This window comes from Halyomorpha halys, unplaced genomic scaffold, assembly GCF_000696795.3.
Source record: "Halyomorpha halys isolate HHAL.00 unplaced genomic scaffold, Hhal_1.1 Scaffold1578.1, whole genome shotgun sequence".
NCBI lineage: Eukaryota > Metazoa > Arthropoda > Insecta > Hemiptera > Pentatomidae > Halyomorpha > Halyomorpha halys.
Window position 1 is genome coordinate 160,394 of NW_027108835.1, and position 53,616 is coordinate 214,009.

At 31.8% G+C, this 53,616-nt stretch overlaps 2 protein-coding genes and 1 long non-coding RNA gene across 5 annotated transcripts; 1 reads left to right on the top strand and 2 right to left on the bottom strand.

Annotated features, from left to right (window-relative positions):
• Nucleotides 1-5,973: 5,973 nt before the first annotated feature.
• Nucleotides 5,974-26,486, bottom strand: LOC106690105 (arginine/serine-rich protein PNISR). The gene is made up of 12 exons (XM_014435392.3): nt 26,337-26,486; nt 25,956-26,252; nt 25,685-25,858; nt 22,855-23,036; nt 22,497-22,602; nt 17,593-17,798; nt 14,803-14,958; nt 14,241-14,343; nt 13,771-13,827; nt 10,073-10,161; nt 9,767-9,926; nt 5,974-6,639 (listed from the first exon to the last, which is right to left on the bottom strand). Exons 2-12 carry the CDS (start codon nt 26,050-26,052, stop codon nt 6,215-6,217), a joined length of 1,755 nt encoding a protein of 584 aa, XP_014290878.1. The 5' UTR covers nt 26,053-26,252; nt 26,337-26,486; the 3' UTR covers nt 5,974-6,214.
• A 7,286-nt stretch (nt 26,487-33,772) lies between these two features.
• On the top strand, nt 33,773-36,138 carry Trs31 (trafficking protein particle complex subunit 31). The gene is made up of 4 exons (XM_014435388.3): nt 33,773-34,090; nt 34,167-34,293; nt 34,449-34,631; nt 35,995-36,138. Exons 1-4 carry the CDS (start codon nt 33,882-33,884, stop codon nt 36,091-36,093), a joined length of 618 nt encoding a protein of 205 aa, XP_014290874.1. The 5' UTR covers nt 33,773-33,881; the 3' UTR covers nt 36,094-36,138.
• A 4,104-nt stretch (nt 36,139-40,242) lies between these two features.
• On the bottom strand, nt 40,243-41,604 carry LOC106690101 (uncharacterized). Of its 3 annotated transcripts, XR_002945439.2 has the most exons (4): nt 41,516-41,604; nt 41,120-41,417; nt 40,901-41,019; nt 40,243-40,821 (listed from the first exon to the last, which is right to left on the bottom strand). It is a non-coding gene; the product is annotated as an uncharacterized lncRNA (long non-coding RNA). The 3 variants fall into 3 exon arrangements; XR_002945440.2 differs by having other exon boundaries at nt 40,901-41,011; nt 41,120-41,596; XR_002945438.2 differs by having other exon boundaries at nt 41,120-41,596.
• Nucleotides 41,605-53,616: the final 12,012 nt, after the last annotated feature.

Here is a 53,616-nt window from a genome sequence, read left to right on the forward strand (position 1 = left end):
ATCGGCGAGCCACCAGAAGATGAGGAAGCTGACCCAGACTAAGACCAGGAGGGCTGGACCAGCCTGGTAACTGCAGGAGGCATCCTGACGGATGCAGTGGACAAGGTGCAGCTCCATCAGTATCAATCCATCAAACTCTTCGACTTATTCTCTATTTTTTTAAGGCCCACTTCCTGGTCGTTTCTGAAATACGGAAGATTATCAAGAGGTAATCAATCTATCATTTCGTGAAACCCCCGAAGCCGGATTCGAACCAGCATCGTTGCAGTCACGAGATAGGTAAAGTTGACGTTCCTTCTACCTCGGCTACAATCGATTTCTATTCGACTTATTCTGCTATAGACCCTCCAAACTCTAATCCGGTAGTTATTTGTTATGAAAGCAGGTTCAGTTATTCTTATAAATGTTCTAGAACCGGCCTTAGGTGATGCGAGCCCCTCCCCTCCCCTCCCCATACTATCAACCAAACTAATCTTTTAGGTTTACGATCTACTCCCACATAATAAAAGAAGTCTAGTTTAATCAGTGAACGGTATCAATTCCGGTTTTTGTTGTGTCATCTATAAGTGTAAGAAAGAACTGTCAAGTTTTATTTTTAATTCTTGGCACGAAGGTCGAACTTTTGTTTCAGTAATGGTAGCGAGTGGCTCTACATATAACTGTACCAATAGACATAGTTAATAATTGTCATTAAATTTGCTATATAAATTAATATTTTAATTTTCTTAATCCTTTCTCGTCCTTTATTTTCCACCTTTTATGTTATTTTTTGTTAATTATTTATAATTAATTAATTTTATATTTTTTATGTTAAATTTTGTTTTCTCATATTTACTTCTCTATTTTTACGTGCTGTTACGTCTACTGTTCATTTTTAGCCTAATAGTTTGGGCATTTTTTTTCTAATCATTTTTACTTTACATTAATGCTATTTGATTTCTTCTTTTCTTTCATTTGTATATAATTTTCTTTTCACATATTTCTAAATAATTTTACTTTAGAAATTTACCTTATTGTATCTTAAGATCCCACTTTGTCTACATATTTTTATTTGTTTTTGTATCTTTTAGCCCTGATGAAGCTGTACAGAGTGGGGCGAAACGTCGGCAAATAAATAGTTGTTAACTGTTTTGGTTTCTTTTGATCACACCCCTGATCATCTTCAATCTTTGAAATATACAGTAAATTATTTATATATATAAAATAAATTAATATAATTGTTGGGATATGCGATGATAATATGATGAAGGAATTGTCAGGTACCTAAAGTAATGCACGTTTGTATCTTGGTTTTTACATTGATTTTATAATTTGGCAAGCTGTTTTTAAAATCCCTGGATTTCTGCGAAAACGTAGAACGAAGCCAGGTTAGTAACCAGCTGATACAATATACAATTCAAAAGTACAAACAATTTATATTATTTTACAATAATTTTGGGTTTTTTAACCACTGAGATCATTTTGGTCCTGCACCAATGATTATCGATAAAATAGTAAAAAGATACAGTTACATAGATTTTTTTTTTAAACACAAAAAAATTTTTCTGCTTCCTTTTCACTATTTTTTAACAATTCTCTTATATTGGTCCCCAGTGCAACTCCCTCTTTTATTATCGCAGGTATAACACTAAGAATGTTTAGTTCTGTTAAAGGTACCCCACAAGATACATTTCAGCGGTGTTTCTCTCCTCATAAGGTTCTCGCTCATGTGCCATCCTGAGGCGGGCCATTCCGTATTTTCTTCTTGTTAATTTTAGGTTGTTATGACTAGAGACAACAGGCAGTTCAATAATTTTAAGTTTAATTGTTACACCAAATTGACTGCCATTTTTCGAGGGCCTTCTTGAGACCCAATAAACTTTCTTTTGTAAATTCTGTAGTTACTACTATACCATCATTGATAGCTTTTTTTTGCTATGGCATCAGCATGTTCGTTCCCTTTGATGCCATAGTGACAGAAATTGAGCATTACATCCAGCACAATCCCATATTTGTAGATGAAAAAGTGTTTTTCATACCCGTGAGGGTCGAATCTGAATCCATACAAATGTGTGTCTGTTTTTGTCCCGCCTTCAAATTTCCTACTGCGCGATTGATCGCCAACAGTTCACTATGTAGCGAGGAGCATGACGGAAGTTAATACATTTGTACGTCATCTGAAACAATTGAAGCACCTACCCCATCCTGCGTTTTATTGTAAAAAAAAAAAGTTGGAAAAAGTTTACTTTTGCATAATATAAAATTTTAATAAAAAATGGAATTTCAGTTACATCAACAGTTTAAGTATTTCTTTGAGAAGTAGTTGCATGATCATTATCCTGATCACATTCTATCATGGCCCAATAAATACCTTTGAGATAATCAGTTCCTAATGAAACTTATATTAGTGCAAGACAAGACTTTAAGATAGAAACATTATCAATTAGTAAATATAAATTACTTAAGTTATAAGACTTACCATAGCTAGGAATACATTTTCAAAATCAGGAGAAAACTTTCACTCACAATCCTACTAAAAATGAAATCAATCCTCAATTCTCAGAAAGGGTATTTCTATATTATTCACTGTTACAATACTTTCCTGAAATAATTTTTGATATTTTAAATTTAAAAATGAGCGCCTTTCAGTAGACAGATTGGCTAACTTCAATTACAATATTTTACAGAAAAGTACTTTCAATAATATTTATCATGACAAAATTTTAACTTTTTCTTTTGCATAGATATGGCAGAAATATAAGTTTACTAAACTTTAAGTCTGCTTTTTAACATTTATTCAATGCTGAATTGTAATAGAATCAACATTAGAAATACTTAAGGCCTGTTCCCTTCCAAAACCTGTTCTGTACATGCTCCTTACAGTTCCAGACAGTAATAAGTGCTTTTTGGTACAGACCTAAAGAATGATTTTATGGATTTAGTCATTCAGTCAAGTGAAAGGCTCATATATCGGTAAAGTAGAATTATGTTTTTTTTAAAAGAAATTGAAAAACTAACTATTTATTATTTAACTACATAATAAATTATTAACCCAGACATGTGGCCAGGGTGGAGGAACAGGAAACTCCTATAAGATTACTGACAAAGATAGTCCATGGCCGGAGGAGAGTTGGCTGCCCTCAACTTCGATGTATTGACTCTGTGGCTGCGGAGGGGTTCACAACTGGGTGGCAGTAGCGTACGACAGAAACTTCTGGAGGTTGTTGGTTGAGGAGGCCTGGATGTGTCAACGTGTTGTAGCCCCAAACTAATAATAATAACTATTTATTAACTATGGTGACATAACTGTTAGCAGACTGGTAAAATAGGAAAATGCACTGCTCATGCGTCCAACTGTTTGAAAGTCAAACTTGCGTTAGAACAAACTTTTACTCCATGTGTTTTTCGTCAATCATTATTATCTTCTATGACTTTGTATGATAAAAATTATTTTTTCAGAAATTTTAGGCTTTTCAACGATATAATATCTCTATATTACTGCTCTTATTTCAGGAAATTTGTTTTCAATGAGGAAAAATATTTTCCCTCTTATGTCCTTTAAGATAATTATCAAATCAACTCATAGTTTATATTTATTCATTTTTCATTACTAATAAAAATGTGAGCAGTTAATCATTTCAAATAAACCAAAAAGGAAAGGTATTTAAGAGGAAGAATTTTAAAAAAATCGTCATTTAAACCCTATCAAACTATTCCAATGTGGATAAGACTTATCTGATGTTAAAGACTACTTAACTGTACCGAATTTGTATACCAAATATAATCAAAATTTTTATAGCTCTATCAGAGAAAATCCAAATAAGTGTAAAATCTATTATAAAAAGAGGCACTTATGGTCGCACACACACACAAAACTTTTCCAAGTTGACAATGCCAGAGGAACTACAGTTGTGGGTTTCGCAGAAGATGCTGCAGTGGTAGTGGCGGCGAAGTACTTGAAGAAGTAACCCTCATCGCCAACCAGGCTGTAGCTACGGTTTAAGGCTGGCTGTCTATGGTAGGCCTACAGCTTGCTGATCACAATATCGAGGTTCTCCTAGTCACTAGCAGGAAGCAAACGGAGTTCACCACTGTCACGTGGGTAGGCACTAAATTCGTTCTCAGTTTTGCTTAAAATACCAAGGTCATGATTGATGTACGTGTCCGGTTTAATGTTCACACAAAGTATTTCAGCACCAAATCTACTAAAGTAGCATCATTTTTGTCCTGCCTTATGCCAAATGTTGGAGGTCCCAGAGAAAGTTCTTGCTACTGTTGTCCCCTCCATTATGTTATATGCAGCTCCGATTTGGAAAGAAGCAATGGTTACCAAATCATACAGGAGACAGATGGTTTCAGTTTATCGTAGAATTTCTTTATGGACAGTTAGTGTTTTTCGAATTGTTTCATACAAAGCAATGTGTGTGATAGCCCGAATGCCACCTGTGGAACTCACTCCTTGTTGAAGAAAGAAACAGGAACTATGGACGACGCTCTCATGTTTCCAGAGAAGACGAGCGGAAAATAACCATCGATCAATGGCAACAGGATTAGGAGGCGGACTCGCAGGCTAATACCTGATGTTAGTTTGTGGTATGGTCGCTGACATGGGAAGGTAGATTTTTATGTGACCAGCTGTTGACCTGCCGATTCAAACTGGACAACACCGCAGAATACCCTGCATGTCAGTAACAGCGGAGCATGTATTTTTCACTTGCATTTGCTTTGCGAAAGAAAGAAGCAAATTAGGGAGGGTGTGTGAAGGAACTATCACACCACATAATGTAGTAAGCCACATGCTGTGATCAGACCAGCATTGGGATGCCAGGAGATTAACCAAAGTCCTCCCACAGAGATTGAGAGAGGAAGAGAGGGCTAGAAGATGTGACTAGCATGTATATGTGAAAACCATGTGAAGAAAATGAAGCAGCACTCGGCCATTTCTCTTCATGAAGTAATGCCTAACAGCGGTCCCAGGGAGAGGAATGAACAGGTTTTAGGGGATAAAAATCCCCCAGTGTCTTTTGAAGATTTCCACCAACCCTCGTAAAAAAAAAAAATCACACTTACCCAATGTTGGTTCATGGTATAGTTGCTGACATGAAGAGGTATATTTTTGTCACCCACCTGATGACTGGACACACATGCTATAGGACCTACTAGTAACACTGCAGAATTCCCTACACTCTAGGAAACAGTAGACCACATATTATTTGCTTGTATGCAGTTCGGAGAGGGAAGAAGTGAACTGGAGAAATCATGTGGAGGGAACCAACATTAGGCAGACTGAATAGACCGATGAATGTCCTGCCCCTAAAGGGGATAAGTATGAGGTGGCACTCAGCCATTTTCTTTCACTAAGTAATGTCTAATGGTGGTCCCATGAAGAGGAGAGTACATATGTAGGGAGGTAGTTTTAGTACATAAAAATCCCACATACAGATAGGTTTGGGCCTATCTGTGACTTTAGATTCCCTCCAACCCTCATAAAAAAAGTAAATACATAAAATAAAAGAAGATACACACACACACACACTATATATATATATATATATATATATAAAGTAGTAAGTTAAAGTATTAAAGGAAGGATTGCAATGGAAGAACAGGACTGTATAAGTTTCTTATGTTATATAAACCTTTATTACAGGTAAGCTGTTATCTTCTAGAAAATAATACCAATAATGATATATCACAACAAATTATAATAAATCTGTATATATCATAAATACAAATAAAATGAAATTTAAATCTGAAGATAATTATTAGTTTATTATTAATTATTAAATCAGGAGTCATTATTATGATTATCACCTTTTAAAAGTTTATTACAGATATGATGTTATAAAAAAAGATAAACTATTAATAAAAGTTTTCAATTAAATATAATAAATACAAATAAAAGAAATTTAAATCTGATGATAATTATTGAAAAGTATAATGAGTAATTTTAACTTTTTTTTTGGATTATAAAAGGAGAAAAAAATTGAAAGGTCTTGTTAAATAAATGTTTATTACAGATAGACTGTAACCTTTAAAAAAAGAATATCAATAATGATATGTTTTGACTAAATATAATAAATACATATAAAAAATTTACAATTCTGAGACAAAAGGAACAACAATACTTTTGGATTTATTTACAATCAAAAGAAAGACCTAATGTAATATAGACACACATATATACAAAATTTATCATGTTTTCATAGATAATTTACATTACCTCTAAATGAGGCTACCTCCTGTGCCTGTGGTGATGCCTACGCGGTGGCGATGGACTGCTAGAGGAAGACCTCCTACGGTGATGGGAGTGATGCCTCCTCCTTTTATGAGGTCGCCTATCTCTCCTATCCCTACTTCGGGACCTCCTCCGCCTCCTACTACCAGAGCTAGATGAGCTACTAGAGCTTGAACTAGAACTAGAGCTTCTTTTACGAATCCTCTCTGATTTTCTAGTAACAGAACTTCTACTACTACTACCTCCCGTGTTACTGCTACTACTGCTGCTTACTTCCTTAGTAACAGTAACATGTTTATCTCTGGGTGAGGCTGTTACTTTTGAAACTGACTCTCCATGAGAGGTATTAGACACTTCCCGATGCCTATGATGATCTTCAAATTGCTGGCTCTTGTAATCAACTTGTTTCTCTTTGGAAGCTCCTGAGTTAAATAAAAAGAAAACACACACAAAAAAGAAGTTAATAATGTATATGTAGGTTTTAATTTATATAAATAAGCAGACAAATGCTAAGAGAAAAAAATGATACTTTTTAAAAAAAAAATCTTTAAAAAACAGAAACATTATAGGCAGTAAAATTTGGGACAAATTACACAAGAGCACTTAGGAATAAAATTTGATTAAAGTAAGTTATTTCAAGGGGGATTAATTATTGTTGTAAGCTTGTTGATATTTATTTAGAATACCTAAATGATTATAATAAAACCTTTAATGGATGGATTAATATTTCATAGAATAGCATTTGTTTTTGCCAAGAAAATAAAACAAACTTGCTTAACTTAACAATGATAGAATAGCAGCAAATATATTTTCTTATCAATCAATATAAAAGACATCTAACGAGTATAACTATGAGCATAGAAGTCTGGCTAAAAAGATAAGAAATCATGGCAAATAATGATATCAAAAATTTTCAATAAAACATTTTTTACGAACAGAATTTTAAAATGTTTCCATTTTTTTAAAAATGAACACTAAGCTAATCTCAAATTCATCCTTACTACCATTCTCAGGCATGATTAAGATCAATATAATTTTAATCCCAAGCACTAATTAATATAATAACTGAAAGATCTTAAAAGAAAACGATCATATGAATGTAATGCTGATAAAACCCAATACCACTTAAAAAAGAAATCAATACACCCAATGAGATAAAAAAATGAATAATAATAGAAAAAGTTTAAATAATGAATTTGTAATTGATAGAAATCATGGAAAATGGAAACCAAGGGTTCTAAAATTAGCTCACATTCTTAATGACATTTTCTACTCCTTTATAAAAATTAATGACAGTAATTTTGACATGATATGAAAGACAATTAGCTAAGGACACTGGGGTGTTCAATCTCCAAGTTTCAATACAGATCAACAGCTGTAATATTGATTATTACTTAAATCAGACTGGACGTAAATAATATGCGTCTTCCATAAGATATTGTGTCTATAATAGGCTGAACCACTTTTGCTTTCAATAAATAGGAATCAATAATTGTCTCACTGCCCTTTTCTATTGACAATTCTTGCTTGGATGGACATCAATACTTAAAATATGACATGTGACATTTCTTAAATTCACTTTAATGCTTCGTAATTTAGTTTTGGGTATCCCTCAAAATATAGAGATGTTGAACAGTACAGGAGAAGACTAGTTTTCATTAACAAACAAGATAGCAGAAAAGGAGGAACCAAATTCATGATGGTTTTGACACAGTGAAGTACATTATGTAATGATCAATTTTTGAAACTGGATTCATAGAAATTAATGATAAATAACAGGCCCAATTATGAGGATTCTAAAAAAAAAAAAAAAACTCTTTGAAAATAAACTATCTGTCTATCAAAATAACTTAATCAATATATTTTTTTTAACAATGAAGAAAGTATTGAAGCGCATTATAACTAATTATTAGGTTACATATTCTAATCTTATAAGTAACTCCGCCAAGGGAATTAGTCTTATTATTGCGGTGACCTAGATAAAGGAGGAGGGATGGTTCACCGACAGACTACTCCTGAATCGTAAAAAGAAATATTTTCACAACCACTCAATCAAGCTCCCCAATGGGATTGATTCATGGCAACAACATGGATCATGGAAATATACATACAAAATTGGATCATGGAATGTACAAACCTAATACAGAGCAGGAGCTCTTAACGAGCTTACTGACATAGTACAGAAAGGCTACTAAGATATCTTGGCTATAATAGAGATGAGATAGACTGGTAAAGGCCACATAAAAGGAAAAGATCACATAACATTCTATAGTGGAAGTGAGAATAAACATGATTTGGGAGAAGCATTTTTGGTCTCTAATAGAATATAATCTGCAATCCTGGATTTTCAACCAATTAACCAAATGTTATACAATGGGATACAAATTATGCAAAATGGAAACCATTTCAGAAATATTAGAATGATTTCTATGCAACTCCCAAAGAAGAGAAGAAAAGAGATATGTTCTATGAACAACTAGACAGATGCCCTTATCATTTGCCCCTGTTATGATATTAAAATCATCTTGGGAGACTTACATGCACAGATTGGACAGGAAAAGAATGGCTTACATCTTAGATCTAATGACAATGGACACAGAATGGTAAGTTTTGCAACCGTAAAAACCATGACTCTTATGAGAACACTATGTTCCCTTACAAAAATAAACATAAACAAATGTGGCTCTCTCAGAATAGTACTTCAGCAAGTCAAATTGATCATGTATTGGAATACACCAATAACTTCAGCTTTGTAGATGATGTAAGATCCTATAGATGGAATGATAACAACTCTGATCATTACCTAGTAATTATGAAATTTCACCAGAGAATAAAGCACATAGAAAAGAAACATCTGCTTTTCATTGCTTGCACACAGTTCAATTTCTAGCTTAGTAGTCTGCGTACTCCCTGAGTTAAGAACCACTGACCTACACTATGGAACAAAGTTCAGAGACGCATTCACATAAAAATTGTCCATCTTAACATTATTCACGGGAATAATAAAAAATACCATAAGTAAATTTAGTATCTTGCAATAAGATTTATAAATGTAGTAAAATATTACTCATTAAAAATGCCCACTATTTAATTTGGAACAGGTATTATAAGTATCAAACCACAGACATCACAATTTTTAGAACATTTAACATAATAATACATGAAATCCTCTCCTTCAAACATAAAGAAATCGTAGAAAAGATATTTATAGAAAAACCATAAGAAATTACGACTAAATTACAAATAAAAGCAATCTGACACATTACTTATATATGTAACTATGTCTGATTCATTTAATAACTTACAATAAGCAGAGTGAAGGATTTGATGGACTCCCCATAAAGTGGAACAATACTTAAATATAAATTTTGACTGGAGATACTATGCAAAGAACAAAACTTTATGATTTAATACAGCTCAATATCAAATTAATATCTTGTTCATAATCATTCTAAATTAATTCTTCTATTAATATTTAGAATGTTAGTTGAAGTAGTAATTTCTCAGTGAAGGATCCCAGAGTTATTATAAATTTAGTGGGATTCTTACCTGATAATTGTAGCGTCTGTACCTGACCTTCCCTTTCTTCTGAGCTCTCCCTCTTTTCTTTAAGCAATTGCCTTTTCTCCCTTTCTTCTTGTTCGAAGAGTTCACGCTCTATAAACTTCTCTGTTTGAACAAACTCATTTTTCAATCTTTCAATTCTCTCCTACAAAGAAAAATGAATAATAAATCAAAGTCAACAAAAAATTAACAAAAACAAATACACAAACACTTAGCATACACACACAAAAACAATGCCCATTATAGACATAAAAATAAAAATGTGGAAAAATTCAATACTTAAGAACTTACTTTGATTTCTTGATCAGAATCTGGATCATTTGTTACCTTCTCGTCGCTACTATCTCCACTGTCAGAATCACTCTCGTAAATGCCCAGTCCTGCGGAATTGAAACATATAAAGAAATCCTACTTGAAATTTTAATCTATAAAGATTTATAGATTAATTTAAGTGCAGAACAGTAATAGATAAAAGAAAATTATCTCTTGATTTTGCCTTGAAAATATAATAAAATAATAGTTTCTTTTCATGTTCATTAAAAAATTTTTACCTATTCTTAAAGCCATTAAAAGTTATAGATGGATTTGAAAACTGTTTTCTATTTTAAAAGAGCTTCAAATTCAATATAGCAGCTTTAACAATATAAAGCTTGACTATCATTAGATGAAAAAATAACCTTTCAGTACTGGTTTTTACAAAATTAATATTTTCTGCTGAATCATTCTCATGATATTTTGGTCAGTCACCGATTGGTAGCATTATGTGGAAATAAGTAAATGCAAGTATTTACTAATGAAAGGTTGCAAATTAATAATGAATGTATTATCATGTACTTTAAAAAAATTGTCATCATTCTGTAGATGTGAATGAAATAAATACACTCAAAAAGCAGATATTGGTTTGGTCACATATAATTGTTTATATTTTTCAAGTTCTTTAGTGTATAATACATATAAGCAATCTTGGTTAGTGAAGCACTAGCCTTTGTAGAATAAAACGACTAATCAGCCTCGTTTTGAAATAAAAGGTGGAAGAAGATATAAATGTTTATTTATTAAAAACCTGCCTTTGAAAAATAATACATAACAATAGTAAAGCAGAACATGTGAAAAACATACGCTATGTCCTCGCTAATAATTATCCCATTGTCTATGTTCTATGTTCAATGTTCTAAAAATGTTTACTTTTTGAATTAGGTACAAATAAAATTTTCTTTTCTTCATTGTTTTCCCCTTGGATTTGCTAAGAAATTTATTTAATGAATAGGGGATATTTGATTTGGTACACAGATGTTAGGGGGAAAAACTGTAAAAACTAAACTGTTTTGGGTTAGTGATTAAAAAATATCTTAAACTTTCCTATATCTTCATATAGTGGCTAAAGGAAACTTGCTAACGCCCACCATTTTGGAATGAAAAGAGAACAACCAAAATTTTTTATTTTTGTCATTAGCGATGAAGGTAATTTTTAAAATGAGTCTACAATCTTTAGTTTTGATAAAGTATGAATTATATTTACTAACTAATAACTGTGAGAAATAATATATAAAGCATTAGCCTTATATATTATTTCACAAATGTTATAATAACTTATAAACATTTTGGACTATCATTGTTATGAGTTGATGTAGTAATGTATTTTTGTTAGAATAAAATATTTTGCATTTTATAGGGATTAATTATTATTATCCTAATGAAATGAGATCTTAAAATTATTAAGTGGATAGTAATTTAACAGTAATTTAAAAAAGTTGTAGTAAATTGTCCCATTTAAATTAAGGCTCTATATCACCCTTTCATTATCATTCGGCTCTATATCAAGGCTGTTATATCATCCTTTCAACTACAAGAATGAAAATGAGGGCTCAATAATGATAAATGCATTTTTTTTTTTAGTTAGTTAAAGGATTTATAAATATAAAAAAAGAAGCTTTTTGTTTTGTTTTTTCAATTTATCATTGCTAATATTTTGGTTGTTTCCACATGGACCACTAATTTAGTTTTAACTTTTACCAGTTTAACATAATCAAAATAAGAACAAAAAATTAGCCGTTTTAAAGTGAAAATGTTTGACATGTTAGCTTTGTATAAATCTCCTCATGAGGAAGTAGTGTTTTAATAAAGAATTTGAAATGAATAGTGCTAAAATAGTAGCATAAGAAAAACAAATAAAAATATCTTGTTACAGACATGACTGAATATTAAAAGACATTATTAGAGGTAATCCCTTGGCAAATTTTTGATTAATGGAGATTCAGCTAACGATATGGCTCAATAATCGCCAAGTTCAAAAAATAGCAAATTAAAAAAAAAAAAACGCACAGACACATAAATATAAGAACGATTAAAAGAATACATTACTGAAATATAGTACAAACAAAATAAGCAGATGCTTAACCCTTTTTGTTAATGATCAGGCATGATTATATTTAAATTTAATTCAACAACAGTAAATTAATATTTTAGCATCTGTTAGATTAAATTTAGATCAATAACATTAATATACAGCATTTGGATTTGGTAGAGAATACTTGAAAATCACATCAGAAAATGATATTCACAGATTTTGATTAATAAATAAAAATGATTAAATAGTTTCATTTTAATAGCATCAATGAATTTTCATATTGTGAACATAACCAATTCATTTCTTTAATACTGTACTGAATTACTCCAAAACATGCCAGAAAACTTGTCAACTTCATTTATGCGATGAAAATCAAAATGACACCAGACAATAAATTAGATCAAACAATTTACCAAGAAACAAAGTGTATTTCTAGAAAATGCTTCTTGAATGAAATAAATCACATTTATTTGCATGGGGTAATGAAATAAATCTTTTCATTTTGTTTTATCAATTCAATTCATTAGATTCCTAAGAAATACCACAGAGTTCCAATTAAAACTGAACAAAAAAATATTCTGTTACTTATTATCCAAAGGACAAATTTTCAGAGTTTCTTAAAAGTCAAAACCAAATCTGATTAAAGAAAAATAACAGCTATTTACAATAAATAAAAGTTCCTTCTTTAATATGTCAGAAAAAAAAGAAGCAATAACTGAAATGAACATGGTCAAGCTATAGAACTAAGAATCTTTCTATTCCAAGTTTTTAAAATGGTGCAAAAAAGATTAAAATTAATAAAATTTTAATAAAGTTATCATTCCTAATAATCTAATAAGTCAATTCCAAGTTCTCAAGATTGTAAAACTCATATTAGATCTAGACACTTTTAAGTTATACATGATAGATCAGCAAAATCAAGAGAAATTTTCTTTTTAAAAGAAGGGAAAATAATTTAATATTAAAAAGTATTCTTCCTTTGTCGCTAACAATCTAACTGATGTAATGAAGTTAACACAATACTACTTACTTTATAAACAGTAAAATAGCAATTATTATTATTATTCTGAAGGTTAGAATCATTAAATTTAAATCAATTTTAAGGAATGTTCCAATATAATCATACTAATTAATTTTGTATCTCTACCTTACAGATTAAAAAGATAAAAAAAAAAAAAAAAGGTTGCATTGCACTTGAAAAGAAAATATAAAGGACCTTGGAGTGTAGAACTCAAAAAAGATAAACTTTAGGACTGTCATCCTGTCAACCCTGTCCATAGCTAATGGATTCGGCACAGTGGGTACGAGAGAAGTGAAATTTTTTAATATCTTCTAAATTATCACAATGAAGAGATGATGATATAAATGTTTTACATAATTTACCATGGTCAGAAAGAAATTATTCAACAAGACACACTCAAACAAGGTAATTTACTTAACCTGAATAGAAAATATTTAAAAGAAAATTTACCTTCATGTCAATAAATTATTAGAAAATGAGAAAAGCCTATTGAGTAATTAAAAAAAGTATACATTTTTTAATGTCTGGAACTAGTTAAATTAAAATAATTTTCATCAGTAGGATTGAATGAAAAAGGAAAAACATGATACAAATAAAATATATTAAAAACATGAGACTCACCTAATTTTCCAGTAAGGGAGGTTAATGCCTGAGTCTTGCGTACTGTTGTTGCTGGAGCTTTATCATAAATAGACATTTCTTTAGTTAAATAAAGTAAAACCAATAAAGAATAATTTTCACATGAGAGAAGCTGTATACAGCTCTAACGATTTTTTTGCTAATCAAGCACACTTAAGCAAGTTATTTGTTACAAAAACTTACAACAGCAACAAATCAATCCAAATATTTAACATAAATTATAATGCTGATATTAAATTTGCTATTATTGCAATTTAAAATATGTCCAACATATTTAGCCATCTCACACTGATTGGTGGTAAACTGAAATATATAACTTGAAAAAATTTTTTATTCTTATTAAACATTCTTCTGTCATTAATAATTATATAAATAACTGTGAGCTACTAATGAATAGTTATTATCATAAACTTTGAAATATTTATATAAATTTGGAACAATATACCATATACCTTTTTTACGAAAGTATTTTGAAACATCTTCAACTGCCTTTTCGATTTCTTCAGTTGTAACTTCCATGAGAATCTGAGTAAGGATCTTTCTGACATCTGACATCTGTAAACATGTCAGAATCATAAAAATAAAGAAATTACAAGTAGACTTTCTTTTTTAAACAGAAATCCTTGCTATAAATTAATATGAAAGTCAACATGTAGGGAAGTATAACTTTCATCACAAAAAATATTATGTAAATACTAGCTTAACAGTATTTACATACATGAAGTTTTATGTACTTGACATAACAACGTATCTAAAAAGTTTTTAAGCTTTAAGGGGAAAAATCAATTTAATTTTAATACGTAATTGAAAATAAAATTGATAAATAAAAGTATTAAAAATAAATTTAATTTTAATACTAAATTGAAAATAAAATATATAGATAAAAGTTTTATCGTGAAGAAGTAAAAGAAAAAGAAGAAAAAAAAAAAAGTAAATGAATTACAAAATATCATTACCAATGAGAAACATGGATTCGATGAAACTCAAGTATATAAAAGGAAATATACAACTTACAACAGCTTGGAGTATTTGTTCTTTTGTCCTGAGCACAAGCTTAGGTGGCGATACCTGGCGTACATCAAATCTAGATTTTCGAGGCTTAGTCTCTTCAACTAAGCCTCCCTCCTCCTTTTCTTTGTCGTCTGCTTCATCTTCAGAAGTTTCACTTTCCTAAAATAATCATAGTTAAAGTGATGGGATATATTAATGCCATATTTTATAATTAATTTGTGTTTTATTGTAAATAGTATTTAATTAGTATTAGTGTTGAATTTATTTTTATTTGTATTTTTTTAATTGGAATTTAGTTATTTGAGATGAAAAATATGTATTTATATTTGTGTGTTATAATTAAGAAATAGAGGCAGTTGCTAAGGGTTGATAACTGTTGCTAAGAGGTTGTCTAGCAACAGGCCAACCATCTTCGTTTTTAAATCAGTTCCCGCTAATTAGTGGCCATGATAGTGTGTGTCTGCGCCCTGTCTGCGTTCGGTTGATGTTATTTATTGGACATTTTTGAGTGTTTTAGTCACCATTACAGTCCGAAACCAGACCTTTTCTGAGTTTTTGGCCTCTGAGTGTAATATGAGTTGTTGCTAATTAATCGGCTTGCATAATTCATAAAAACAACTGGACCCTGTCTGCCGCAAATAAGTGCCAGAGTGGCCATCTTGGCTTTTGGATATTTCGATTATCGATGAGCCATTACACCAACCTTGGGCCATTGCAACAGTATATTTAGCTACAGGGTTGCGACCTACACACCTCGACAAGAAAAATATCTTCCTCTGATCTATTGAAGTGGATCAAGCTTTAGTCGACGAATATTTATTTTATATATTTATATTTTTTTGTTTTTAATTTGTCTCTTTTATTTTATTAATTAATTTATCTAATTTTATTTTTATCTGAAAGGCCTTTTATTTCTACTTGTATTCATTTTTTTATAACTCTTTTGTTTATTTTACGTTTAACTTTTATAAATGTTACATTAACCAAATAAATGTTTATATCTGAACCACCTAGTTGTTTGTTCTTTTTAAAGCCTTCCAACAAAAAGATATAGTCAATTTGAGGTGGCTTTAACAGGATATATATAATAACTATAGTAAATTTTTATAAATTCGTACTTCGGGAAGTATGTCTCAGTATTTCAATTGAAAATACTAGCTAAGAATTATTGCAACAGTATTCTGATAGGAGAGGGGCTGCCTGGTAGAGAAATAACAATCTATACTGACAGCCAGGCAGCACTAGGGGCACTCAACCATTAATAGTTAATAGGGGCACTATAACACAATCAAGAGTTACTGAAGACTGCTATGCAGTAATGAACAAGCTCTCAAGTTACTGAAGACTGCTATGCAGTAATGAACAAGCTCTCATATCACAATAAAGTTACCATTGAATGGAAAATCTGAAAATAAGAATGTTCACAGTAAGCCAGGAATGATTCTAAGAACACAACTATAACTTCTATTAGGCTAATTTAAATTCATAGAATCTACTAATCTTAAGCTCTAAGCAGTTCATTATGATTAGGATGATGGCGTACAACAGAAATTAGACAAAAACATTTTTTGTAATAAATTGGATTATATGCCTGATCTGAATAGTAAGGAAGGCTAAATAATATTGTTGATAAGAGAGTAATATTAGTGTTTAGATTATTTGCAGCTATAAGTATTTATAATGAGGTGAAGATAGCTGACCATAGATAAATATGATAAACCTTTCCAACCATCCTAATCCTTTGGTTCAAACCTTATCTAGTTCCACCCATCCCTACAGCCCACCTAGAAGGTTGAAACGGCAGTGGCCAAGAGACTTATTAAAATAAAAATGAACAATTGGAGTTCTGCTAAGAGGGATGTGCTCTGCTCTACCCCTCACACGTGGGGGATAGAGTGTAAATGTTACTAGAGATTATATTATTTATTTTTTTCCATACACATAGTGTGATTATGTTCATTTTGTTTATTCTTCTGTTTGTATACATTTTAAGAGATTTTTTCATTGATTTATTTATTTTATTTTAGTATGTAGGAGAACATTCATCACTATTACCTATTGTCCACAACTGTGTGGCAGATTGTAACCTATCAATAAATAAAAGTATTTAATAAAAAAAAAAAGATAAATATGAGGAGAAGATGGTCAGGGGGTGCGGTCAGCAGAAAAACACAAATAAATAAAAATAATTTATTTGTGCCGACGTTTCGAATTGATTTTCAGGTCTTCATCAGGGCTGTAAAACAACAAAAGAGATAACTATCAAATCAGAGATACATAAAAATAAAATAAATTTGTTAGTCTATTATTTATTTTATTTTTATGTATCTCTGATTGATGGTTGTTATCTCTTTTTTTGTTTTATAGTCCTGATGAAGACCTGAAAATCAGATCGAAACGTTGGCTCAAATAAATTATTTTTATTTATTTGTTTTTCTACTGACTAATTTTTTTCCCTTGTATTATTAAAAATCCTATCAAAATTATATTTACTTAAAATTCACTGTATAAACCAAAAATAAGGCATAAATAAATATAATTCCCTTATTGTCTTATTGTTTCGTAGGCAACTTTGACAATAGGTTAATTTAGTAATTACAAATAGAGGGTGAATAAACTTCATCAATGATACATGCATCACATTAATAGTTGACAGATAAAAATAAAGATGACTGAAGATAGCTTACACACTGACGCATTATTAGTGTAATTGTCAGATCCTTTGTATCAATTATTTTCAATAGAAAACATTTTTCATTAAACAGTTTAAATAAAAAATAAAAATATGCTTACAAATTTGCTTTTCTGAGGTTCTTCATAGCCATTACCATCAAACTGAGATACAGCAATTGTTTCTGGGCCACTAAGAGATTTTTTCAGAAGAGCTTCCTTACGTTCTCTTTCAAGTCTTTCATTTTCAGCTTTCTTTAGTTTTTCTCTTTCCATCTTTTCTAATCCTTCTCTAATCCAAGCAGGAAGTTGTTTCCTTTTTGCAGCATCTACAGAATTTAAATAAAAAATAGATCATTGATACAAGGTAACAATTCAAAGATGATTATTTAATTTAATTTTTGAAAAGCTATTATGTGTATAATTAGAATGGAAAATAATGAGAGAGAGAAAGGGAGAGATTTTATTGTTCTAGTTAATTACAATTTACAATATGACGAGCTGATGCTCTGTGACTACAGCGTCTCATTGAGCAATAATCAGGTTTCTGGGTACTAAATAATAATAAGTTATACGAAAACAAGTATACGGAATAAAAATATTATTAAACATGTTAACTTCTTCAACAAAAGTAAAAGAATTATGAAATAATAATAAAATAAAAAATGTATACCCTCTGAAAATATTACAATCATAAAATAATATTATTATAAATACAAGAGAATTATAAGATAAAATTCTTCTGAAACAAAAAAAGAAAACAATAAAAAAGAAGAAAAAAAAAAAATGAAGTATCCTCTGAAAAAAAAAATTTCTGCATACAAAATAATGTTCTTTCTAATGCAAATAAATTAAATAATAATAATAATACCAGTTGCACTCGAGTTAGGTATAAAAATAAAAGATAAAAGTAAAAATAAACTCCCAACAGAAGGCAGGGAAATGCCTCCATGGAAGAGAAGACTTCAAAGGAGAATTAATAACTTAAGGGAAAAAATTGGAGTCATCTCAAACTACATGCGGGACCCTCAATCTGCAAGACCAAAGACAAAGAGGAAAATAGATGAAATCGTAGTACAAAACTTGGGGACCTTATTGGAAAGTGAATTAATTGATAGTCTGACTCTTTATCTAGACAACCAGAAACAAAAACAAAACTGTTTATGCAAACCGTTTACGGAAATACAGTGAGGCAGCCTTGCATAGGAAATAAAATCAGCAGTTCAAGCAGAATGAATGCCAGTTTTTGCCATGTTAAGCAAAAAGAAAAAATATCGAGCAAATACCCTGATGATATTGAAGCTTGCTGGAAAAGTATGTGGGAAAAGCCGGGGAATCACCTCGATTGCTTCTGAATAGAAGAAGAAATGCAAAGTTTCCAGAATGCCTCTGAAATAAATGAAGTGACAGTATCAGTGGAAGATGATTCGGAAGCTGTCAGGAACATGAAAAATTGGAGGGCGCCTGGACCTGACGGAATCCAAAATTATTGGATTAAAAGATTTCATTGCTTGCATGAGTTGCTAGCCAAAGGATACCAGGAAATACTTGATGACACACAAACGCCCCTGAAGGTTTCTCTGATGGCATCACCTATATGCATTCAAAGAAGAATGAATTAAACCTAGGTCCAGAAGACTTCCGGCCATTAACGTGTTAAAATGGTTTATATAAAATGCTCAATATAAAATTTTCATAAGTCTCGAAAAAACAGTGAAGTCTTTCTATTGCTTGGATTGATTATAAAAAGGCCTTTGACTCTATTCCACATAGCTGGCTACTAAAAGTATTAGATATATACAAGATTCAATCTAATGTAAGTAGACTCCTTTCAAACCTGATGGCAGGATGGAAAACTACGCTGAAAGTCGGAACTACCTGCACGGCCAATCAAATCAAAATACTGAGAGGAATATACCAAGGGGATTGTCTAAGCCCAATTTGGTTCTGCATGGCCCTATTTCCATTAAGCAGGATTCTTTGAAAGAATAAGGAGGGATATAAACTTGCCATCAACGACGAAGGGACCACAGTCAGCCACAGCTGGTACATGGATGACCTCAAACTATACGCGAAAAACAAAGAACTACAAAATATGGTTGAAGCTATTTCATCTTTTACAAGAGACATAGGAATGTCATTTGGCCTCGATAAATGTGCAGTGCTCGATCAGATGAATGGTTAAAAGCTGGAAGGCTATTCTCTGAGACAGAGGGATTTGTGGTTGCTATTCAAGATCAAGTGATTGCCACGAGATCATATAGGAAGCATGTGTTAAGTGACGCAACAACACCAGATAAGTGTTGCTCAGTAACGCTCGAATCAATCTAACATATCACTGGTGGATGTGGAGCGCTGGCTGGTACTGAATATTTGCAGAGGCACAACAATGTGGCCAAAATTTTGCATCAGGCTCTGGCTGTGAAGAACCACCTAATTGAAGATAAGAGCCCTTATTAAAAGTACCACCCAATAAACTCCTCCAAAAAGGTTCTTTCAGGCTATATTGGGATGAATCAATAATTATGGACCATACAGTACACCATAATAAACCAGACATCCTCCTTATAGACCTAAGAAAAAAGAAAGCAGAACTTATTGATGTTAAGATCCCCAACGATGTAAGCTCCACTGTGGGAGAAAAACTGAGGAAATAGCAGGAATTGGCGATAGAATTGAAGGAAATACATAAATTGGAAGGTGTTACCATTACTCCATTCATAATACCAACGAATGGTCTCATACCAAAATCAACAGTGGCAGGCATGAATGGTTTGAGGGTGCCTATGAATGTGCTGAGAGAGGCTCAACTGTCAGTTCTCTTAGACACTGCACGTATAGTGCGCAAACATTTTTAATATTTGAAAAAATAAAAAATAAATCAACAAACATATGAAGGTGGTTGGACTCCTAGGTCTCCCACCTCAGATACTCAACCCGCAATAGCAAGAACAACTGAGCATGATAATAATAACAAATAAATAAAAATAATAAATAACATTTATTCTTATAAATACAAATTAATTACACAATAATATTTTTCTAAAAGAAACAAAAACAAAAATTTTACAATTTAAATCTTTATGAAACTATTGAATAAACAAAATAATATTCTTTTAAATACAAAATAATATTTTTCCTCAAAAAGCCACTAGACCTGCTAATGTAAAACATCATTAGAGTACAACCAAAGGATAGTATCTCTACACGCCTGTAACACTTCAATTTAACTGAGATCAAATTAACTAAATGTATTATAATGTACGGTTATAAATAGCAATAAATAAAAAAAGATATTGTAAAGGTAACTGGGAGTTTTATCTTTAAAAAGTTGGTACAGAAAAGTACCCAAAATGTATTTTCTTCTTTCAGAAAGTTTGAGCCAAACTAAGTTCTTCAAGGAAAGTTGTTATATGTTCTTGAATGAGGACATCAAAAATGAACTTAACACATGCATTAAATGCCCTCTGAAGAACTGATATGTCTTTGCCTTGCATATCTGTAAATAATACACTACAATAATCAATATGTGGTATTAATGACTGGACTAGATGTTTTCGTACAAACATTGGAAGCATTCTCTATTCCTACATAACTGGCCCAAACTTCTAAAACATTTTCGAGATGTACTAATTGCATAGTCTTGCCAGTCAAGTGATGAAGAGAATGTTACACCCAAGAGCACTCAAGTTTGAGGATATCCAATGGATGCATAATTTAAAAGAATTTTTGGAGAATTTCCTACGACCAATGATTTTACATAAAATCTGTAACCGAACATTATTGCTCTTGTCTTTGATGGGTTCAACACAAGTTTTAGGTTTGTTGACCATGCTAAGATTTCTTCTCTTATATCTTGATTTATTTGATCAATGGTTTCTTTGAATTTATCAGGACACGATGACATATAAATGATAATATCCTCAGCATATATGTGATATCTGCATGATTTAAATTTTGATTCCGATACCTACAAAAGAAAGAGTAACGGTCCCAAGACTGAGCCTCAAGTTATCAAAGAGAAGGAGAGGGTGAGAGTGAGGGAGGGAGAGAGAGAGAGAGAGAGAGAGAGAGAGAGAGAGAGAGAGAGAGAGAGAGAGAGAGAGAGAGATGTTGAAACACATCTATAACAACAAGCCACCCATTCAAACTGGACAAAATTAAAGTAATTTCTTATAAATAGAGAAATGGATACCACCTACATTAGGAGGTTGTTGAAAACTTTTCTGGGTAGTTTTCCAACTATTAAGCAATTGCCTCACAAGTTGAGCACTTGTTTAATCATCTGGAATTCAGAAAATTCTTCATCTTGGGTGTAATGTTTCACATAAGGCATTACATTTCAATGAACCAATTAAATAAAATGAATTTCTGTGCAGCATTCCGGTGCACCATCTCTGTAAACCTAACTGCTGGGGTTGCTTCTCATTCATTATCAATGGTGAATAGACTATCTCCAAGTCTTATACCTGTAGTTACTTCTAAGTAAACTCAGCTTAATCATGTTTTCTTTAAACAATTTCTGCCATCTTGATCTGTTTTGCGTATTGTTCAAGGATGCTCAATTTTACCCTTTTGAATTCCATTTAGTATATTTATATTGAAATGCTCTATCCAGCTTACCAGTATATAAAACATTTCGCTATGAATTATGGTTAAAAAGAGGAAGATAGATCTTCTCTCAAACAAGCAACAGATAAAAACAATATTCTAGAGCTCTGGTAAGTAATATCTCGATATCATTAAATTTGAAATGAGGATATATGAACAGAAGGTAATAGTGATAACCAAATAGGTGTAATGAAAAGATCAGAGGTTTAGGACCAAAGTAAAACTTAACAATTAAATATTTTTATTTAATCCATAAAAATACTAAAAAATAGTTAAGAAGTCATAAATAAAAAAATTAGGAGACTAATTGTAAGCATTCCAGATGAAGAAAAATAAAAAATCAACAGAAACATTATCAATTTAAATGATTTTGAATTATTATACTTTACCAAAAACAAATTAAGCCATTGACTTACCTATCTCAGTAACAGTATCCACTACTGGTTTTTTATGATTTCTATTATCCCAAGAAGGGGCTTCTTCTTTTCCAGACGGAACCCTCATTTCATTTCCCCAAAATGTCTAAAATTAATAATAAAGTTTCATCAAAATCTCAAAAGAAGAGTTTCTAAAATGAATAAATATTATAAAATTAATAACTTCAATTCAGTATCACTTATCAATGGCCAACTCTATTTTTTGTAGAGTTAACATACTTTTTAACTTCGCCTTTTTATTGAAAACCAATATACTGAGAACTAATCTACAGTAGTTTATTATGTAAATTTCCAGAAATAAACCTCTTAACTAATCCAAAAAACAACATATACTTACAGTTGGAGGAGGAGGAACATAAGTCTCTGGTGTCGACGGTGCTGCAGGAGTATAAGGATAGGTAGGTGCAGTTTGTGGCACTGTAGAATCGGCTACTGGCAAGGCTGTGTATGGAGCTGACATAGCCCAACTTCCAGTAGTGCCAGCTTGGCTCCAGCTCCACCAATTAGCTGTGTCTGGAGCTGATTAAAATGGAAGACAAAAAATGTTAAAAAAAAAAAAAAAAAATTGTTTCGAGATTTTTATGCATAACCAGACAGAATAAGAACTGCTTTTCACACACTAATCAAATTAGGGATAAGGTAACTTCCCGTGTCTCGATGTTCTCTAGACTTCAATCCAAGTAAATACAGGTGGGATGTTCTTCAATGGTTATCTTCTCAAAATACGTAAACCCACTTCATTCGCAGAATGATAGGATATTTCACATAGGCTTTATCAGGAAATTTCTTCAGAAACTAGTGATAACATCAAAAATAGTATAAAAAAAAATCTTAGAGCAGGCTATCTTATTTATTTTAACTATTGCTCCATCCTAATGAGGTATTTGGAAGGGCCTAGAGATACACTTGATACCACTAATACATTTTTACCAACTGCAGTCTTAATGTAATCTCTTTTGTTAGGAATCCTTTTTTTAATAAAAGAAAATAAATGTTTAATAGAAGAAGCAAACATTGTTGTGGCCAACACAAGTTTTTAACAGTTGATTAGCGAAAACAAAATGTTGAAAAACAAAATACTCTCTCTGTTGTAATTTATACCTCAGAGGTTCAAATGACACCATAGGGTCACATTGTGTGTACATACACCAGCTCAAGATTCTCTTTTCACTACTCAGTATTAAGTATTAGTTGCTTGCATTCTGGCCAACTGACGTTCTGGTTCTCTAATCTTCCTCCACAAGAACAACATCGTACACACAGTGAGGGACCCAACAGTCACCCAGGGTGATAAAAAGACCTTTTTTTATTTTATGTCACTGATGAAACCAAATCAATTTTTCTTTTAACTTTAATTTTAATTTTGTAATAATTATAAGTTTGGTTTTCTTCTTTTTTTCTAGTGTAGTTTTTATGTTTTGTGAAATTATTGGAATATAACATTAAAAAAATTCGACAGTACATTTCTTTTATTTTCATTACCCTTATGTTTGGGCTAGCAAAGGTTCCTTTTGAACCCATACCAACTATAACAGATGTACTCAACTCTTCTACATAAATACTTTTTCCAACTGTGGTTTTAAAATGGTCTCTTTTGCCTGCTAACCTCTCTCTAAACCGCTAAACTAAATGTAGTTAAAGGAAAGCAAGGAGACATATCAACTGTTCTACCTGATTCCTTGATAGTATCTGAAGATCGAACCAGCCTTAATCAGCTGTCATTCTGTCAAAGAATAGAAGGCACATACCATTGGGGCTGTCCGTAGCTCAGGTGGTTGATGTACAGGACTTTGCAGCCCGAAAACTGTGGCAGTGCCGGTTCGAATCCGCCCTGGGGGTCGACTTTTTTTTTTTTCTGTGGCAGTCCCACAAAATGAAAACTTGACACCCTCCCTTCATGTCAGAAATGACCAAGAAGGGGGTAAAAAAAAGGTCATCCTCTACCTTAATCACCCACTTCATTCATCAAAAAGGATCAGGGTATTAAATTTTTAGGATCCCTACAAGGAAACTACTTTTTTTTTCATATATTTCTCAAATAGAGATGATAAGAATTATTTTAATGTTAAATATTGTATAAGTGTAAACAAAGAAAAAGCTTAACTTGATTGATAATATTATTATAGCTTTAATATAAAGACAAATACATGAAGAGATAGGTCAACTTCCACCCCTTGAGAGATAAAAATAAACCCCAAGATATCCCTGAGTTGCTGATGTGCTGGGGTAGTCAATAGCTAGATGCACTTTTAACAGGAGATATTTAATTAAATAAGTAGGGCAACAAGTATCCTGAAATATTGCTTGCAGAGAATATATTACACATTCAAAGATGCAACAAAGTTTATAACCAATATTTGAATCATTGGTCTAGAATCACAAATTACCATAACAATTAAAGCGACTCAATACTAAGTGAATAAACTACAAAATTAATAACTGAACTTCACCACATAAACCCCAAACTGAAAATATCTAAAATATTTAAACAATGCTTCAATAAAAAATGAACACACCCTGAGTACCTAGAAAATAAACTGATCGGAAAACCAGCTAAGGCACCTATAAATCGTAGGTTGTCAATAGGATTTTCCTAATTTGTTCATAGTATCCTCTACTAAAATATGGTATAACTGATATTAGAATATTAGAGCCAAGAGACTCTGACATTATTTATTCCTTTGAACAGTATTATAATATCCGATGTAAGAGGAATTAGTTTCATCTTTAATTACTTGGATTGAAATATAAAGCTTAAAATGACATCTGACATATAAAATTAAATTTGACAAATTATTAAACTAGCCGGGTAACAGATCTCATAGACATAAGATGTAAAAAAAGAAGTCTGAAGGAAATAAAATAATTATAGAAGGTAAATTCTAATTAGTCTTACTTTGAAATAGTTAATATCCCATTTAGCATTTCAAACAGCAAAGCATAATTTCTTGATAACATCAAGTATCACATTCTTACTTTAAACTTAATCAATTCAAGATGAGCAAGTGATAAATCATTTAGTTAAGCTGTTAATTTAACACAATCCTTGCTTGTTTGTACCCAAGTTTTTAATTATCCAATTAAAACTTTTAGAAACAACTAAATATTTTTTAAACAGCAGAAATAAAACATTAAAAATTAAGTACACTACCAAAAAACTAACAAACCTGGTTGGATTTGAGTAGCTGGCCATGCCGGATTAGGGATGGGAGTAGGTGCTGGAGTTTGTGTGACATTATCATCTTTGGTTATGTCCATGGGAGCCTCTCCTTGTTCTTTCTCGGCTTGTGGTGCTTCTTCTTTCATTTTTATCCATTGCTGTGCCAAACTTGCCCAGTCAACTACGCAGAACACAATATGATAACAAGAGAAAAAAGCGTCTCATGGAACTAATTTTAACAGACTGTCTTCTGGTAGATAAGTTTTCAAAAATTTTACCTTGTTCTGGAGGCATATGAAGGTATTGGGCACTAGGATTTAATGCCCATTGTGTGGGATAAGAATCCCCCTGTCCTGATACATTTCCAGACCACATGACTAAAATATACTCTGAAGCTAATTGAAAAATTTGTATACCAACTATGAACAATATAACATTATAACCAAATGTTATGACAGTCAACCACTGTAGTAAGGCATACCCTCCAGATCTCAAGATGAGTAAACAGCTCTTACGGTGTCATCTTCAAAAGTTTATAAACTGTAGTTAATATCAATGCGAAAAGCAGCTAGAATCTAGACAGAAATATTGAGGTTATCTCGATTGCCATTAATTTGAGAGTGAAATGATAAGACGAAATTTAAATTAATTTACTATACCTAAAGTACCGTAATAACAAGACTAAAACATGATATATACGCTGTTCATGGACAGTAAGTCAGTCACACGGCATAAAATAAAAAAACACCAACTCAAGCTACAACCTTCTATCTTAATCAGTGTTTTCATAGTAGTGTATGCATGTAAGAATAAATAAAAACATCACATGACAAATTTTATCTTTATTCTTCAGAATAAATAAATTTTAATTATTCTTTATATCAATTAGAATTATAAAGTAAATAAGAAACGTTGATTTTTATAATTTTGAAAATATATTTGTATGCTCATTGTTGATGAATCTACTGTTGTCAAAAATCATTTTGAAATTCAGTTAGTATCCTTTAAATTAAAATAGATGTTAAAAGTGGTTTTTAAAAGTTTAGTAAGAATACTACTAAGCTACTATGTTAAATAAAAAACTGACACTTGAATAAGCATCGTGATATAATTGTTATTGCCCCTATTTGATGACAGAAAAAAAAAAAAAATCAAGATTTTCATTTAGAGTTCTACTACTGGGTAGTTTCTCTACATGCTGTATCATATCATTATCATTATGATCAAATTTGCTTGTTGTATTTTTTATACACTTGTAAATGTCAATAAATAAAAAAAAAAAAAAGAACATTCATAAAATAAATCTGTGCGTTATATAATAATAAAATCAGCACAAAAGAATTGGTAATTGTTTAGTTAACGAAAGATAGCTATGACAGGATACTTTGGGTATATGTGTAGTAGTATAAAAAAAAAAATAAATAAATAAAAGGAGCACATGTAAAATTATAAAAAATAAAACTAGTTTTTGAGCTATTGAGTTTTCAATTCCTACTGATATTTTATCTCGGAGAAGCTTCTTAGTTTCTGCTTGAACAAGATAAATTGTTGGCCTCTAAATGATCTTAAGATGGTAAGATCTCATTTATTATTTTTATTGATATTACATACCTTGTTTAAAAAGGCAACGAGAAATTTAGTCAATGAACTATTGACATCAGGGAAGAAAACGTAGATAAAGAGGAAACTGTCGAGTAATGGAAACTGTAGACCCAATGCATTGTCACTCCTAATTCTAATTTTAAAGAGAAAACCCAGAGCTGTGGTTTAAGATCAGATAAAAAAATAAAATAAAATCCAAACTCAAAGTTCAGTTAATCATCCTACAATTCATTTCGGTGCTTTGAAGCACATTACGGCCATTGTCCACAATTCGCCTACCCATAAGCTGTATGGGAAGTTGAGGGGACGGGTACTTAACAGCTTTAGGTAATCAGTATTATCCATGTTTTCGGGACATCATGGCTCAGAAGGTTATTTGAAGGATGCAAGCAGCCCTGAACATGACAGATCACACTTACCCTGCTAAGCTAGCACGAAAGAATACTTGAGGACAGTTCATCAGTCATTCAACATTATCTTCAAAACCATCTGTAGGAATAGTTGAATTTTTACATGTCCCATAAAAAACACATCCTGGAGAACCTTCTTGGCATCTTGCGACTCAATCCCATTTGGTACTTACATTAGCTCTAGAATTTCTTCGTAAGCTGCATAAAACCTGGAATGCACTAGTTCTATTTTACCTTCCTCCATGAACCATCACCGTTCAGCGAGATTCAGGTTGTTTCTTTGGCATTTTGGACTTGAAGTGGATGATGCTAGGCTGTTGAATTGGTTGGTGGCAGAATTTCCAAGTTAAATTTTGAAGAGTGGGTTTTCGTTACTTCCATATTGCAAAGAATACAAGCCATCTACAATATTTAAAAAGATGTTTCAGGAATGATTCCATAATTTCAATGATCTTTTAGGATCAAGTCGTCTATTCATGTATATCTGTCAAAAACATCTGCCTTACAGAAAGTAGGGTTCTAAAATATGAATTCTTGAGGCAAATATCTGGGTATGTGTCAGATTTACCTCAAATCAATGCATGCACGATGGTTGGAGAATTTACAACGCAAGAATATTGATTGATAGTGGTTTATTACTCTGCTCAACAGGTCTAATAACCGTAGCGTAAGTTGATTGAGCATTTCTTCTCAAGGGAACCTCATTAAAAAGTAAAAGAGATTGAGGAACTAATTCATATTTGAGATATTCTCTCAAATTGTCATATCACTTGAGCAAATCAGCAATCCCAGGAAATAATTGTAGAATATGTTGATTTCTTATCATTAATATATTACTAATAGCATAAATTCATCCTTATTAAAAAACAATACATTATATGGATATTATAAATAAATTAGCGTTTTAATTTTAATGTGGTTTTTTATATAATATAGAATTAATTTAGTCAAAGTGTTTATAATTATAAAAGAAAATAATGTTATATAATAAATAGAATAGAAATGGTTTTTTGAAAAATTGTTAATTTTAGATTTTATTGTTCATCTTTGTGATAATAGAGGTAGGAGAAAATTATTTTATAGTCTATATGGTTGTTATCAGACTGGAAGATAACCTTCAGAAAGGTAATTATTCTCCTAAAATGTATGACCATTAGCAAGTTTTACTCATTAAATGACATTAATATTGTAATATATTAGCAAGAATGACAAATAGGAGAAAATTATATGTAATATATAGGTTTTTGTTAACAAGTAAATAATTTATAAATAGTTCTTTGAGTGTATATGATATATGAGTGTTGTTGTAAGCACATGTTTATGGTTTTGTTGAATTTGTTTTTTAGCAGCCTGAAGATGGGGGAAATCTCCCGAAACGTTGCTGATATGAAATAAACTATTGTTTTTTAATAAGGAAGAATTTATGTCATTCACTAAATCCTTTTTAATTCCATAAGACTCTTCCAGTAAAAGGATTATTAAATATTGCTAATAGCAAATATCAGCAAAACTTTTTTTTTTATTCTCTAAAGTTTAACTTTCCAAAGAAAACTCCTATAACCGAGTATAGTAATTTTTCACCGGCATCTTTCGCAGCCCACGATATATTAGTCAATAAATTTATAGCATTAGTATTATCGAGAGGATTGTGAAACGGTAGGAAACTAGATAGCTTTGTCAGATCAGAATACAAAATGTAGAATCAGGCCACTCGAAAACATAATAAACGTTTCACATAATCCCCAAAAGTAATAATAAATCAGAATGCATAGTACGGTCATAAATGAAATAGTAAATATGGAAATAGGATTCTCGAAAACTTAAAAAACGATCCCCATGTCATTGACACTACAAAAGTAACATTGAATCGAAACGCCCATATGGCATAAAAAATCTGATTCTAAAACCAGAATCTGGACTATAGAAAACCAAAAAAAAATCATCCCTATGTTCAATAAAACTCCAAAAGTAGCAATAAACCAAAATCTGCATGTACTATCGAAAAGCCAAATTGAAATAAAATAAATCAGGTCAATCAAAAACCTAAGAAACGTTGCCTATTTTACATAAAACTCCAAATATAACAATAAATCGAGATGCACATGCACGTTTGTATTACTATTTTACAAGTTACTAGTATAATACACTATACTTAGTGGATTAGGAAATAGCATCCTCGAAATTCTAAAAACTAATAATTAATTTATTATTTTGATTGAGTGAGAGGGTCGAATTTTCATTCCGTTGGCATGTCACGAAATAAACGTCAACAGGCTTAAGTCCTAATCGATCCGGCACCACTTAAGTGACGAGGTTGCTAAGTTGACGCCTTAGCTCTCTCGTCTATATTGGGTTCAATTAATACGTTATGCTGAATCTTGAATAAAGTATCGGTCTTAGCAGCTTTGAAAATCCAATGAACGGTATTTAATTTGGTTAAATCTACCTTTTCCACACGTTGGCTCTTGAGTGGACGGTTTAAGTTCTGTCTCCTTGATAGAAGTTCTGTTCTGGGGACTTATACAGCCAGTAAAGTGGCAATGTCAAGATTCATTTCTCTGGGACGCCGTGAAATAAATTTTGACTAACTCAGGTGGAATTCAACCCCATATCCTTCTAAACTAAGCGCTCTGGGACCCACAGATAAAGAACTTGACCGCGGACAGAGCTTAAAGAGGAGGGCCCTCACCTCCGGATTTTAAAAATAGTACCATTTAGAATGGATATTTCACAAGTAATAAATAAACATTACAGGTAATAAAGGTAATACCCAACACAATTTATTCCTTTTTTCACAGTAAAGCATTCACTAATTACCTGTTTCTTTTCTGTTTTAGAGGGATCGGGGAAAAAAAGAACTTAAAAAAACTTTATTGGTATCAAACTTACAAAAAATGCACTATTACTACAAATAACAAAGTAACAACTCTAATAACTGAATGACTTTTTTAGCTCTGTAACAGGGGGCTACTTTATTTTATTTTATTTTTTTTTTTTAATAATTTATTTATTGTTATTTACAACTGTATACACATATATACAACAAGTAAATCTGCTATAGGTGACATAGTGACAGGATACAAACATGTGGAGAATCTACCCACTGATAGAACTCCAATAACATTTCTAGAGGATCTCGAGGCCATGTTCTTTTCAGACGCCTAGGAGGATTATTAGGTAATGAAGGAGAGGCCAGGTTAGAAACAAGTGGATTTGGATGGTTGAGAAGTTTGTTATGGAAGGAACGATATCTGGATCTGGCCGAATCGGCAACATATGGAACATTGAGGTCCTGATTTGTGACAAAGTAAGGAGCATTAAGGAATTTACGAAGGATTTTGGACTGTAAGGATTGGATTCTTGAGGAATTTGATGGTTTAGTGGAGCCCCAAAGCTCAACTCCATATGTCCAGATAGGCCTTATAATAGTCATGTAGATCAGTCTTTTGTAATGGATTGGCAATTTAGACCGTTTGTCTAGTAAATGTTGCAATAATCGGAATCTACGAGCAGTTTCTTGTATTTTTTGTCTTGAATGAGGATTCCGTGCAGTCGTTTGTCGAGATGTAGTCCTAAGTAACGGATCTGTTCGACAGGAATAAGTGGGGTATTATTAAAAGATACTGTAGGGCAAGAGGTCATGGATTTACGTCGAAGGGTAAATGTGATTTGGTGGGATTTATTGGAATTTATTTTAATCCTCCAGTTTTGGCACTATTCTTCATGGGTGGTGATGTGGGATTGGAGGGTTTGGGATACAATGTAAGGATCATTGTTCACTGACAATAGACATTTGTCATCGGCATACGTGGTGAGGATAGTGTCAGGATGGGTTAGGATGTCAGCTGTGAAAACTGTATAAAGGATAGGACCAAAGATACTACTCTGAGGTACACTAGCAGACTGACGGAATAGGGATGAATAAGCGCCGTTGTAATTTACTTGAAATAATCTGTCGGAGAGATAAGAACGGATAATGAGGAAGTATGTAGGGGGTAGGAATTTACGGATCTTGTATAGCAGTCCTGGGTGCCAGACTCGGTCAAAAGCCTGTTCAACATCAAGAAAGACACCGGAGCAGTACATTCCGCGCTCCATTGAAGACGAGACAACATAACCACACGATGGCATTGCTGGATAGTGGAGTGGGATGTTCAGAAACCAAACTGGTGATCTGGGATTATGTGGTTGGAATCAAGGTTAGGGTACAGGCGTCTTAAGATGAGTTTCTCAAGGATTTTGCCCATGATAGGTAACAAAGCGATAGGACGGTTGGAGGATGGGTATTCAGGCGGCTTTTGAGGTTTGGGAATCATTTTGATTATGGATAATTTCCATGGGCCAGGAAAGTAAGTGGGTCTGAGTACAGCATTGTAGATGTAAGTGAGGAATAGAACGGATTTTCGAGGAAGATTTTTTAGAATATGGGATGTAATTAGGTCATAACCAGGAGCTTTATGTTTCCTTTATGTGACGAGGATAAAGGCAATTTTTCGATAGATAACTTTGGATGGATTGGTTTTTAAACCGTCTTTAGATACTGTATGTATAACCTAGGAATGGGAGTTCTGTTTTTATGAACTCGGTTTTATCTAGTTGAATGGTAATTGAATGTTGGCTTAGTTTTTGGAAAACAATTTCTAAATGCTGTAGATGATCCTCGATATTTTTAGAAAAAATAATTATATCATCTATATAGACTAAACAATTGAGGGTATTGCTTAACATCATGTTCATAGCCCTCTGAAAGGTTGGAGGTGCATTACAAAGTCCAAATGGCATTCGGAGAAATTCGTAATGACCAGATTCAGTAGATAAAGCAGTTTTTTCTATAGATTCTTCATCCATCTCAATTTGGTGGAAACCAGATGCTAAGTCAAGAGTGGAAAAGATCTTAGCGTTATTCAATTGATTAAGAAGATCTTCAATATTTCAATCAAGCAACGGAAATTTATCTGGTATGGGTTCCTGTTTCAATTTTCGGTAGTCAATGACCATCCGAATTTTCTTCGGAATGACTTTTTTAGCTTTGTAACAGGGGGATATAAATACAATAATAGTGGAAGGGGATAATGCTGAGTCAGATATATAGGGTTATGCACCTTAACTCGAGTCACAGTCCGCTTAGTTTCACTCAACTGATTGTTTAATTATTTCAACTGTTCTCTCTTATTTTGATTTAATAAATGATAAAGTTTTACGTACTAAAATTCTAGGAAGGAAATTTTGTGATCAGTGAAATATGTCGTGAGGGTTTGCGGACTCAAGTGAGCATACGTGAGTTATTTAATTAATGTCCAAATAAACTCAATACAAAATTTCATTTCATCAAGAAATAAAAAAAAATCATGACTTTGCCATCTATCTCATGTTCTGATATTGATTTAAGGAGAAAGCGTAAAAGAAAATATTTTTTAATAATGAAATGGAGCATAAGTTTTCAATTAAAACTACCAAACGTAGTTTTTCTGATATGTCATCGTTTTATGAATAGAATACTTGAAGAAGTGACTATTTCAGAATTCGTAAAAAGATTGATGTTAGGATGGTAAAAATCTTTAAATAGTCCTTCTGACTATTTCAATCACCAAGGCCAAAATATAATGATCATTAAAATACTGAGCTCCATCAAGGTATGATTTTGTCTTGCCGAATCTCTGTAAAAAGATTGAGCAAGTGTTCATTTCTTTGGGCATACAATGGGCTTAGAGACGTTAAAAAAAAATCTCATTTTACTATTCCTAAGCTCTGTCGATATAAGTTTGTAATTATGAGCGCCATTCTTGGTCTTGAATTTTAAATTTATAAAATATTAAAAAATAATGAAGATAATAACTCTAATTAAAATATATATTATGTATGTATAAATGAATGCGCGATGGAATTTGGGATAAAAAAGATTTAGGTTAATCGGGAAGATCAACTTTTAATTGTTGTTGTAATTCTTAGTTAGTAGCTTTGTAAAAGAAGTAACGGGAATCTCGGATCCCCAGACGCTAGTTATTAGCACAATTAGTTGCTTATCTTTTTTTTTTGACACTTATATTTCTTTGAACACACAATTCTTGAACGTTGATGTTGTCATTATAAGTGTTCAAAGGTAGATTGATAGATAACGTTAAATGTGTTTTTGATCTATAACTACTGTTTTGACAACTTTTATTCCATTATATAGAATTGGTCATTCCGAGTATGTTCGGGGAAAAATTTAGTGTGTACAACACATCAGTTTCCCCACCATCAATGATCATCTCTCAAGTTCGTCCGAAAACTAGTATTTTAGATAAATCTCTTAGTAAGAAGAGAGGGGAAGTTAGTCTGAGTTGTTATACTTTACTTTTTTCAGAATTAGTTCAGTATTGCCAAAACAAAGTACACACTGTTCCTGAACTCCAGAACAAGTGATTTTATTTTTAAACCTTTTAGCTCTGGACAAATAATTATATTTTACTTTTTTCTTAATTTAATTATCTTCAGGTTGTGTGACCTTGGCCAAGAAGTTGGTGTAAAACTTATTGATCTTTATTTTGTACGTGAAAGAAATTGTAAAAGGGAAACAAAGTTACTTCATATGCTTCTCTTCATTAAAACCACACTATGGAAGGTTTGTATTCTCAAATTTGTATTCTAATAGACAAGACATTAATTTAATTATTTTTTTCTAAAATAAATTGTAATGTTAATGAGGACAGTTGGATTGTTTCCATAGTTCTTGTATTGTTTTTAACTTTTATTATTATGTCATTCTAAATTTTTTAGGGTTTGTTTGGAAAAGAAGCAGATAAACTTGAACATGCAAATGATGATGAGCGTATATATTATATTATTGAAAAAGAACCATTAGTTAATAAATATATTTCAGTTCCCAAAGATAAAGGAAGTCTCAATTGTGCAATGTTTATCGCTGGTATTGTTGAAGGGATTCTTAATGCTGCAGGATTTGTAAGTTCTCTATCTTTTTTAAAATATTATTTTGAAAGATATTTATGATGGCTCTAGATTTAAATTTACCATGATATAATACTTTTTTTTTAGTTAATTAAAATGCATCTACTCATTTAGTTACATAGGTTTACAGAAAAAAAAAATTTCTTAGATCAACTTGAAAGCTCTATTTCTTCTTTAAACTTTGACCAAATTCAATTGTTTTGGTACCATTGTAAAGATAAGGTTTCTTTCTTTCCAGTGATAATAATAAAGTATATATTTGCTAGATTTAAAGGTAACAGGACCGTTGTGCAAATAAATAAATATATATATATATTGCTTTATATCTCAAACTAAAATTGTTTTAGTAGAACCCAATTTGTGCTATTAGGTGTATTTTAACTTCCTTTTGATGCCATACAAATTTCAATGTTGATGTTTGTTCAAAAGTTGACTGGTTGAGTACCAGGGGTATCCTGGATAGTTCTGACTTCAATATGTCAAGATGATCACACTTTGCTATGTTTTTTTTTATCCATATAGATTGCACATTTTATTTTATTCAATTTAAGGTTCTCCTTTCAAATAGACTCAGAGTAAAAACGTTTAAAGAAGAGAAAATAATAGTTAGATAAAGGATCATGAGAAGTTTTGTTAAACTAAAAATTTCAACTTATGCATAATTATAATCAACTTATCCATTATAATTGGAAACAAGCATAAAATCATCAACTTTTGAGAAATGTTATTTTTTTTTCTTTTCCAAACTGGTGATATACTGTTACAACCTCGAAGCGATAATTAAGGCAGGCTGTATTCACACAGAGGTGAAAAGGAACCGATCAGTGATATGAAATACCTACTAATTTACTTTGAGTCACTTTTACATCATGATGGTTACACATCGCTCAAGTTTTCTGAAGACATTTCATGCACGATATCCATGACAATACTGAATTTACTAGAGCTTTTGGTTGCTAATGAGTAGCCTTCTGAGTCTGTAACTGTTCAGTAACCTGAGTTACCGACTGGTTTAGTTTGTTTCCAGTAACTCTGTGAGCAGAGTCAGAGTAGATATGTCAAGATGGCTACAGTTAGCTAAGTTTTTGTTTTATCTTTAGAGAATAGATAAACATGTTATTGGCTTGTCCCTGACCATCTTGCTAGTTTTGCTTGTGGTACATAATGATGCATCAACTAAACCAATATCAACTCCCACGGATTTTAAAATTATCAAGTACTTATCTATTTAGACTTTTTCACTATGCTATAATTTCAGCTTGAAAAAAAGAAACAATATAGTTTTACTACTAAGATTTTCAAATTTTGTGCCTAATTTTTTAATGTTTGTTGTAAAAGCTGTTCTTTTTGCTTTCAGACAGCTAAAGTTACTGCTCACTGGCACAAAGGAACTACATATATGGTGCAATTTGAAGAAAGTGTTATTGTGAAGGATAAACAACTTGATGAAAAATAAAAACAAAATTAATGATATGTTTTGTAATAAATTAATGTTAAATTATGTAATTTTTTTTATATAAAAAAATAGTTTATTTTATTGCTTTTAGCAGCTAGAAAATCTCTGTTCTAAAATTAAACTAAGTAAGTTTTTCATCATATTTTAACAACTAACTGTTCTTTTCTGAACTATGATAAAAATTAGTATTAAAAAAAATTACTTGTGGAGCTTGTTTAAATGGTAGGCAATGCAAGAGTGGTTAAATGGTACCCAAAAGTCAACATAAACCATTTAGTACTGAGCAAGAACTACTCTTTACATCAAGGACCATGTGCTGACCTTCAATTGGCAATGCAAGCATACCCAAGAGTCAACATAAACCATTTAGTACTGAACAAGAACTTCTCTTTACATCAAGGACCATGTGCTGAAACCGTTTAGGCTTGAAACTGTTTCAGTTCTTTAGTTGAAACAGTTTTATTAATGGCTCTAGATCTAAATGGGTCCAAATGTACTATATTATAAGACAGTATGTAATGATAATATAACAAATAGATTGGGTAGGTACATACAACTTTTAATATCATAATAAGAATTGATTCATTTTCGAATACAAATTTATCACTTAATTTATTACAAATATTTTACTTTAATTCTTTAAAGATTCCAGGAATCATTCATAGTAAAAGGAATATAATAAAATTGAAAAACATTTCTTACCATTTGAACTAATTAAATAAATATCAAAACCTGAATAGATACATAATAATAATTTAAATAAAAGAGTCATAATACTTGACATGCCACTGTTATGGAAGAATAATTTTTCCCCATACGTAAAATTTTGTTAAATTGACTATTTTTTTGGCAGGCACAAAAATAGATTTACTTAATTGTAGGAAGATAGTCCAGATGGTGGTCAATAAAGGTACAAAATAGTAGAAAAAACTATTTAGTGTTAACTAACTATTAACTTTCTATTATTTTGTACATGTATTAACCACCACCTGGACTATCTTCTTACAATCTACTTCATATGATCAACTATCTCCATCCAATATGGATTTACTATATGTTTTTAAGTCAAAATGAATGATCTGATGAATTTGTCTCAGGTAGAGGACTAAGACAGGGGGATGCATTGGCCTGCCTCCTCTTTGATTTAGCTCTTGAAAAGGCCATTAGAGAATCTGGAATTCAAGTGGGCAGAACAATACAGCTTCTTGCTTACGCTAATGACATTGACATAGCTGGACTCTCTTTCCAAGCTGTCTGATGGATTTATGAAATTGGCTGAAGCAGCAAGAAAAATGGGGCTTTAAGTGAATGCAGAAAAGACCAAATACATGGTTACAGCAGAAATCCCCAGGCCCGGTGAAGAAATCAGGATCGGGGAATATACTTTTGGAAAAGTCCCCCGAGTTGATGTATCTTGGATTGCACATAACCCAAGACAATGTTGTTGACTCTGAAATTAAAGAAGAGTCCTATGTGCCAACCGCTGTTATTATAGCCTCAGTCCCTATTTTAGGAGCCGTGCCTTGTTTAAGGACACCAAGATTTATTTGTATAGAACAATTATTTGGCCAATTCTTCTGTATGGTTCGGAAACATGGACTATCTCCAAGGCTGGTGAGCACAACTTAATGGTCTTGGAGAGGAAGATTCTCCGTAAAATATTTGGAGCTGTCAAGGTTGACCAGATAGGGAGATGTTGAACAAACCAGGAGCTCAAAGTTTTGTATAAGGAACCAGACATTGTCCAGTTTGTGAGGCTCAGTAGATTGAGGTAGACAGGGCATGTTGCTCGGATGGCTGAGAGCGATCTGCCAACGAAAATAGTGACCGAGGTACTAGATGGAACAAGACACAGAGGAAAACAACACCTTCGATGGAGTGGTGATGCCAGGACCATGATGGGAATGAGGAACTGGATGGCAACCTCACAAGATCGTAATGATTGGTGGAGGCTGATGCAGGAGGCCAGGACCCAACATCAAGTTTTGGAGCCGAATTAATAATAATTATAAGTCAAAATAATTGTGCTTACAAAATTGCTACTTTGGTGAATTTCTAAGTACAATTATATTGTCCCATTAAGAAAATTCATTTTTGAGCCCACTAACAAAATAAAGTGAATTTCAAAGAGTTAACATTGGCGTCATTATTCTTCCGAACCAGCAATATGATGTATCTATTAGATATTCTCCTGGCAATCACATCCATTAGATCTGGTTTCATCTTCTAATCATTCACTTATACTTCAAATTGGGAACTTACTTTAGTTAATGTCACTTATTATTTTTTTTTTATTATAACTATGGTATTTTTTATTTTATTATAACTATCATTTTTGAACAGTGAACTTGCCTTAAGTCTTCATATGAACCTCGGGCATCAATGCTCCCTGTCCAGTGTTTCTTCCATTGGGATGATTTATTTATATACAATTTATATTTTTATTTTATTTATTGATATTTACAACTGTATAAAATATATATAAGTAAATATGGGTTTAGTTATACAATGACATGATATAGACATGTGGAGAATCTACCCATTAATAGAACTCCAGAAATATTAAGCATTTCTAGAGAAGAAGGTCTCAAGGACATCTTTTTTTCAGATGCCTAGGAGGTTTAACAGGTAATGAAGGATAAGCCAGGCTAGAAACAAGTGGGTTTGGGTTGTTGGTAAGTTTATCATGAAAGGATTGGTGTATGGTTTTGGCTAAATCAGCAGCATATGGGACATTGAGTTCCTGATCGGTGACTTAATTTTATCTGTAGGAATTTAGGGACCTTGTATAGCAGTGCTAGGTGCCAGATTGATCAAAAAGTTTAACTTTTTAATACTTATTATATGTTATTTTTCATCTAATAAAAACTGTTATAGCAGAATAAATAATTATCTGCTATAGCTGGTTTGGAACTCAGGCCTTGATTAGGGCACAATGCATTACTCACTGAGCTACCCAGCTCCTCTTCTGTATAAACAAGCAAATTAAGCTAAGTACATTTAGAAATTAGTAAGGTATGTAATGTATAAGTTTTGTGTAATCAAACAATTAAATTAATTTACTTCAATTGATGTTGGCTCCATGTAAAATATTACATTTAGCAACAGTACAGTAGGCATTAAGTTCAAGTGGCCTTTTTGGTTCTCAGACTTATTTATTTTATTTTTTTAAACCAAAAATAATATTAAATTAAAACACCACACCTCAATAGCTTGGGACTAAGCCAAGATATCTCAAAAACCATTGGAGACGATGATAAGGCAATAGAATTGGTGTTTCAGTTTTTGAAATCACAAAATTTACTGACATAAATATAACTTGATCGGAAGAAAAAAAAAAAAATTAAAAATAAATAAAATAATCAAATCAAAAAATAAATAAAATTTAACGAATATTAGCAAAATTAAATAAAATATAAATGGCGTTGATGACCAATGAAGTTTGGCGCCTCTAAACAACCAAACAAACAAACAATATTAATGTAAAAAACGTCATCCAACTTTTAAGAAACTCCTTTTAAAGTCTTGTTGAAATAGACATAACAATCACTTTAAAACTACTACTAATCAGTGCCTAACACAATTATTGAAAGTCGGAACAGACACTAAATTTGTTAGGATCAAATAACAAAACCTTATATTAATTTAAAATCTTTTCTCTCAAGTGTATGATTTCAGATCAATTCAACACAAAAAAAGACCATTGTGAATTTTGCTATCAAGGCCAGCGCATCTTTGAGATGATGCAAAGATATACTTAGCTCTGATAGCTAATTATCTTTTCTCCTGCCTTTAAGTGGCTAACATGTATTCCAACTTTATGAGTTGAAATATATTCGATTTCCCATACAGTAAGTATTTATCAATCATTATTAAGATATATTTTATTTTGTTTGTACTTCATTATATTTTCAGATTTCGTATTTATGTTGTTTACACACACACGATCCCACACAGATATAAAAGTTAACTGTACATTGAAGCGTGGGTTTGAATTAACAGATATTTACCATTGGTATTATTTTTATTTAAAATTCCAATTAAAATATACAATAAATCCGTTACACCAATGGGTAGCTGGCATCCGTAGCAATGCCGCAGTTGTTTTTCTTGTTCCTTATCATCTTGATATAGCCACTGATACCCCAATCCTCACCCCAGGAGTTCTTCACCAGCCAGTAGTCTTGGCCGCTATCGGAACCGTATCCGACCGCAAGGACACCGTGGTCCAGCTTTGTGGAGCTGCAGTACTCCTCGTAGTAGATACCTGGAGAAAGTTGAATGCATTAATATATAAACATATACTGAAATTATATATAAAAAAGATCGCTAACAATGTCAGAAGATATAGTAATATCCTTGCCTGAATCATAAAGCTGGAATGAATCAGCACTTGCGTCGATGGCCACAGATACAGGTCCAACGTCTACAACAAAAGAGAAACACCTCGGCTGTGTAAGGATAGGATGCTTCAGTGTCGATTCCTTTATTTTTCTTTACATATTCGAAAGTATAGTCCATCAAGCAACCGTTAAAGGATTCGTTTCCTTCTGATGTGGAACAGTCCATCAAGTTCTGTTCACTAACTTGTATGTTTTAATTCCATTAGCGTATAAATCATTATGCTTTGGAATTCGGAGCTTGTTATCGAAGTAGATATGTATATATGGTATATGTTATCCTCAGTTGGTCTTCATTATTAGTCGCGTAATGTTTTTCGTATTTGATCTAAAACGGGGTAATCATCACTATTTTCGGAATGCTTTAATCAAAATTATTGAATAATTATGTTACCCCAAAAAGTTACCTTGTAAGCGGTCCAGCGGTCTTCCTCACTTTGATTAAAAGGTAAGGAAAATACTAACAACGCAAGAGTTAATCTAATACAAATTACTAATGATAACTCTTCATCTTTAACCTGCAAAGCTATGTAGTTAATTTTATTTTTTCATTACAAACAAAATAGTAAGAGATTTTCAAGATGCACACATAAATAAAATTAACATTATTTAATTAAAACTCCTACCTTTGCCAATAGAGATGTTCCTTCAACTGCAGCTGGGGATGGTGTATCTTTCTTCACCAAAGTGGAGTATTTATAAAGAGGGTATTAGCCATGTTTTATCTGATCCGCTGTGAGTAGTCACTTTCCTGTTGATAATACTTTTTTCTAAAAGGGTTTACACTGTGAAACGTATGGTTAGCCATTCTTAGCTATTTCGACAATCGTAATACATTGTTTTGAAGCAAGTGGTTCTTATCTGAAAACTTTCAAGATAGAAAGAAGCAATAATTCTTCCTGAAGTGTTGCAGTAGAGCAGTTTCTAAAAATTGTATAATTTTGATCAGAGAGGGCCATTAGCTAGCTAATATTTAGATAGCTAAGATAACAAACTAATAGCTATATAGTTATCAGAATTACTTTCGTTAAAAATGGAACTAATTTAGTTGTTAACCTTTAACTACCACTAAGTTTATTAACTAACTTAGGTGTTAGTCGAAATGAACAACTATAAACTATTTTAGCTCTAGACACATGACAACTAAAATTAATTCAAATTAACTTTAGCTCTTGAAAATAAATGAAAACTTTTTTTTTATTTTTATTTTTCGGATATCCTACATATTAGGAACCCCATAATATATTTTAGAAGACGCTGAAAATGAAATCGATTTTATATTCGTGGAATTGCTAATCGATTTATTTTTACTATTCGGACAACATTCTAATTCTCTTCAAGATTTTAGCTTATCACATTTTCGTCCGAAGCCATCCAATTAAGGTAGTTCAACTGTTATTTACAATTGTAGATATCTGGGCCCTGTTTCATGATGGAACTAATAGTATTAGTAAAAAAGTACAAGTGTACAAGTTACAAAGTACAAGCTTAATACTTGTACCGGAAGAAGTGAGTTCAATTGTACTATTGAAAAATTACAAGTAAACATAAGAGAAGGTTATGCATTCTTACCATTGGTAGATCGTGAACCCGTTTAGCTGTTAATGCGTTCAAAAATCGCTTTAAGAATTAAATTTTCATCATATAGAGGTATTTTTTTTAAAGTAGCAAGTATTAAAGTATGAAGTACGAAAAACACCGTTGTTTCACACATTTCCTGACAACATTATACTAAAACCATAAAATAGCAGGCAATTCACTAATCTAACATTAGCTTTAGAAAAAAAGCCTTACCCGATTTATAAATGTATTTTTAAGTGGAAAAATTCCGAAATCTCAATACAAAAGAATATAATTGAAAATATTGAATTGATTAATAATTTAAAATTGTATGAATGTCAGATCAATGAAATAATCAAAACTTTTAAGACAAAACAGAAGGATTGTAGATTGCTTTATAATTTTAATGCCGTTCACAATTTCAATATTAGAAGCAAAAGTGACATAATTATTACAAATAATTAAATCATAATATCGCTGAAACTGTGAAAATGTTCTCATTAGATAATGTTTACCGAACTATACTATTTCGTTATCCGATAAGAAAGTACAAGCTCTAGTACTTTTAGAATCGAAACTACAAGTTAAATATTTCAAAGTACAAGAGATTTTGTTTCTACAAGTGATCACTTGTACTTTCGTCGAAAATATAGACGTATTTGCTTGTACTTTTAGTACAAGTCTAGCTTCACTTGTAATATCACAGTACAAGTGAATTGATTATCGCGTTAATAATAGAGTTATGCTTTAGGGATAAGTATCGTGTTAGTGTTGTTAATGTGAGTTTAATTTTAATTAGTTGTTAAATTAGTTATTTTTTCAAAAACTTTTGGACGATTTATTGTTCAGTAATGAAGATATTGAAATGATAACGTATATGAAAGTTAGTGTTGCTGGAAAGAACATCCCAAGAAGAAAAATGAACAGTGTCAGCTCTGAAACTACGAGATCAAATTAATGAAATATGTCGTATGTCATCTACTAATTTCAATCACATTGGAAATATTTACTTAAAAAGGGGAATAGGATGTTATAATAATAAGGAATAAGATGGTGATACCGAGTGATATCATAAAAAGTGGCTAAAATTGACAAGGCGTGAATAGTTAATAACAATAATTACCTTATAATAGTTAGCTATTCACTAATCTAACATTGCTGTTTAATTATAGGGTGTCTGATTTTAAAATGGGTCAATTCCGAAATAAATATATATAAAAAATGATTCTGTATCTATTTCATTATTAACATGTCTCACTTCATACATGTTATTTTCTTGGAAGACTGTTGATTAACCCTAAGTAATATATAAAAGGAAGATGGTCTGAGTGTGTTAAAAAAAAAAAAAATCAAATAGTAATTAAAATATCTTATGTGAGCCAACTTTTCTCTCCATTTTGAAGGGCTAAAGGGGTAAATGAAAAAAAAAGTATGTTATAACTTACTCTTGTATCTGTATGTTGGTATATATATTCTAAATCAACTGTAATTTGTATGTCTGTATCTATGCATAATGTTGTACCTTGACTTATATTACTCGGACCTAAGGGTTTTTAATAATTGTATTTGGTGCCTCAGTTGTTATAATTATATTATATTTATGTTTCCTCTTATTTGGTAAATAAATACAAAAAATTATTCGGTATCTATTTCTTTATTTATATGTCTAACTTCATACATATTATTCTCTAATACCTTCATTTGCATACATCTTTCTTCAGTAGGTTTTTTTTTAAATTTTCATTACAAAGGGGTATACATATGTTATAGGTGTATATATGTGTGTGTACTTCTTATGCACCATATCAGGATTTACTAACTTCATGTACATATAATCAAAAAATCCGTAGTAACATTGATATGGCTTGCCCTTCTATCTATATTTTGGTATGTACAATTTAAATCAAGTGTAATTTGTATGTCTGTATATATGTTTATCTTCTCATAATTGAAACTATCTTCAAGTGATAACAAACTTATAATATTTTTAGTATGATGTTACATTGACTAATATTTATTGCTACATTGGCTCCTAAAGATGAGATTTGTTCATATTCAGCATTAATTTTTAAAATCATTTTATTAATTTTAGTTAAAGCACACTTTAATAATTATGTTACATAAATATTAATAATTCATGTTTATCTGCTCATGATTAAAATTATCTCCCAGTGATAATAAATTTATGATGTTTTTAGGATTCTGTTACATTGACTAAAATTTAATGTTGTATTATACAATTGGCTGCTCAATCGGGCTGCTCACCCTGGGAAGTGCTGACTATTACTTCCGAAAGGGAAGAATTATGCAAGAAAAGATGCAGAAAGATGGAAAGGAAAGTGAAATAGAAGTTTATGTTTTGTCAATTAATATATATTTTTTATATATCTTCTTTAAATGTGAATATTTATAATGTATTTCATATAATTTATAATATATAAATTATATTCATATAAATAATATTCTAGTCAATTTAAACAAAATATCGATATTTCGATAAAATGATATCGGAGTATTGTTGCTAATATGCTTTATCGATATTTCAACAATAGAAATAATTGAAATAAATATGTAATTATCAAAATTAAATATCGATATTCCATTTTTTAATTTTCTACACAATTTTCTCTTCTTCTTAAACAAAATATCGATATTTTGATAAATCAGTATTGGGATATTGTTCCTAGTATTCCATATCGATATATTCCTATATATTCCATATATTCCTATTTTAAAAGTTCTATATAATATTATAGTCAATTTTAACAACATATCGATATTTCAATAAAATAATATCGGAATATTGTTCCTAGTATTCCATATCGATATTATAACAATAAAAACTATTGAAATAAATGTGTAATTATCAAAATAAAATATCGATATTCCATTGTTTGATTTTCTATACAATTTTCTCTTCTTCTTAAACAAAATATCGATATATCCATAAAATAATATCGGAGTATTGTTGCTAATATTCTTTAGCGATATTTCAACAATAAAAAATATTGAAATTAATATGTAATTATCAAAATAAAATATCGATATTCCATTTTTTAATTTTCTATACAATTTTCTCTTCTTCTTAATCAAAATAACCATATTTCGATAAAATAATATCAGAATATTGTTGATAATATGCTTTATCGATATTTCAACAATAGAAATAATTGAAATAAATATGTAATTATCAAAATAAAACATCGATATTCCATTTTTTAATCTTCTATACAATTTTCTCTTCTTTTTGTAGGGAAAATTCAGAAAAAGGAAGGCGTTGTCGGACTTTAAAAATGAACATGAAAGACCGGAGAATTAAATCACTTTTTAAAAGGGAGTGATCCACTAATAAGCCGAATTGAAGCGAAGACAGCTTAACACCTGCTCGACAGTGAGGATGCTGAGACGTCTGAAGGGAATGTCGGCAGGGCACACTGCTGAATTAAAACGTGGTGGAAATGAGCGTCTGCCTGTCGGAAACTGGCAGTTACCACACAATCAAGTGCCGAGATGCCGTAGAAAAACTGTGTAGTGGAGAGAGGACATACCAGATTCGGGAATGTCAGTGTACATTAATCACCCTGAGTGGCCCTTGTGAAGTAGAGGAGGAGGTGGAGATAGAGTTGACTCTGTGGGGCTTTGATAGGGGGAAATTTGCAGGTACATATGGTAGAAAGTATGCCTAAGAAGTACGAAGCAATTGTGGGATGTGACCTACTAGGTGGTACTAGGGTGGGAGCTTGGGTTAAAAATAGCAGGGGAAAATGGAAGATTAAGTTGGGAGGAAAAATCTTCAAGTGTCATTTTCAGCGGAAGAACGCGGACACTCGGGCTGGAATAATCAATCAGACCGAGGATTGGAGACGAAGTCTAAGGAGGGAATATGATGATATCTTTTTTGAACAAGGGGACGACCGGGAGGACGGTCCATGAAATCTCATTAAAACAAGACAAAGTGATGTACAATCCGGAAGAACCTTTAAAAGAAAGTTTAAAATACCAGGGAATAATTATTGACAGTACTTCCCCTTACAATAGTCCGTTGTGGGCAGTGAAAAAGAAGAGCGTGCCTGGTAAAACTACCGAAAAGTATAGGGTGGTAATAGATAACAGGAACCTGAACAAGAATACGGAGAGTATCCGATCTCCAGACTTGATGATATTTTTGAGAGGCTACGGTATTCAGTACTCTGGACTTGAAGGCTGGATATCATCAAATGCACCCCAAGGGTCAATATATGACGGAATTTACATTACAGAGAGACCATTACGAGTTTACGGTGCTTGCTTTCCCAGATTTCATCCGGCAATTCTATACCATTACAGATGCGAGTGAGTACGGGTTGGGAGCAGTGTTGTTTCGGGAGGGTGAAGGAAGAGTTGGCCCAGTGGCGTACGCCGGTAGGCGCCAGACAGAGACGGAGACCAGGTGTATTCCAGTGGGCTGGAACGAGAGTTTTTGGGGATAATTTGGGCAGTTAACCACTTTAGGCCCTATGTGTTTGGGAGAAAGTTCAAAGTACACACTGCAATGGCTGGGAAAATTGAAGGAGTCTTCGGTAAGGATTACACGTTGGAAGGAGTTCTTGGGACAGTAGAAAATGGAAATCACATATAAACCAGGCAAAGAAAATGTGGTAGCTGATTGGTTATCTCGAGCCATAATTGTGAACGCCTTGGAAGAAGACACCGGGGAACCTTAGGGAGGACAGTTTCTACGAGAATGGACGCCGAGAGAGGAAGATGAACAGAATGTGGCAGAGGAAGACGATAGGGAGGAATCTTCGTCTAACAAGAGGTCTGAGGAAGGAAGACTAATAGATATGGTGGAAGTAGAGGATATCATCCATGATGATGACAAGAGGCAGCAGATTATATGGAAAACGAGATCCACTGGATTACTCAAAGATGAATGCAGCAAGTATGAGAGGAGCAATACCACGACGATTTGGTCGCAGCCAGCCGCAGAAAACGACCAGATTTGTTAAATATTGGATAATTCTTCCAAGCCTGGAGCAAAGTGTCACATGTACGTTGGGAGTGAAACCGTTTGGGAGCAGATCAAGCTGCTATGGTGTGATGAACCCATAGGAATGGACATAGGGCATTCACTCGATGCAAGCTGATGGTTAAAACCCTTCGGGAGGACGAAGAGAGGTGACTGTAACATAGTAGTTATTAGGGGAGATAACAGGTACTCTTGTACCTTAACTTATATATATGTGTATCTTATCATCTTTTTGTCTCGTATAATTCCTGGTCAACATTTTACTCTGATAGCCAATTATGTTTTCTCTTCCCCTTAAGTTGCCAACCTTAATAATTTATGATTATTCTCAGTGCTAAATTGTGTAGTTCATAGTTCGTATTTAATTCTTTAAATTTAATAATTCATTTCACCTCTGAGGAATTACGATCTTCAAGGCTATAGTCTGCAACAGGCTAATTTATTCATTTCTTTTTATAATTTCCTACTTTATGAGCCGCCACACACACACACACACACACACGCACGCAAACGAAGAGAATATTGAAACATGGGATTAAATTAGCAGATATTCAGCAATGGTATTGTTTTTATTTAAAATTCCAATTAATATATTTAAAAAATTCGTTACACCAATGGGTAGCTAAGTAGAAAGTAAAAAAAAGTGATTTAGATTTAACGGTCAAATGTCGCCTGCACATATCGATAATAGATTTCTAATAGTTTCAATCCCACTAACAATGAGTGGATAATTAACAATCAGGAGGAGGGCAAACAATATTACATTTTTTTTTATGTGTAGCACTTGAGATGTTGAGTAGTATATTTTTTGTTTTAATAGCCAGCTATGAGGTTAACTAATGCTAGAGCTATGAGGTTAACTACTGCTTGAGCTATGAGGTTAACTACTGCTTGTGCTATGAGGTTAACTACTGCTTGAGCTATGAGGTTAAATACTGCTTGAGCTATGAGGTTAACTACTGCTTGAGCTATGAGGTTAACTACTGCTCCAATCAGCATTTTTTGTTGAACCGTCGGAGCTAAATGATAAAAATGGATCAATTGATTTGTAGCTAATTAGTAATTAATTTTCTTAACCTATCCCAACATATTTATGTTTGTTTTTTTAGAACATTTCGATGGCATACTTAACAGTTGTACATATCTTCTCGCATTACAAAAAATATAATTTAAGGTTATCTTTTAGCCAATTAAAGGTTCTTCATTGATCGTGGCTTTAAATAAATCCAGAATCTTTACCTAAATTTGTTCAATAAAAAATATAATTGAAAAGTTCTATTTTTCGTAAAAGAAAGATCTTTTAATTGCATTGCTTGTAAAGTTAATTGAAATTTACTTAGTACTACTTTCCATTTTGAAAAACAATAAAATATTTTATTCTAGATAGAGCTAAGATATCATATTAATGAATGAATCTAGCATTATTATTTAAACTCAGTTTTAATCATTGCTAACCATTCATTAACTACTTCAAAAAATTTAATTATGTTATTTATATCATACCACAATATTTTCTAATAATAGGTTAATAAAATTTGGGAATTATTATGGTTTTAAGTTGTTGATTAAGGCTCATCATTTCAATTTCAATAAGATCATTATAATTCATTAAATGAGTATATTTATGACCCATAATAAACATTTATAAATGAAATATATAATATAATTATTATGACGTTATTATAAACACAACTAGACCAATGGGTAGGTAGCCTGTGTAGCAATGCCACAGTTGTTATTCTTGTTCCTTGTCATTTTGACGTAGCCATCGATACCCCAATCCTTACCCCAGGAGTTCTTCACCAGTCTTTGCCGTTTTCGGAACCGTAACCTACTACAAGGACAGCGTGGTCCAGGACTGTGGTGCTGCAGTCCTCTCGGTAGTAGACTCCTGTAGAGAGTTGTAGTAGAATAAAATATTAGAAATGCATTTATAAATTGTAAGCGGACCATTCTTCTTCCTCATTTTGATTAAAATGTAAGGAAAATACTGACAGCGCAAGAGTTAATCCAATACAAATTACGAATGTTAACTTCATCTTTAATCTGCAAAGCTATGTAGTTATTAATTTCATTGTTTCATTACAAACAAAATAGTAAGAGATTTTCAAGATACATATAAATAAAACTAAGAATATTTGACTAAAGCTCTTACCTTTCCCAATAGAAGATGTTCCTTCAATTGCAGCTTGGGATGCTGTACCTTTCTACACCGAAGCGGAACATTTATACAGAGGGTATTAGTCATGGTCGGCCGAGCATTTTTTAAAAATTGTATAATTTTGATCAGAGAGGGCCATTAAGCTAGCTAATATTTAGATAGCTAAGATAATAAACTAATAGCTATATAGTTATCATAATTAGTTCTGCTAAACATGGAACTAATTTAGTTTTTAGTTATTCTTAGCTATTTCGAGGTTCGTAAAAGATTGTTTTGAAGCAATTGCTTCTTATCTACTTTTCATTGATAGTTTCATTGTTATACGAAAAAGTAAATGTATGAAATAATGTAAATTTAATACAAACTCTTACTTTCCAAACGCTCGTTTATCATAGAGGTTTAGAAAATATTATAATTTGAAACTTTTAAAGTATGAAAACTATTCTAGGTTATTTTTAAATAGTACTTTTAAAAATAAAACGATTTATTCCTTCGACACCAGGCATACGTAGTCCCTGTGTTAATAGGTTTAAATTCTTCGTCCTCTTATTTTTATAAATGAAGATAAAATATTCTCTTCAAGATTTTAGCTTATCACATTTTCGCCGCAAGCCATCCAATTGAGGTTAATATAGCTGTTATTTACAATTATAGATTGCTTGAGGCTTTGCGTGATTTTGTTTGCATCATATTTGCAAATATTTCATTGACTTAGCTTAGGTTTTAAGCCTCTCGTCCACTGGAAGTGAAGACGATTGATAGTTCGGTTGGAACCAATTGGATCTCTGGATTAATGACTTAATTTAAATGACCTAAAGAAGTAAAAGTCTTTTTAAAAATTATAGCTGCTTAAAAGCCAAAAATTTAAGCTGAATAAAGATACACTGTTGGAGGAAAGGGGACACAATATTCCCGAAATGGCAAAGAATGCAATAAATATATGTATTAAATATTTATTGCATTCTTTGCCATTTCGGGTATATTGTGTCCCCTTTCCTCACCACAATAAAATTCTCTAATTAATAATTCAATTCTAATTAATAATTCTCTTATTAATTCTATTTTGTAAAATTATTCATTGTATGTGTAAAATTATTCTGTTTATACTTTCTTTTTTTTTTGTGTTTGGATTTCTTTTTCAAAGGAAATTTATATCGTGAATGTTATGGATTCTCATCTGTTAAGGACACTGTAGATTATGATGAATTTGTTTTGAATCCAGCTTTATTTTTCTAGTGATTTAAGAATACAAAGAGTTAAGGATTCTATTGTTTTTATTTCTGGATTCTTTTAATAAGAGACATTGATTGTACTACTAGTACAAAATCGAATAACCTTACTCTTGAAGTACTCCTTAAGTCCTTTGGGTGTCAGTTAAATGCTCTGTAGAACTATAGTTCATTTTAAAAATTTATTTATAGCAAAAAAAAAGGGTTAAAACGAATTAAATGACTGTAATACTACTAACAATAAATTCTTATATACTATAAGAATGTGAAGTCAGCTCGCAGTAAGCAACCGAAATAACCCAACGACTATGGAGGTGAGGAATAAGAGATTTGCTATATTTATTGACTGTGGCTTAGTTGAACAAATTTTGTTTGCGCGGTAAAATGTGAATTGTAAATTTTTTTGTTGTAAAATTAATTTGTGTTCTAAAACTAAAAAAAAAAGTGAAACGTAATTTAATTGAGGAAACATGTGTTTGCAATAACATGTTCTCCATCATAGTAATCCATTAATAAATACACTTACTTAATTTTTCCATTATATATCAAAATTATACAAATGAATTTGAATATTTTCACTCTATTACATAAACTAAGGAGAAAAGGCGCCATCATATTAATCGCCTGTTTGAACCCGCACCACCATGTCTTGCTCGACCCCTACCATATTTAGCTACTTCGCATCAGAACCTGGATTATTGAAGAACCAAGATTTTGGCAGACCATTGCTTTATGATGTTGCAGTCGGTATACCTGTCTCCCAACCCGTGATTGATAACATTGGTGAAACATCAGTTCAAATTACTAATCCATATTTGACCACGTTGAGAAGAAGAAAGAAAACAAGCAAGAGAAAGTCTTCTAAGATGGATTTAAGAGGAACAAGTAATCGTCGTAGAGAAAACCCTTTTGAAACAAAATCTGTTAACTATATGGAGTATCCAGAGGGTACTATAAAGAGAGTCATAAAATGTTCTGACTTAAAACAAGGAAAGGTGCCAGGATTTCACTTCGTTGATAAATGTCGATCTAATATAAAAACAAAATTCAATAACAGAGGTGAAAGGAGAATGATGTATCCTACTGTTCATAAATGTCGATCTAATATAAAAACAAAATTTGATAACGGAGATGAAGAATATCATCAAAGAAGAATAATATACCCTACCCTTCATAAATATCGATCTAATATAAAAACAAAATTTGATAACACAGACGGAGTTTATCATCAAAGGAGGATGATGTATCCTACCGTTCTTAAATGTCGATCTAATATAAAAACTAAATTTGATGATAGTGATGAACAATATCATCAGAGAAGAATGATGTATCCTACCGTTGATAAATGTCGACCAAATATAAAAACAAAATTTGATAACAGTGATGAAGTATATCATCAAAGGAGAAAACTTTATTGCTACCCGTATAAAGAAAGGAAAATGAATAAAAAATATATTTTTCCTGGGACATGTGGTTTGGCAAAAGATCTCCTGCCAAAACATAGCCAATACGATATCTATAAACAGCCTTCTTCCAGACTTGACAGTATATCAGAAAATGAATGTTGTAAATGCTCTTAACATTTGATGGAATGGGAACAATGCATAATGAGAAAATTGAACAGAAGGGTCTTCGCTATTGTTATAGTTAAGGAATGAGTTGCACTTATTCTTCAGTAAAGATAATATAATCATAACAGCATTGAGATCATAAAACCAATACAGTATTTATTTTTTTCAGTTTTATCCTGGGCGATCAACTTGTTGGTTATTAACCCCTTTTTACTTTACTTATGTTGTGGACATTTTACACATTATTATGTATATTCTATTCTTTCACTCTCATTTGTACACAGGTGAATATTTTTAAGATAGAATGTTTTCCTTTCGTGATTACACTGGTCGTTTTCGGTAATTTATATTATAGAAGGTTTATGATTGTATCTATTGAATCTGCTGAATCTTCTAGGAGCAAATTCTCTTGAAGTGAGTATTTTAGTATTTTCAAAGGCTGGACGAAGTGAAGTGCATTCTTCTATGATCAGTTTTATGGATAACGGAGACTGGCCAGATTGGCATTTAGGTTGGTCCTCTTTTATCATTAAGGGGACGTGTGTTAAATTGGTATGACCGATTCTGATTCTTGTAAAAACCATTTCTTCTCTTCTGCTACCCCTCGTGGCCTTTGTCCAATTTTGTGTTGTTTTTTTTCATTTCTCAACTTATTAGTCAGGGGAACCTCAGCCCGTATAGCAAAATAGTAAATTAAAACTAATTATTGTTAACCAACGTTTCGCCCCACTTCGCAGGGCAGGGCTTCGTCAGGGATGTCAGATTGAAACATTAACCAACATTTCTCTGTATATATATAGTTGATTGTGAGGGAATTTATATAAATAAATAGTTGTATTTTACTATTTTGATACCTTTATTGACTGCCACCCGGACTATCCTCCTATAACCTAATTCATACGGTTAACTATATTCTTCCAATTAGTTTTTTAGCTATTCGTAGAATCCACTTTAGTTTTTTTGTGGCCATAATCTGTTTAAATATTCCTGATTTGATTGATAATAAAAATTAATGTTGTAATGCAAAAGCTTTCATTGTTTGACTATTTGGCTTTTTCTCTCCTTAGAATCCGAAGAAATCATGAGTAGAAATCAGATATCCACAAACCGGTGGCAAAAATTTATGGCGATCCTTTGCTTCAATGGAAGCTAAAATATTACCACTATGATTATTATTAATACAGACCTAATTGCAATAGAGAAACTTGAAGGAGATAGAAAATAAATAAAAACAATATTATTAGGTTTGAATAACCGGTTTCAAACTGAAGCATCGAGCACTGCTATTCCTGACATGCTTCGAAATCCGGAACTAACTTATTTAATTGAGGAAGTACCCTCTTCCTGTTATGAAAATCTAAGATGTGATTCATCTATTCGTAGGTTCAGTACTCTAAATCATTTCACCTTTCTACCTGGAATTTGTCATCCGCAAGTTTAGAGTTAATGCATCTAGAAGCCTTTTACAGATACATACACACATATTTCGCTACAGAGTGATAAAATGACTTTATTTACATGAGTACCTATCAATAAACATATATATATAAGTTACGGACTGTCAGCTGACAGGTCCATATCAGCTGATCGAGAA

Coding starts and splice junctions, on each gene's coding strand:
- Trs31 (XM_014435388.3), top strand. CDS start 33,882: ATGTTCGGGGAAAAATTTAGTGTGTACAACACATCAGTTTCCCCACCA. Junction 34,091..34,166: donor GTTCCTGAACTCCAGAACAA/GTGATTTTATTT, acceptor AATTATCTTCAG/GTTGTGTGACCTTGGCCAAG. Junction 34,632..35,994: donor TTCTTAATGCTGCAGGATTT/GTAAGTTCTCTA, acceptor TTTTGCTTTCAG/ACAGCTAAAGTTACTGCTCA.
- LOC106690105 (XM_014435392.3), bottom strand. CDS start 26,052: ATGTGGTCTGGAAATGTATCAGGACAGGGGGATTCTTATCCCACACAA. Junction 23,037..25,684: donor AGCTACTCAAATCCAACCAG/GTTTGTTAGTTT, acceptor CATTTTAATCAG/CTCCAGACACAGCTAATTGG. Junction 14,959..17,592: donor AACCTCAGAAAAGCAAATTT/GTAAGCATATTT, acceptor TGATTATTTTAG/GAAAGTGAAACTTCTGAAGA.